This window comes from Pyxicephalus adspersus, chromosome 9 (assembly GCF_032062135.1).
Source record: "Pyxicephalus adspersus chromosome 9, UCB_Pads_2.0, whole genome shotgun sequence".
Taxonomy (NCBI): domain Eukaryota; kingdom Metazoa; phylum Chordata; class Amphibia; order Anura; family Pyxicephalidae; genus Pyxicephalus; species Pyxicephalus adspersus.
Window position 1 is genome coordinate 42257655 of NC_092866.1, and position 63922 is coordinate 42321576.

Below are 63922 nucleotides of genomic sequence, written 5' to 3' on the forward strand. Positions count from 1 at the left end.
TACCCTTTAAGCCTCAAACAATACTAGTGGTATGTAAAAGCCAGATTGCCCTATTAACCTGCTGGCCAGGGGGATCTTTTTATAACTCATGGTATGTCTAAAGATATTGTTTTAGGGGAATGGATAACATTTCTTTTAGGTTTCATATTAGGAAGTTTACATTGGGAACATTTCACTTCACTTTTTATCTTGTTTAAACAATAGTATGTGAAAGTAAATATCTCCGAAATAAGGGACATTTTATTTTCGAATCCGTTGGTAGCAGTTTATTCCCCCTCTAATTCTGCTTGGGATACAACATTGAAATTGGATTGTCTTCATAATGGACACCAATACATATAAGCAGAAATAAATGAGACAGAGATTCTGACAGCTTTGTTTCATGGATTTATCTATACACCCCAGCCATAAAGGTTGACAGTCACTGCTCTTTTATTCTAATATTATAGAAACAATTATAATGCTATATTGATATGCTTAGGAAGTACTGTACTGGAACTCTGTTAAGTGGTGTGCATAGACATCTTTCTGCGTGTATACATCTGGGTATGTCCTAGGTTTGGGCAGCTCGTAAATAATCCTTCCAATTCATATAAAAATATAAAAATATTCTTTACAATCTGTGTCTATACGGATCAAAACAGTCGTGCACTTGCCAGCTTTATGCAATAGGACTTTACCTCGGCAATTCAGAAAATATTTAATAAACCTTAGAATCACTCAATTCTACAGCTCTCAATTTGAAACGGATGGAAAATCTATTCTGTCACATTGTGCCCACACCTCTCCATTACACAGTCAGCCTATTAATATTTCCACTACTGGAAGGTAAGCAAATTAATACAGACACAAAAAGAATATGTTCTCAAATAAAGATAGGAGTACATATTTACCTAATATTTGTACATATATAAACAAGGATTTGCAGCTATATATTTTATGCTAGTGATACTTTGCTTTGTGATAAAGCAAGTCAAGAGTTGACAATGATAAGGCATGCTTTAGGTTCAGAGTATTTCCCACCTAGTAGGTTTAAAAATACTTTATTGGCACTGGATTACTAGATGTTCTGAAGTGTAATATTAAAAAATGATTTGTGAAGTTTAAAGTTCCAAGGTTATATACATGATGTTTAGATGTTTTAGTTTGATTCAATTAGTCAGTATAATTAGTTTTTTTATTAATGTATTGAAATGATGTAGGCATGCCTTCTTTAACACAATATTCTTTTTTCTTCTTAGGCATTCAAACTAATTTTTCTGTAAAAAAAAAACATACTTTAATGCACCATATTATGGCATGCCCAATGCCCAGCAGAGTGACCAATTGAATCCAACCTTGGTAACTAGGAGATACGGGCACTCAATTTTTTTTTTTGATGGGACAAAAGCAAGTACTTTATGTTATTTCTGCTTAATAAAATGACCAGTTTGACCAAAACCTACTGCATGTTTTACTATCTTCTAATAAAAGTCATCTGAGATTAAAATGCATCTCCATTCAAAACTAAAATTGTATATATTGCATTATACCTATCCTTAGATGTGGTGGCTGCATTATCTTTCAATTTTGTGTCAAGTGTTGTTCCTTTATTTGTATGTGATGATTTTTCCATTACACACTTGTTCTGGTCAGCGTTTAGGAAAACAAAGATTTATATTCAGCTTTGGTTGGCAAGGTAAGTAGCATTCGGAAGCCTTATGCCTGCTGCGTTATTTTGCTCACTGGTGGTCTGTTAAGAACATTTATATGTTGTGAGCATTGTCATTGGCTGGTGGTATCAGAGGGGAATTGCACCATGACCACCACCAGCCAATGAAAATACTCACTTCCATTATCATTGACAAACCACTCCTTCGTACTAAATATAAATTGGACAATTGTACTCAACAAATGTTGGATGTTTAATCCAAATTTGAAATTACAATCAGCAACTCAAGCTTACATACTCTTTAAATAATTATCCTGTTGGGGTTCAAGAACACAAAAGTGCTTGGTCCTAAGTGTCTTTTTACTATTTACTTGAGAGTACTAATCCCAACAACTTTATGCTACATTTTGAATACATTTCAGAAGTTCGGACATCAGAAAGAATTGGAGGTGTAATACTATTTCCTTTTAATCTAAGAATGTTTGACAGATTAGTGAAAAGCCAAATTAAAAATCTCCCAATAAGCACCTAGAAAATCAATTAGAGTCACGGAGCCAATGTTTTTTATTTTTATCTTTACACTATGGACTCAATTTAAACAAAACAGACAATCAGATACTCCCGAAAAGCATTCCCTCATAGAAAACTTTAGGTCCATGTGTTTCAATGGTAGTGAATGATTCCCTCCGGGGAATGTTTGAAGGAATAATTCCCTGTCCAATAAGTAGAGTCCTATACATTTTTTGTGCACAATATGTTGGATTGTTGTTAAAGGGACACCTATGGAACTGAATGTATTTACTCTGACACCACTTTAGTCTTTAAGGTGTCAGTTCAGTGGGGAGAAGGTATTTTTATGGTTTTGAGGGCAACTTAGAAAACATGCAAATCATGGTTCTAATCAGAAAAAGTTCTCATCTGTAAACATATTTCTGGTGTAATAGTTAGCTTTCTTGTTGAGTATACAGCGTCAGGTGATCAAGGATGTCCATCAATATTCTGAAGGTTGGCACTCATAAATCGATGGTGTAACATCTGGCTCTTTTTATTTCTTATTGTAAAAATCTATATTTGTCCTACCCTGCTTGTACTGGCCCCAGTCATACAGAGATTAGGTAAGACAGGAACCAGCACGTGCAGAACAGGAGACATGTTGACTATTACAAATAAGATATTACTAGACAACAATTATTATCATATGTTGTCATATTTATTATTAGGAGTTTAAGATATTTATTATTTAATATTAAAATATTAAAAAATGCTGCAAAGTTATGAAGTGCTTACTGCAAAGTGAACCCTGGTCAAGCTCAAACATCACTGCTCAGTCTTGAGTTCAGGAGCATAGGCATAGGCAAAACAGTACCCTAAACTATTATGGGAGAGGAGATCACTGTGCAATGATGAAATGCAGTTTTGTATCAATTATAAATGAAGGGTTAGGCTGGAGGATTCGTACAGTCAACTCTAGGTAATGCCCACACATGATAATGAAACTTGATGAAGAAAAGCAAATAGCTAAAGAGGGAGTGCAGAGACTGCACAGATCAGTGGGAATGGACTTGATGATTCTTGGAGTCTATTAGACAGAAAATTAGGTGGGGAAATAAATACCTTCTGCATATTTTAATGCTGTTTAGTGTTTTGTGAATTAACCTCCCTGGCGGTATGATTATTTTGTATTTTTAAATGTCAGATTGGTACATTTGATATTTAAAAATACTTCTAATTTTAAATTTCCTGTAGATCCCGCCCCCACAATGCCCACATGCGGCCCGCACACACGTTAAATAACCAGCAGACATTTGCATCCCCTAGCCTCGCGTCTACAATGTTCACATGCCGGGATGCAAGGCCAGGTGACGCAGGTGCCGGGCATCGCCAACGGGATGCAGATGCCGGGTCGGCATCAATGGAGGATGCTGCAGGCTCATGAGGACCAGGTAAGCCACCAATTCCACCCCGAGTGTGGCTCGGGGTTACCCCTTTTTGTGAAGAAATTTCAACCAGAGCCACAAATGGGAATAATGCCGGGGGGTTAAAGCTAAGGTCGTTAGAGAAATTAGATCTTTCACTTTCATGGGTGAAGTAGGCTCTGTCTTAGTAACGCTTTAATTTATGCTAGTAACAGAGTTACATAGTTGGTCAGGTTATAATTGTTATTATTATTAAACAGGATTTATATAGCTCCAATATATTACGCAGTGCTGTACATTAAATAGGGGTTTCAAATGACAGACGAATACAGACAGTGACACAGGAGGAGAGGACCCTGCCCCGAAAAGCTTACAATCCAGTAGCAATCAAGTAGGTTGAAAAAAGACTCCATCAAAGAGACCATCATGTTCAACCACTAGATTTAAAAAAGGAATTTATGATGTTCACTTACCAAGCTAAATTAACAACTTGCAACGGATAATTTACTAACTCGTTCACTAAGAACATGGTGAATAATTGCAACGAATACCCAATCACATGCATGAAAAACAATTTTTTCTTGCACCCAATTGGATGATTGAAATCAGCAGAGCTTAATCTCATTCACTAAGCAAAGTTAAATATCTCTTGTAATGAGAAAATTTACTTTGCTGTGAAGAGCCTTAATTCATTTGGTAAATCAACCCCCTGACAGAACCTAAAACCACCCCAGAAACTACCAAAAGGGAAATTACCCTTTATACAGATTTCACAAAAACTGAAAGGCAGGAGCAAAAATCAAATAATAATTAAACCATTTGTACAGTATAAGTTAATACGCTTAAAATACAGAACATGTTACCTAATCTACTAAGCGTTTTTATATTAAAAATTCCAATAACTCCTCAGTATTTCAATTTATAAATCTGAAATAAAAAAGTGTGCGTTATATGTTTGTTTTTAACTTTTAAATAAAAAACAATAATTGCATTATTAGCCTAATACATTTTTGCAGTCTGTTCGCACATGGGTATTGTGTTTTGGCAGCCTATTTAATTTGAATGGACTGCCTAACACACCATAACACACCAAAAAAGAAACCACATATAGCACTTTTAGCAGCACAATACAATGCACTGCAGATTAGTGGCATCACATCACACAAATGGTGGTAACCTGTGCAACATAATAGTCTAAATGGGCCATAAAAGTGTGAATACGAAGTGTGAATATTATTTAACTAGAAATCATTTAAGATATTTATTTTCTATGTATTTTGGATCTAGTTTCTTTGGACTGTAAATTCTCAAGAAGAAATATAAGCATACATACATAGTCAGAGTGTACAGTCCACACCTTGTTCTAGCATCCTCCCTTACACCTGCAAGTAGAGGAGAGACCAGCTACTCCTCCCAGATTACCTGTGTGGAGCAATCTTGGCATTGTTCCAAGATGCCTTAAGAAGTGTATATAAAGATCCCCACAGGACTGTCCAGCTTTGTTCCATACCAACCCTCATCTCTGCTGTCTCAGCTACTCAGAAGATGGGGACCTCCAATAGGGTCCCGCTGTGGATCCTACTAGTCATCTTGGCCCCACTGAATGGTAAGTATTTTCACCCATTTTTCCATGACTTTTCCACTAAGAAGTCCAGTAACAGGACTTCTATTTTATTTAGGTATATTTTATTTTTAATAATGCACACATTTAGAAGAAGGTATTACCATACTACTAAAATAGTGACTTTGGAAAGTAATGCCTGTTATACGTGAATTTTTTTTAAATGATTCTATTTGCAGCAGTTGATCAGTACCTCTAAACTAAAAAAGTATATACAGAATAAAATAATTACTTTTTCAACGCAGTTTGCTATACTTTGCAAAATATTTATTAAGCAATATTTTTACTAGTTTTAGTTTAGTAATGATGAACAATTCAGATGTCAAAAAAATAATAGAATTTTAGTATTTCTTTAATGCATAAGTAACATGAAAATATAAAACTATAATACTAAATTACTAATATAATAATTATAATATATTAGAATACATTTTAATCAAATGCAAACATAGTTTTCTAGAAGAACTTTATGCACAGTTTGGTTATTTTACTGATATCACACTAAATATTCTTTTTACATACAATTTCTTTGTATAATTTGTATTAATAGGGAGTGGATGATATCACCTGGGCATAACTATATCAGGATCAGCATTGTTGTGATAAAAACATAAGTGTTAAAACCTTAAGTTTGCAATTAAGAATGCAATTGTCCTTGTGATTTCCCTGTTAATAAATTAGTGTTAGAGCAGGTTTATTTGTGTAACACAGACAAGTGTGTATAAAGGATTATGTAATTTAGTCGTAGTAATCACTTTAATATTACTACCAAACAACACAGTATGCTACAATTACAGTATGCTATTAAAATATTTCAGTGAATAACTTTTATACTATTTTTAAGTGAACAACTTTTAACAGCCCTTTAAAAGTTTTTTAAAAAATTCACAAATTTGGTGTCCTGACTTGTTTACTTTAAAGTACATGGATGATAGACTTTCCGAAAAAATATACATTCACATACTTTTTTTTCAATAGGTATTTGTCCAGTTACTATTCATGCAGAGATGATGTTGAGCTAAGAGTACACAATATACACACAGCTGAGAACAAATACTTGATGTAATCTTTCACATAATTTTAGTTACGGTGTCTCCCCATCTCTTAGTTACGGTGTCTCCCCATCCTTTCAATTTTTTGGGGGGATTTGGATTTACTCTAATAAAGGGAAGCATTATTTATTAAAATAGATACCCAACAGGCTGTTGCAGAGAATCTGCCAGTAGAGGAGTGTGACATGGTTCTCTTTTAAATTATTATTCCTTTAAATTGTATAATTTTTTTTTGGAAAGGCAGTATATTGGGGTGCCAATACATTTGGCAACCAATTAAAAATTAACGTTTACAGATGTGTCTTGGGTAGAGAGCTGGTTTGGACAAAAAGCAATTTTTCAGATAAAGAGGAAAATGAAGCAAGCTAAGCCATACCTTGGCTACTGGCATCTCTTGGGAACTATTGTGGTGCCATCATGGACCTTTTCCTTCCCATCCCCCTTGGGTTTACTCTTTTCACTTCTGTATTCTTGCAAATGTTAAAGGCTACCAGAGGGATCACACTTCTCGTAATCTCAGGGTTATTTGTATAGACCCATAAAAAATACAAATATCTTAACATGGATGTCCTTAAATATTTGATAAACCACTAGGTTCAATAACTCACCTGCAACTAAAAAAAATTATTATTAAATTTGCTCACTGGAGTATTAAATTTTAAATAGAAACATCTTACATTCTAAAACAAAAAATAGTAACATCATTAGCCCTGATTACATTGGAGGATTGCTAAAGAAATCTTTTTTTGTGTATTGAGATAATATTCTTTTCTAGATCTTTGGATTGAGGTCGTCAAGTGGTCTTTATACCTGTTTTTTTACCTGGAGATATCTGGAGATAGTTATGCTATAGTTTGGTCTCCATTAACAGAAATAGGTTTACCTTTTATTAAGCAGAATAAAAAATTTCTGAGCTGGTTCATATGTGTTAAGAATAACAATCAAAGCTAGAAAAATGTTATTTAGCTATTATGGTTTATGGCTAATATGTAAAGGATGAGCATATAAGATAATGAAGCAGGACATATAAATAAACTCTAGCCCCATAGTATATTAAAAACTCAGGATTTACCATAGACAGAATTTTTAAAGATTAACTAAAGTTTTGTGTAATTCTACAATTCACCCACCCCAGCATTTCCCCAGAGATTTACACTTGCACTTTTATGCATTTGCTAAATCCACGTTGTGTGGTCTACACAGCTGTCACAGCAAACTCTCTTAACTGGTCCTGTGGTTCATGCAAAGGCAATCTAATATGCATCCTAAGAACAGTTAGCTTCCCCAATAAAAAAAATAGGATTTTGGCCTAGAACAACCCTAAAAAATGTTTGATGAGTTTTGCAGTGCCAGTTTAGCATCTACTTATGGATCTTTCAGGTAAGTATGAGACTATGGTGTAATGCTGGGGAAGAGGAGTAATAAAAAGGATACTAGAACATAGATAAGTTTAACACATACAATTGTTGCACAGTCTTTCCTGTCACATCAGTATGTCAACAGTTATATGCGCCTCAAGTATGGCCTAGTACCATGAAGATGAAGTATAATATGAAAATCCAAAATTAGGTCTTATTTTTAAAAAAAACATATTGTTACTTGGCCTAAACAATCATTTGTGTTCTAAAATGTTTTAGATTTTGTTTGAATACTGTTTACTGAATTCTTTGTAATTTCAGTATTTATAGAAGATTTTCTTTTCTTCCTTTTTCTTTTGTTGTAGCTCAAATACAATATGGAGATTATGCCGTAGATGAGACTGAAACAGAGACATATGACTATACTGTTGATGAGACCGTACAACAACAATCACAACAGCAACTAATACAACAGCAACAACAACAACTAATACAACAACAGCAACAACAACAACTAATACAACAACAACAACAGCAACAACAACAAAGCTGTAAGTCCTAAGTGTCTGTAGTAAAAAAAATAGTTTTAGATACACTAGAAGTAGCTCCCACTTTGATTTTCCTATATATACTTCTGAGATGGGAAAATGGTACACACCACAAGCTTATAGTGAATGAAGCATCAATTAACACTTTGCTATTTATCAGTCTTAAGTCCCTGATAATGTCATATGCAATGTTACACTATACAGACATTGTCATTAAGCGACAACAAAGAGAGGGCTGAAAAAATATTTTCATTATTGTTACATATATGACTAGGCGGTAAATAAGCAGTACATATAAAAGAAGTTAGATATTTTTTGAAATATTACATATGACGATGTGCCAAGCAAAGCTGTATCATTTATTACTGTGGATATGTGTTTGCTATGGCTCACTTCTATTCTTGAAAGGTCACTGAAATGTTCCTTTATTGTCTTAAATAGTTACAAAGTAAGTCAGGTTGAAAAAAGACATAAGTCCATCAAGTTTAACCACTAGGGAAATAAACATATGCCAGATATAAAACCATATAAGACATAGTTGGTCCAGAGGAAGGCAAAAAAACCCTGGTACAATTTGCTTCAACAGGGGAAAAAATTGCTTCCTGATTCCATGGGGCAATCGGATGTTCCCTGGATCAACAGTCATTGGTATTTTAATTTTATAGCCTTAATACCCAGTTACATTATGTGCTTCTAGAAAGCATTCAGATTTTCTTACAGCAATTTATAGTAGTTGCTGAAACTACTTCCTGAGGGAGCCTATTCCACATTTTCACAGACCTTACAGTCAACAATCCCTTCCTTATCCGGGGCTTAAACTTCTTTTCCTCCAGACGCAAAGAGTGCCCTTTTGTCCTTTGTGAACCATTTATATATTTATACAGGGTGATCATATCCCCCTAAATGTCTCTTCTCAAGGGAGAATTGATTCAGAATTGATTCAGTTCAGCTAATTCCTCCATTACTTTAATTAGTTTAGTTGCCCTTCTCTGCATATTCCAGGCTAGAACTAGTCTTACTATTTTTCAGTACAACACAACTCACAAAGTTCACTTCACACCATGCAGCCATATACAATACAGGATATCAAACATCATTATATAGCCACAACTCTAAAAAAAAAAGGGTAATGGAAAATTGAAATAGACAGTTGTTCTCTGTTACTATACTATACTATAAATTATTTTTTGTTTTTTTCAGATTCAATCACTGGAGCACCAAGAATATCAGTGATTCAGGTGTCTAATAACCTTCCAGTGAAGGGTAAGTAGAGAAGATTTTACCTGGATTATATATTTATGTAAAGTTTGTGACATAAGTGCTGTAATAAATATGACCTATTTCCTATACATTTTTGCAGCTTTGAATGTGGCACACAACAATAGAGTGTGCAGCACCTGGGGAAACTTCCACTTTAAGAACTTTGATGGGGATATCTTTTACTTCCCGGGTACCTGTAATTACATCTTTGCCTCTCACTGCAAGAGCACCTATGAGGATTTCAACATCCAGTTGCGTCGGACTGTTGTGGACAATGTCCCATCCATTGAGAAAATCAGCATGAAACTTGATGGGCTGATAGTTGAAATAGATCACGAAACAGTTCTAATCAATGGCAACAGGTAAACAACTAAGCACAAAGGATGAACTTTAGCCACAGCAGACCAAGTCAATACTTTTAGGAAAAAACTCTAAGGTCCCAGAGCTATCAGTTTGCACACAGTAAAGTGTTTCTATTAGTAACAGCATTTCAGTAATGGTTGTGGATAAAAAGAATGAATACATAGTTGAGCCTCCTCTATATGAATTTGTATAAATCCTAATAAAAGCTAATAATTCTGAAATAATTATCTGTAAAGTTTTTTTTTTTAAATAAAACCAATGTTTGAGACAGTCTACTATGGAAATGTTGCTAAAAGTCAGAATTTCCCCAAATTTTCCCTGGCTTTGGATAGGAGCATGGATTGTAGCATGGAATTTATTAAAACCTCTTTTAGGTTTTTACTTTGATACACAGTTACATTTCTAATAATTCCTTTCGCTTGCTACCCCACTGAAAATGGTTTCACTAGATGGAAACTGATGATAAATTTGTAACAGAAACACATACAGCAAAAAAACTCCCAGAGGTACTAGCCTTCCTCATCTCTACTAAAATGACTCTGTTGATGTAAGAAAGTGACATTCATTTCCTATCAATAATAGGACCTAAGATAGATCTTTAAGGCCCAGTCTCCCCATCCAAAATCTGAAAAAGTGTATGGTTATATATAGGAGCTTTGGACTTTTTTATGATCAGGCATGCACAAAATATAAACTAACTAGGATTGGACAGAAAGTAACAGTATAGTAACTAATAACTTCTTGATTTTTTTTAGGGTCCAACTTCCCTTTAGTGGTTCTGGAGTTCAAGTAGAGAAACACGGTGTATACCTTACCGTAACCTCTAAACTTGGTCTGGTCTTTATGTGGAATGATGATGACAGCCTTTTGGTAAGCAAGCAGAAAAGGTTGCCCATGTTATGTATTCCTATTGTTTCCATGTTACCTCTAAAATGTTTTTTTTTTCTATAGCTGGAACTAGAATCTAAGTACGCCAACACAACCTGTGGACTGTGTGGAGATTTCAACGGCATCTCTATCCACAATGAGTTTATTTCCAATGGTAATTTTTCTACCGCTTTTTGTAATATAATTATTATAAACAAAGTATACGAACACAAAAATGTACATGAAACAAATCACAATTTCATACTACATCTTGCTATAGGGGAATTACAGATGGTAAGTAAGGGAACTAAAGTTACCTTTTCTCTGAATTAAAGACCTTTAGGAAATGAATGCCTATTATAGAGACTTTCAATAATCACAGGTAGTCCATAGGATACATACAACATAGAAACTGTAGGTTTGTTCGTAAATTGAATTTGTATGTAATTCGGAATAGGTACAACATTTTATTATATAGAATTAGGACAGATGTTTGTCTCAACATATTATTAGGCAGCGTGGTGTCAGTTACTGTATAAAAATCTCACTGTGAGCTAATCACAAACAAGGCAAAAAAAAAAAAATGTATGTAGCCTGGACATTCATTAACTTCTGGTGCAAGCTGTGCTTTGATATGCAAAAAGAAACAACTGCAGAGTTTTTCTTGGTCATTAGTGGGGCCCTCACTTTTTTTGGGATCCCTGTATAAGGTTTCCCTGTGTGCTTGCCACTAATAGCCTTTACTGTTACCATGCCCCTCCTATTTTTCTATGACTACACCCTTGTTAAAGAGTTTCAAGATGTTACAGATCACCCACAATCTCAGCTGTGTTTAGCAAAAGATTTCTTCTGCAAGTCATGCAAACTGCCCCCTCCCCCCATCAAGCCTCCATCCAGCACACAAGCAGGAAATCCCCTGTTCGTATCTAAGAATGGTTCGTATGTCAGATGTCTTTAACTCGGGAACTACCTGCACAATTTCTGCCTCCCTCACTGCTAAACTCCTCTCTGGAAGGTATCAGTCTTGAAGCTTTCACTTTTTCTAAGTGCTAGCCTCCATGTCTTTAGAGAACATGGAAGTAATCAGGAAAAAAATGTGAGAGCTGCCAGGGACCTAGGAGACTAGCACTTTCAGAAGTGTTGGATTGGCAGAACAGGCATGAAAAGTAGGTATTTACATTCTTTGATAGGTATGTCTTCCTAGAAGATCTAGGTGACTGGGTTGCTTTAAACAAAACTATTTCTAACACATTAAATCTAATAATATAATCTTAAAAGCAAAATATCCTATAACTGGAAACTCATGTGTTATTCTGCAGGCATCCAGATGACAGCAGCTCAGTTTGGAAACCTACAGAAGATGGATGGACCCACAGAAATGTGTCATGATGTTGCACCTATTCCTAAGAACAACTGCACCGACTATGTAAGTCATGAATATTGCAGCAATTTTGATGATATTTGTTGACTTATGGTACACAGTTATCCTTATGATCCCACATTTGCTTTTCAGGAGAAGACCTGTGAATCGGCCCTTCTTAGTTCAGCCTTCTCAGGCTGCAATGCTTTGGTGGCTGTAGAACAATATGTTGATGCTTGTGTTCAAGATCTGTGCCGATGTGGGAGCAAAGATGTTGCAATGTGCCTGTGTGATACCTTTGCTGAATATTCCCGGCAGTGTGCCCATGCTGGAGGACACCCAGAAAACTGGAGGACAAAAGATTTATGCCGTATGTTACTCTATTTATCTTTTACCCTTTCAACTAAAAAACATAAAAACAAAAAATAAAAAAACATTAAATCACTGACCAGTGGTGGTAATATATCCTAAATATGTCATTTTAAACAAAGTACATAAGCACTAAATGCATTATTTCCATTAAATTCCTACAGCCAAAGGTTGTCCTTACAATATGGTATACCAGGAATGTGGATCTCCTTGTCCTGATACTTGTACAAACCCAGAGAGGTCAGTTCTTTGTGAGAACCATTGCATGGAAGGCTGCTTCTGTCCTCCAGGTGCGTAATCTATAGTAATTTATTATAATGTAACTTTAAGAGTAAACTATATAATGTAACTATATAATGTAACCTTAAGAGTAAAATAAACCATTGTATACAATCCACTGTAAATACATGTAAGACATATTATTTCCATCTTCCTTACAGGAACTGTATTTGATGATATTAACAATTCTGGCTGTGTTCCTCTTGAAAAATGCTCCTGTACATTCAATAGCAATTCCTATGCTGCTGGAACATCTTATGCAACACCTTGCAGTGCTTGGTGAGTTTTTTTTTTACCATTTATAATGCACAAGTGCTCTTACAGTGAACATGTACCTTGCCCATCCTAAATTTGTTTTTTTGGAGGTTGGTATTACGTTCCTTTCCCTGCACTTCCTCACCAACCACCACCAGTGTATTGTTGGCATCCCAACAAATTACCAGTACTTCCAGGTATAGGGAAATAGGTGATTTTCCCCTTGTCTCCCCACAATTCATCCATTTCTCAGGTCCAAGCGCTGGCATTTTGGGCATGGAGTAGGCAAATTCTAGAAAGATAAAACTTACTTATGGACTGATGGGGATTCTAGAAACATATCAGAAGAGCAGAAAAGGAAATTGAACATTGCCAAATTCCATTTTTTAGTGCACACGAATCCTATCATATCTATGAATAACCCAACAATTTAACCAAATTAACTGCATAAGACTACTTGAACTCCCAAGTCATTTCATGTATAGTAAGGAGACGGAAGAACCTCCAGTACTCCAGTCACTTCAGTACTAATCACACAGTACTCTTCCTCTTGCCTGCATAGGATATTAATAGGCCATATTACTAACTCCATAAAAATATGAATTACCAGCTACTGAACCTTTATCTCTACTTTTAATAAAACTTTGCCTGCCGAAGCCCTCTCACCGACTGGGTGGCGTAAAGAAAAAGTACACAGCGAATCATATTATAAGCCTGGGCTCAGTTTAATAGTAACAACTCCCTACATTCAAACATTGGGTGTTTAAGTGCAAATTCCCCACTTTGATTAATAGATAAGTTATATTGCATAAAGGTTTGTAACATACCACCACCCTGATAAGCTTTGTTCTTAGCTTGACTCTAATCTTTTTAGAATATTGACTTTGGCTTGGAGAGATAAAACTGGTTCTTAGAGATAATCTGCCTTGCTGTGCCTCTCTGTACATTTTGGATTTAGTCCACCTTTAGTGATTAAAAGTGTTACTTAGTAGATGGATTATTGTGTTCTCTGGAAATATGAATTTACTATTTAATTCCCAGGATATATGATAAATTGTACAATATACAAACAACAAACATTTTATGTACACTGAAAGTACTGTAAATACTTTGAACAAAGCAGCTTTTTTTTACTTTTCCAAATTTAAATTGATAAAAATTTATTGCTGGTCAACAAAAGCATTGCTGTTTATCTATGTTTAAAAATGTTTATCATGGAGAGCTACTTATATGTTTATAGATGTTAGTAATTAATATTTTTTTTTGAAAGGAAGGGGTTAAAAGCTTTCCTAAAAAGGACAAAATCCAAGATGCTTTTTATTTATTTACCAGTAGAATATGTTTATATATATATATATATATATATATATATATATATATGTGTGTGTGTGTGTGTGTGTGCTTTATTTGTAATTATTTAGTAATTTGGGAGTTGTACACTATTCCTTTTCTATATATTAGCAAATATTACGGAAGTACCAGAGATTTATTTTGTTGACTACTCTTGACCTTTCTGTTTTACTAGCAGTAATTTACCCACTGCGGGAAGCAAACACTCCTGCATGTAATATTTACTTTAAACATGCTTTTAAAAGGATTTCTCACTTAGGACTCTCACTTAGAGAAAAATGATTTGTTTGCATACAAGTTCGCTGCCAAATACTATTTCAGCTTTTCAAGACTGCACATAATGCTTCTCATTTGCAACATAGAATATTTTACTTTATTGTATTTGTTTATATGCTGTTACATATGATTCTGATAAAATTAAAGGTGTAAAGTATTTTGAATTTGTTGCATTTTTTATTGATTTATTTTTCATTTTTTAGCACATGCTCAGGAGGAAAGTGGTCATGTAACAACCTGCCCTGTCCAGCCAGTTGTTCCATTGAAGGAGGATCCCATATTACTACTTATGATCAAACTCATTATAGCATTCATGGTGACTGCAACTATGTTCTATCCAAGGCACGTCCATATTTTATATATGACATAAATTTGTACACTATAAACAAACACTTACACATTGGTGTATATATAATTATGAACAAAAATATATATATATTATTTTTTAATATTACATAAATTATACATTTTTTTATTTTTACTTATTTTTTTATGTATTTTAGTATGTTTGTATAGCATGTATAGGTCTGTTAAAATATTGCAACTTAAACTCTTTCTATTTATGTAGGCATGCAATGGGGAATCTTTCATTGTATTGGCAGAACTCCGTAAATGTGGTCTGACTGAAAGTGAAACTTGCCTCAAGAGTTCAACTATCATCCTTAATGGAGGAGAAACTGTAAGTGTCCATATTATAAATACATGACAAACATCTCAAATTGTTTTACAAGCAATAAAGTATGCAATTTGAAAAGATGTCTGGGACTAATTATCCTCTAATTATCTAATTATCCTCAGAAAATTATACTCATTTTCAAACTTCTGGTAATCTGAATGTAGTCTATATTATTGCTGAATCATATTGTTTTGTTGCCTTTTTTTAACAGATAATTGTAATCAAGCCATGTGGCAGCGTATTTGTCAACAGCATCTACACTCAACTGCCCGTATCTGCAGGTATAATCCACTGGGGAAATATGCTAATAAGTTATTTTTGGAGCTAGTTAATGTCTAAAGGTTTTGTACAGGAGGTAATGATGACATTTTATTTTGCAGCCAATGTCACCATCTTCAGACCTTCCTCATTCTACATCATTGTTCACACCAATATTGGAGTTCAAATTGTGGCTCAGCTCACTCCATTCATGCAGGTCTATATTGCTCTCAACCCATCTTACAAGAGCCAGACATGCGGTATGTTTGACATTTTTTTTTTATTGTTTTGAAAGCCAGTTTAAGTGCTATTCTTTTTTAACTGGGAAATCATTTTAGGTCTCTGTGGAAACTTTAATGACAAGCAAGCTGATGACTTCCAAACAATCAGTGGTGTAATTGAAGGCACTGCGGCATCCTTTGCCAACACTTGGAAAACCCAGGGAACCTGTTCAAATGTCAAAAATGTTTATGAGGATCCTTGTTCCCTTAGTGTGGAAAATGGTAAGATTTCTTTTCTGAATGGTATTATGAAGAGAGAATTTTTGTTTAATTACGAGGAGGTGCAACTTCTGAGCTTCCTCTAATGAGAGTAAATACAACATTTTTATTTCCTTTCTCTTTAAAAAATACAATTAAATTTCATTACAGCTGATATATTTTCTATGTCATAGAATAGTGACAATGCAAAGTGAATTACTAATTAGTAGAACTTCAGTCATTCTTCTTTTTATTATTTTTTTTTATTTTCTTTTTAATTTCGTCCTACCAAAAAGTTAGGGAAAATGTCCCTAATGTGAACCCTTCTGTATCCTGTCCAAAGTAAAAAAAGAACAATATCAATTAAAACTAGGGAATAACTTCTAATCTAAAAAATGGTATAATCTAGTTTGAAACATTTCTGCTTTTCTACATTACAGAGAAGTATGCTCAACACTGGTGTGGTCTTATTTCTGATCCAACCGGACCATTTGCCTCCTGCCATGCTACTGTTAATCCTGAGGTCTACAAACAAGTAAGCAAAAAGAGAAAACAAATATTAACAATTATTTGCATTTTAAGTATGTATTTTCAATAACAAGTAGTGAATGTATTCCAAAAGTAGGCATATTAGGATTCTGCAAAAAAATTATTTCTCTCCACAAACTAATTGCTGTAGAATGAAATACATTACATTTTTTATCAGAGGTTCCTTAAAATATTTAAATTTCACTGATCAACAGTAATATATGTATGAAATTTGCTAGATATACACTGGCTATACTGTCCATGACTGTAAAAGTGACGGTGTCAAATCCCATCCTATCCACACTCGTTATAAATCCTTGAGGTTCAGGCTGCTCTGAGTATTTCTTAATATTTGGGGAATTGATAATAGCAATTTGACCAAAACTTCTGTGTTTCTTGTCAGAACTGCATGTTTGACACCTGTAACTGTGAGAAAAGTGAGGACTGTATGTGTGCCTCCCTCTCTTCTTACGTCCGGGCTTGTGCTACCAAGGGAATCATACTGACTGGATGGAGAGACAATGTTTGTAGTAAGTGCTTTTTTCATCTTATCTGTTTAAAATTTCCAATTCTACCCAGAAGTTTATGAAAACCATGTAAATTTATTTTTGAATTTGTCCTCATTCCCTTTTGAAGGTTTTTGTGAGTCTTTCTAATACTTGCCCTGTAAAAAATAAATGTAAATCAAAATAATTTTTTTCATGTTAATTTTTTTCTCTATACAGCTAAGTATATGCACAATTGCCCCAAATCATTGAACTACACCTACTCCACCAATACCTGTCAGCCAACTTGCCGTTCCCTTAGTGAACCAGATGTCACCTGCAGTATTGAATTTGTACCTGTTGATGGCTGTACCTGTTCCAAAGGATTTTACATGGATGACAGTGGCAAATGTGTCCCTGCTGCTGCCTGCCCATGTTACTATAAGGGATCCCCTGTGCCTACTGGAGAAGTTGTTCATGACAATGGTGTTATGTGGTAAGTGTCTTTATCTGTGTTTTTTCACCTTTTTAACATGGGGGAAAACTAAAAATATCTTCCAGGTTTTCAGGGCAATCCTTCGATAACTTCTTTATCCACAGCTCGCAGTATATTAGTGTGGTGGTCAAAAAGAAGAATGCCCCCTACTTTGGGTATTTGGAAAAATGTCACCCTTGTGGATAGCCAAAAAGATCATTGGTGTCATTTAAACTGACACAAATTTATCATCTACATCATCTAACCTCTACAACCTCTGGAGGAACCCAAAGTTTCCACAGAAACCTAGTTGAGAAACACCGGTCAATATTGTCTAATTTACGAACTTCAACAATATGAAATATCAGTGAAAAAGATTATCATCACATTTTATTCTTTTTGTTAAGCCTTTCCTTAATTTGCCTTAATTATATGATAATGATCTGTTTTTGCCTTTCTGGTGGATATAGTTTTCAGTCATGTGCATTATCTGTAAACTACATCTACTGGGACATTGACCACTACCACATAATACATGATTCATTTTGCCCTAATATATTGTATTCTTTCTTTTATAGCACTTGTACCCAGGGAAAACTGAGCTGTATTGGAAGTATTGAACCAGGTAATGTTTACTTGCTTACTTGAAATTAAACCTAATTCATAATGGCACCAGACTAACACAACGTGTTCTTTCCCACTTACCTGTAACTTTATTTTAAACCATTTCAGCCCAGGAACTGTAGACAAAGTCTTAATTTCATTTTTTCCCCTGCCAATAACGTGTCCACCGAACTTGGTAACCTTCTCCATCTGTGCTCTGCCATCTGCATCGTTCACTCCTTTACCACAAGTGTCCTATGCTCACCCTTTAATCATGGAATATTATATGACATAGGAGACCTCTTCTCATGACTCCGCTCTACCTATAATAGGTTTGCCAACAATAGGCTGAACATATTTTTACCACTTTTCCTATGCCATGATTCTGTAATACAGTGTACAAATAATAATTTATTTAATAATACATTTTAACATTTATGAAATAGTACTATATCATACTTTTTACATTATCTTTGCAGCCTGCAAATCTCCCATGGTTTACTTTGACTGCAAGAATGCCACAGTTGGTGCCAAAGGTTCAGAGTGCCAGAAGAGCTGTCAGACCTTGGATATGGCTTGTGTAAGTCTTCTAATCCTTGCACAAAAAATATAAAAAGAATTATAAAGAAAAGAATTATTAAAGAAGTAATGACAATTAGAAACCATGAATTTACTGTATCTTACTTTTGATATTGGACATTCATTTTTTATAGTACAGTGCAAAATGCATCTCTGGATGTGTGTGCCCTGCTGGTTTGGTTGCTGATGGAAAAGGAGGTTGTATTAAAGAAGATGACTGCCCATGTATTCACAATGATGCCACATACCAGCCAGGGGAACAAATTAAAATGAAATGCAACACCTGGTATGAAAAATAAATATAGCATACTAAGTAAAATAAATGTATTTATTAACTAGATGAAAAACATCTCTTTTCTATTTCTTTTTTTGCATAGCACTTGTAAGGATAGGATGTGGCAGTGTACCAACAACCCATGCTTGGCTACCTGTGCTGTGTATGGGGATGGACACTACATCACCTTTGATGGCAAACGCTACAGCTTTAGCGGAGATTGTGAATACATACTTGCCCAGGTAAAGTGATCTTTAAAACTTTATTTAAAAAACAAACAAAAAAATATAGTATATACACAAACATACATAAAGAATATTTATAAATAGTAGCAACCATATACATCTAAATACATTTATATTCAGATTTTTAGTATGTTTTTGGTTTGATAGAGTGGTAAAAATTTTGAAGATCTGTCATATTTTCAGTGCCATCTGAACTTTCTGTCTGTTAGAAAAATGTTCTCTTACTTCATATCCTGGTAACAACGATTTCACCATTTCACAAGACCTGTTGCAGATTTTTTATTACCGTTTCTATCAAGCTCATATGGACCCTGCGTAAAATTAAAAACCCAAAAGGGGTTCTAATCAATTCTACTCTACATAAAACAATCTGGGCATATGGTTTATTATTATTAAAGGGATACTTGGATCATAGTTGGACACCTGGCCCATTGGTTACACAGCTTTAACAATTATTCATGCTGATACTTGTATTTTTATTGGTGGTTGCATAACTTCATGTTCACCTATTACATTTTAGGATCATTGTGGTCAGGCCGGAAACGGCAGCACTTTCCGTGTCATCACCGAGAACATCCCATGTGGCACCACTGGAACAACATGCTCTAAGAGTATTAAAGTTTTCATGGGGGTAGGACTTATCATTCTGCATTATTAACTAATCCATGTCTTTGTTACAATTCTGTCTTATTACTGTCTGACATTTTCATTTTTCTATTTACAGAACTACGAACTTGTTCTAACTGAGGAGCACATTGAAGTGGTTGAAAGGGGTATTGGAGGAGTTGTGCCCTATAAAGTCAGGCACATGGGTATCTACCTTGTCATTGAGGCTGACAATGGGCTCATCCTAATGTGGGACAGGAAAACAAGCATATTTATTAAACTCAGCAAAGAGTTTGAGGTAAACTGCTAATTTGTATAGTGATATTATAAACTAATTTGTTGTTTATATTGATAAATTGCATGTTAATAGTAATATTGTCAATCAATATTTAATATTAAAGCTGAACGCTAGGCAAGCAGTTGAGATTTCCAGAGCTCCGCTGCACAGAATGGCCTTTTGTTACAGGAAAGAGCTATTTACGGATCTTATCTCTCCCCTATCTTTTGAGTGGACAGTAAAAGGAGAAGCAGCAGACTGATGAGCTAGTCTCTCTACCACTCTTCTCTTTCATCCTATCACCATAGTTCTTGTTAGCACGTGGGAACTGCAGCATAACCCATTGACATCCTGAATGACTTCTCTCTACCCAAATGTGAACTGCTGTACAAGGCCAGATATCTGTCTCTGTCAAACAAAAGAAATAGTAATTGCATTTAAAGTGAATTTTTTTTTTAAATAAATACAAAAATACAAATAATAAATAATAAATACAAAATAATAAATACAAAACTGAATTAATGTGATTATTTTATTTCTGTCTTAAACTAAACCCTAAATTAATTTTTGTAATCTTTATAATATTCCTTACATTTCCTAAATGTCTAAAAAATAATGAATAATAATGATTGGTTAAAGCTTTTAAAATCCCTTATTTAATTTTATGATAAACTGTCCTAATTATGCTTTTTGTGCTCACAGGGCAAAGTGTGTGGACTGTGCGGTAATTACGATGGAAATGGAAATAATGACTTTACAACAAGAAGTCAGTCTGTGGTCGGAGATGTTGCCGAGTTTGGTAACAGCTGGAAAATCGCTCAGTCGTGTCCAGATGCCAGAGTACCCAAGGATGCCTGCACTGCCAACCCATACCGCAAATCCTGGGCACAGAAACAGTGTAGCATCATCAACAGTGCTGTATTCTCTGCCTGCCATACTCAGGTGTGGATATAAATGAATAACCTTTCTTTTTTACAGATTTCCGCAAAAGTGATAAAATATATATATATAAAAAGTTATCAGGACATAGACAGCTAGACTAAAACAACACAGCTTTTATTTGAGATCAGTTTGAGATGTTTTTGATGTAATACAGAATTTTTAACAGGTACATTGTACCTGCAGATAATCTCCTTACTTGCTACAAACTTTTTGCTATTCTATGTATGGGCAAAGAAAAAGCTCTGATATAAACAAAAAAATACTGTATATAAACAGGTACCTAAAGTTACTTAAGCATTATACTAAAAAGAAATACCTATCCTATTCTTTATTTTGCACAGGTTGATCCATCCAAGTACTATGATGCCTGTGTGTCTGATGCTTGTGCTTGTGACTCTGGTGGGGATTGTGAGTGCTTTTGTACAGCCGTTGCTGCCTATGCTCAGGCCTGTGGAGAAACCGGAAAATGCATTTCCTGGAGAACCCCTAGCATCTGCCGTGAGTATCATATTCTCTTCTATGAGTATAATATATGAGGTCTCCTGTCTGACCATGATACACTTATATGGAGCAAATAATATTTTAGACATTAGTTTGTATTACTCACACCTTGATATACGAATGAAATAAGGCCCTATAAAATAAAGTTTTTCTTTTTTTCCAGCTCTCTTTTGTGACTACTACAACCCTGAGGGAGAGTGTGAGTGGCACTACAAACCCTGTGGGGCTCCTTGCATGAAGACCTGCAGAAACCCCACTGGAAAGTGTCTGCACGAACTTTCAGGCCTGGAAGGTAGGGTTATTTTAAATTATTGTCTTGGTATTACCAGCTTCTTGTATCCTTTGTTATTACACTTGTTTTTTAGGCTTTTATTATGTTAATGTTTGCTTATGTTTATTAAAGTTTTCTAATGCTTGTGATTTTATTAATGGATAGTTTGTATTGAAATATACAATGGTAGAAGTTATAATATACTGAAATATTAAACATCATTTAGCTTTTGTTTACCGTACAGAAGTTTATATGCATAGGTGAATATCCAAAGGCATGGGAGGGTTATTTAAAAATCAGGACTGCTGCATAAAAGATTCAATATCTTATAAAATATTGAACATTTTGAATACTTTATTGTTACACAAAAAATGCATTTATGCATGAACAAGACTGGGGCCTAATTATTCCACATAATGTATAATGGTGCATTTGTTAAATTGTGTTTGTCTATTAGAATAATTTATTTATTTTTTTACTTTTAACAACGATCAGGATGTTATCCTAGCTGTCCAGCTGCTAAACAATTCTTTGATGAAGATGAAATGGAATGTGTAGCTCAGTGTGGTTGCTATGATGATGAAGGAAAGCATTACAAAGTTGGGCAAATTGTACCTTCTAGTGAAAACTGCCAGACATGGTAAGCATTTTATAGGTGCATGCCTAACACACCTATTGTTGTTGTTAAAAGGTGCATAGGGATTTTGCTAAAAAGATTAACTTGTATATACATTATGTGGCCATATATTTGTGGATACCTGACAATCATGCTAATATAAGCATGTGGGTAATCAAATGCCGAAACTTTTGGCATTATTATGGCATCGCTCACAGTCTATACAGATAACATTCCTTTGTTTATCTGGCTGTGATTTCCACACATGGTATGTCAATGGGAATTTGTTCTTATTTGACTAAAAGAGCATTTGTGAGGTCAGATTTTACCATCTACTGTATTAATAACCCCAATACCCATTAAGGCAAAATCTAGAATAAACCAAGTCAACATAAGAAAATATTTCACAACACAGGGGCAGATTACCAAGTATTTTCAACAACTGACATTATAATCCAGATAGCCCTACTGTTTAGCTCAAAGTCTGTGTATATTGGCCCATGACTGTAGAAATAATAAAATCTAAATTTTACTTTTACAGTGCATGCAGTATGTCTGGAGTGGAGTGTAAATACCAGAGAGAAGGTAAATACAATTTTTTAAGGCTCTAATAATGGTAGATGTACTGGGGGGACTCAGGTATTTATATTATATAGTTGTATCAGTTGTTTAATATTATTGATTGGATTAACTTGTATGTATAACCATCCTTTTTTGGATGAAGTTGAGAAGGTAAAAAAAATCTGTGCCAGGTTGTTAATTTTAGGGTGTTAGGATGAGAGTTACAAATAAATGTCAGAATTAGATAACATTTTGAAGATTAGGTTTATACTGCAGTTAAGTGTTAGTGGCCAGATTTGCCACAAGTACAGGTTTGCCCCAAGTACACGGAGAGGTTCCCTGAGCAATGAGCACTTTGTGCATCTCATGTCAGTTTAACTGGGACCAATGATTTTTCTGGGCTATCTGTAATAGTGACATTCCCATTCGCCAGCAATATAAGAGTCAATCTTTCCTTTGACCACCACACTAATGTACTGAGCTGTGGATATAGTATTTATAGAAGGGGTTCCTTGAGGACTTTTAAGTTATTTCAAGGGGTTCCCATGTGTTAATGAACACTGTTTTAATAGTTAGTTGTTAGGGTTTAGGTGAACATTAGGGTTAAGTAGTGAAATCAAGTTATTGTTCAGGGTTAGAGTAGATAAGATTTAAAAAAATAATAATTTTTACTTAGTAAGATATTTATTATTTATGTAACATAAATATAGAGATAAAGAAAATAATAATTACATTCTAATTGTTAAGCTTAGGAAAAAAAACTAAACAATGTCAAATAAAGAAACATGAAAGAACAAATGTCCCAAGCAAAGCTAAAAATGATTAATACTGTAATATTTTTGTTAAGGGTTAGTATTAGGCCACAGATTAGAAGTTGAAAGTAGGGATGAACAAGAATGCCTCTGGCATTCGTGTGAAAATTTCCTCGAACTTCCGATGGGCCCGCGAAATTTCGGCGAACCAATTTCTCGAAACCATCGGAAGACCAAGGAAATCATTACGATCCCACTAGAGGTTACGAGGCACTAGAGGTTAATTAATGCAGTGAATTCTCAGGGCTGCATTCAGTCTTGCAGCCCTGGGAATCCTCCTGTTTGCGATCCCCTCTAGTGCCGGGGATCGCAGTGGATCTGCAGATGAACTCTCAATAGAGTTTCTCCATTGAGATGAACTCTCCATTGAGAGTTCATCTGCAGTTCCACTGCGATCTCCAGGCACTAGAGGGTAATTAACCTCTAGTGCCCCGGGATTGCAGTGGATTCTCAGGGCTGCATTCGTTTATGCATCCCTGGGAATCCTGTGTGCGATCCCCGATACTAGAAGTTAAAAAGGGAAAGTCTCCCCATTCAAAATCTCTAGTGCTCTCTGATTGGCTGAGGAAAGCATTTAGCCTCTAGTCCTGGGGGTTGCACACTGAGCTAATCAATGAATGCAGGCGCGGCTGCATTCATTGATCATCACAGCCCGCAATCTTTTTTTTTTAAATTTGATCTCACAATGCAATTAAAAATGAAGGACTCATTTTTAAACACAGCACTCCACAGCTCACAGCATGCGTGAATGGCCCTTCAGACATTTTCATTTTTTATGCAATGTGTTTAGAAGCAATTGGGTTGATTTTGTAAAGGTGTTTAGGCTGTTTATTTAGCAAAGGAAATGCTCACTTTTTAAGGGATAACTTAAAAAAGCTCAGTAAATGAAATGAAGCTCTGCTGGCTTTAGCCATCCAATAAAATACAAGCAAAATATAATTTTTATTTCCATTTCCTCAGATGTAATTGGGTATTCTGTGCAAAGTGAACTTTCACTGCCTTCACTTACCTAAGTAAATTATCCCATGCAAAGTAAACAGCCTATACTTTAGTAAATTAACCTTAATGTTACCAAAGTATTCTAGGTTGCAGAAAAACTGGTTTTATCTCTGTCCTTAAAATTTTATATTTTACAACTGAACAGCATGCCACTGTGAGTACCAAGGCAAAATGTACCAATACAACGATGTGATTTACAACACTACGGATGGTATTGGAGGCTGCATTACTGCTATCTGCAAAGAAAATGGCACAATACATAGAGATATTTTCCATTGTACTACACCAATAACAACAGCAATTCCATTTACCTTTACTACAACACATCCAACAACTACAGGTATGTTACAATCAGTGGATAATACACATATACTTATTAACTACTGTTATATAAAATGTGAATGTGAACCCCAATATAGGTGTATTCAAAAAATCATGACCAGGGTAGCTTGGACCTTTGCCTATTGTCCCCCACACTAACCACTCTCTCCCCCAACTTACCAGCCCTTACACCCTCAAAAACACACTGACAACTAAATGGACTTAAAATGGCTGGTAAGCTGATGTTTATTTACCACAAATTAAATAAACAATTTAACAATAAATAACAAATAAATATAAACTTTATGCAAATTTACAACTAAGTATAAATTAATATACAGACATTAACACTTTAGTCTAATACAGGGGTGTCCAAATGTTATGCAAAGAGGGCCAGATTTGGTGAGTTGAAAATGCATGGGGACCGACCACTAACTCGGGTTGGTCTAAGCACAGTACATGCCCACCAGGGTGTTGTGAGGTATTTCCTGTGCATGGAGTCCAGTGTCAGTGCGGGCTCCGTGCAGAGCACATTCTTAGAATCATAGTGGGCTTGGTCCCTGTGGGTCCTGAATAGCACACACCCACTATAATGATGTAGGGGATTCCTTGTGATGACAGAGGTTGTGGGCCGGTGGAAATCTGAACACGGGCCGCAATTGGTCCCCGAGCTGGACTTTGGACATGCCTGGTCTAACAAATCTTACAACAAGCTTTAAATCAAGAGGAAGATGCAATAAATCACAGGGCGAAGGATAAATTATTTCATGGCATCTTTTGGCCTGTAATTGTATTTTGTTTTGAATCTTGCAGATTCTCCTGTGTTCAGAGTCTTGAAATTATTCAGTATATTTTTGACAGAGATTCACACAAACATGGCTATAAAAGAAGGAAAAGAAAAAAAAGTTCCTTTTTTTTTTTCTGATAGTGTTAACGTGCAGTTCTTTATGCACATCAAAAGCTATATATTCTACGTGGGGAAATATTTAAAAATAAGCCCTCATTAATCTCTATACATGTAAAAATTATGAGAAAATTTCTTTTCAAAGCTCCCAACCAAAAAACTTAAAATTGTACGGGGGATCAGATCTTAATAGACTGTCAGTCCTCTAAAGTAAAGTGTGATTTAAAGCTGTACTCTAGGATTAACTGGAATACTACCACTGTATTGGGGCCACCTCTGCACTGCAAGGACTGAATGCTACTGTTTGTCAAAGCAGAAATAAACTGACCTTATCCCTACTTTTCTGGCAGCCAGTGCAGGCCTTTCTCTTTCTAATGTGTCCTCACTTACGATGTAGATAAAAGAAATACTAGACCAAGTAAAAATCCATATTTTTTTTTTAATTATTTCTCTTAGATTTAGGTTTACTGAAAACTAATTTTAAAACTCTGATTTATGAAGGAATAAATTACTTCACATTAAATTAAATTAGAAAGCTCTGCAATTGCTTTTTAAGATTATTTACTGTTTGTTAAGAATGTAATTAATGTAATATAAAAGTGCGAACATGTGTCCTCTTCAAAGTCGCAGGTAGGGGGGACACATTGGACCTGTTTTAATAAAGCTCTCCAAGACTGGAGAGGATAGACTATTATGGGTGAACATTTGTAACCCAGCAAACCTGTAAGGAATTTGTTCCATGATTGAAATTCATTCTAGGTTTGATCACTCAGATCCACCCACGACAGGTTTTATCCCTCAGGTCCACCCACGTCTCCTGTCTTTAATATATTAGGCCCATTGTCCAAATGACTCATCATCTCCATCTTCCACCTGCCTGCTTGACCCAATTCCCTCTGATCTACTCCGTGCCCATCCCTCCACCCTTGCTCCCATCCTAAACAAACTATTTAACCTCTATATTTCTACTGGTATATACCCGTCTGCTTTCAAACATGCCATAATTCTCCCTATCCTGAAGAAACCTTTACTGGACCCCTCCCTACCCTCTAACTACCATCCTATCTCCCTCCTCTCATATGTCTCCAAACTTCTTGAACACCTTACTACAAAAGACTCACCTGTTACCTGAGCACCAAATCTCTCCTTGACCCTCCCCAGTCTGGCTTTTGAGCTGCCCATTCCACTGAAACAGCTCTTGTCACTAAAGTGGGCAATAACCTCATCAGAGTTAAGTCTCAAGGCAATGTTTCCCTCGTCCTTCTCCTTGATCTTTCCTCTGCTTTTGATAGTGTTGATCACCCTCTTCTAATACAAATCCTGCTCTCCATTGGTATCTGTGAGACTGCTCTCTCTTGGTTTGCTTCCTATCTTTCTGACCACTCCTTTCAAGTTTATTTTAATGGTAATTCCTCCTCTCCAGCTCTCCTCCCTGTTAGTGTTCCCCAAGGGGCAGTCCTTGGACCAGTTCTATTCTCTTTGTACTCCTCCTCCTCCCGGTAGTCCTATCTCCACCTTTAGCCTACAGTACCATCTGTATGCTGATGACACTCAAGTCTACCTGTCCACCCTTACTTGTCTCCTTCAGTCCTGGATAAGGTCTCATGCTGCCTTTCAACCATCTCATCATGGATATCTGACCGATTTCTGAAACTCAACCTGGTTAAAACAGAACCTTCCCTCAGGCACGTTGTCTTGGCGTCACCTTTGATTCTGCTCTCTCATTTACCTCCCATATTCAGAACATTTCCAGGTCCTGTCACTTTCACCTGTGCAACATCTCCAAAATCCGCCCCACCTGTCCCCAGGGACCACAAAACTTCTTGTACACGCACTTATCATCTCTCGTCTGGACTACTGTAACATCCTCCTCTCTGGTATTCCACGAACTTGTCTCTCTCTTCTACAATCTATTATGACTGCTGCAGCCAGACTCATCCATCCTTCCCACGGCTCCTCTTCTGCTGCATCTCTTTGCAGATCTTTACACCTGGTTCCATTTCACCTTAGAATCAAATTCAGGCTCCTGTGTTTTGCCTTCAAATTCCTCCATAGTTCTTGTCCCACTTACATTTCTGACCTGGTAAAAAAATACTCCCCCTGCCGCTCTCTCCGCTCCTTCAATGATCTACTACTGACTTCCTCACTCATAACCTCATCACACACATAACCTCATCACATCGCACAGCTACAAGACTTTTTAGAGCTGCCCCAACCCTCTGGAATGGTCTTCCTTGTCCTATTCGGCCTGCTCCTCATTTGAAAGAGAACTAAAAGCCCACTTTTTTAAACTTTCCTACCCAGCTTCTTCTGTATTTTGAAACCATCACTGCCACCCACCACAACTCGTATTGTGTGTTAATTCCCCCACCTACTAGATAAGCTTTTCGGGGCAGGGTCCTCTTTTCCTCTGTCACTGTCTGTATGCGTCTGTCATTTGCAACCCCTATTTAATGTACAGCACTGCATAATATGTTGGGGCTATATAAATTCTGTTTATTAATAATAATAGTAATATTAATAATAATAATAATAATAATAATTGTCTGTAAAAGAATAGAAAATGTATAGAAAATATTGTTCAAGACCCTTAACCCTTTATCATGATACTGCAACTATACAATAACAGACCTTCACTATGATAATATATGAGTATAAAACAACAAGTCTTCATTCACACCAGTGTATATTGTTTAAAGCATATGCCATATTCAAGTCAATAGAAAAGCATCAAAGGGCATGTCAACACATGCATCATGACCTGAGTTGATATTCAATAAAAAGTGCATTGCAATGTGCATTTAAAACACTGAAAATGCACATGCATATGTTTTGAACCACAGTGATATGCATTTAGATTTTGATCTTAATTTCACTGGATAACACATCAAAATCATGCGGTGTGAATAAATAAGGTGTGAATTTAGTCTAGAAGGGCAGAGGTTGATGTTGTTTGCCCTGTTTTAGTGTTGGGGGGTCTTCTGAAGTTTTTTCATTGGAAGTCTTTTTTGCTCCTAGTACCTAACATTGACTCTCTGGAAATGCCTGTTACTTGCCTTTTTTTATTCATAGAAACATGTGATAAATATTCTGACATATAAATCACATACATTGGCATGATTTTTAGACCACATAATTCAAATTTCATTATGTTTGTGCTTTAGAAACCAAGATAACTCATACCACCATCTGTGTTAAAGAAGAATGCAAGTGGTCTAAGTGGTTCGACGCCAGCTACCCTGAAGAAGGAATGCAAAATGGTGATTTTGACACATATGAAAATATAAAAGCTAAAGGAAACTCTATCTGTAGTCATCCTCAAGACATTGAATGCAGGGCTGAGAGGTTCCCCAATACTCCACTTTCAGAGCTTGAGCAAAATGTACAATGTAACGTATCATTTGGACTGATATGTTTGAATAAGGAGCAGCTACCACCTATTTGCTACAACTATCAGATCAGAGTAAAATGCTGTAGTTTTGTACAATGTGATCAATCATCAACGCCTATAATATCTACAGAAACTCCTAAAACTGAAACCACCATCTCCCCTACCACACAGACAACAACAACAACACATTCAGCAACAACATTGTCTACAACCCCAATAATCACTGTAACTCCATCCACAACAACAGAGCCAACAACTACTATTGTTAGCACAACAACTTCAGTTGTGTCATCCACAGAAGTCTGTCATCCAAAATGTAAATGGACACCATGGATTGATGTCCACATACCAGGTGTAGGAAAAAATGAAGGGGATTTTGAAACATATGAAAACATCCAAGCAGCAGGACATAAAATTTGTAAAAAACCAGATGACATTCAGTGTAGAGCAGAAAAATACCCAGAAGTACCAATTGGTAGAATTGGGCAAGTTGTTCAATGCAATATTACTCTTGGCCTTGTCTGTAATAATGAAGAGCAAGATGGGGATTTTAAAGTTTGTTTGAATTACCAAATTAAAGTGCTCTGTTGTGATGATTACAGTCACTGTGAACAACAAACAACTCCAGAAACAACCCCAACTCCAGTTTTTGTGACAGAAACTGAAAAAACAACAGTACCCTCAACAACAGAGACAACAACATCTACAACTACAGAAACAACACCTACAACCACAGAAACAACTACAATTCCAGTTATCATTACAACTGAAACAACTACAGTGCCCACAACAACAGAGACGAATCTCCCACTACTACCAAAGTAATTACGACTACTCCAATACCAACAACAACAGAAACTACCCCCACTACTACTGTAACTACAACTACAGAATCAACTACTACTCCAGCACCAACAACAACAGAAACTCCTCCCACTACCACTGTAACTACAACTACTACTCCAGTACCAACAACAACAGAAACTCCTCCCACTACCACTGTAACTACAACTACTACTCCTGTAACAACAACAACAGAAACTACACCCACCACTACTGTAACTACAACTACAGAACCAACTACAACTCTAGTAACCACAACAACAGAAACTACCCCCACTACCACTGTAACTACAACTAGAGAACCAACTACTACTCCAGTACCAACAACAACAGAATCAACAACTACTTTAACCACAACCACAACATCCATTACTTCAATACCAACAACAACTAACTGTCAACCACAATGTAAGTGGACAACATGGATTGATGTTGATTCTCCAAGTTCTGGATTAGATGGAGGAGACAAGGAAACATTTGAAAATATTATTGCCAAAGGCAAAAATATCTGCAAGTATCCACAAAACATTGAATGCAGGGATTGGTCTGTAATAACAAAGATCAAATTGGAAAAGTCAAACAGTGCTACAACTACCAGATAAAGGTTTTGTGTTGTGATGATTATAGTCATTGCAGTACCACCCCTGTGCCAACAACCATACAGTCTACCACGACTAGCATTCCTGCTACTACAAAAATAATTACGACTACACCAATACCAACAACAGAAACCACAACCACTAGCATTGTAACCACAACCACAGAATTTACTACAACCAGTATTCCCACAACTACAGAATCAACTACATCAACAACTCCAAGGACCAGAACAGCCCCAACATCTACAACTCAACGCTGCTTCTGCCGTGTAGATAACAAATTCTACTCACCAGGTAAGCCTTTTTCATATTTTGAACACTTTGAGCAGTAACCCAAGCTTTTTATATTTATAGTTGTTCTTACAAATATGCAGTATTTATTTAGATATAAAGATAAAAAGATATGCTTGCATTAATTCTGCATAGGAGGGTACAAAGTGTTCATATTTAGTAGCATTTTTTAAAAATGTACATCTCAATTTAAAGTTTATAAGGCTACTTTAGTTTTTAAGTGTTTAAGAGTGTCAGTAGTGGTATAGTATAATATGGAAACTTATAGGACTGCAATAGAGTGCCAACCCTTGTTCAATAAAATGAAGGATAAGAAGGAAGAGAGAAAGCAGGGTCTTTTTTGGCACAAAAATAAAGTTATATTGTATTTCCAATAAACAATAACAAATAACGAAAAAACATAACAGTTTCAAAAATTGGTCACAATGTTTTCTGGTGGTATGGCAAGTAATTTACATGATTGGCTAGATCCTTGATGTCTAGAGCCCCCTTGGGCCAAAGTGTGAGTGCTTATACCAGAAAAAAATTTTTTGTTGTAAGTTAAATTTATCACGTTAAAGTGCCTCTTGGGGCCAATTTGATACTGTTTGGACCACAAGAAAACATTGTGACCAATTTCTGAAACTGTTATGTTTTTTCGATTATATTTGTTATTGTTTATTGAAAATACAATATACCTTTATTTGTGTGCTAAAAAAGACCCTGCTTTCTCTCTTCCTTCTTATCCTATTTTAGTTTTCGACAAAGTAAGGAAAAATTCTAAATCTGCCAATTTAGTCATGACTTTCTGTATCTTAGCAGTTATATTTACCTTAATGCCAGTCTCATATCTACAACAGGAAAATTATAAAATTCCCTTTAGGATTGCAGTCATTTGAATAAGTATTCCTATTGGTATAATTCATATTTCTGTTTTAGTAAAAATCAGTGTTTTTATTTTTATTAACAACAGCGGCCACCAAGATTCATAAAAGTGAATCTAAATATTGGGGAAAACAATAAAAATCTGACAGGTGTTCAAACTCTTACCGAGATAATAGTATTTTTATTGTATATGAGAGAACATCACGTTATATATATATATTGGGGTTCCCCTTGCAGGAGAAATCATCTACAACAAGACTGATGAGGCTGGCTGCATTTTCTATGCTATTTGCAATAACTTATGTGAGGCTGACAGATTTACAGGGCCTTGTACCAGCACACACCAAACTACTCCTACAGCAACCACACCAGAAATTACAACTTCACCGACAACCCCTAGGAAGACTACATGTAAAAAAACTACAACTCCTCCTACAACTACAACCACAATTGTCAAAACCACATCAGTAGAAGGCTGTCCGCCAAGAAAGGTAATATAACATTTTTTATTCAACCAGGTATATTTATTTTCCTGATAATGTAACAAAAAAGAACCCTTTAAACATTTATGATTTCTCAGGTAACAAATTACCAAGAAATAAAAGGAGCATTGTGTTCTTATCTGATTACTATACATTTTTTAATTTAAAGTACAATTGTTGCATTGAATTTCTGGTGAGCTTTCCATTTTTATCAAATGGCTGTTGCAGAATCAGCAGGAGTCATGTACCCAATTGCACATTGAAATTACAGGTATGTGTGGTATGGTCTGTGTATGGGCCTGTTACATCCTATCTATATCAGGGTTGTAACTTCCAATACCATACCTGGCAAATTTAATCTGTTGAATATAAATATTTTCCCCGATGATGCAACAGTAATTAAAAAACATTCTCTACAAAATGAGGGTAATTGATGTCTTAGACAGCTGTTCTCTTAATGTTTTCCCTTTTGGATAATTTCACCCATATGTTGCTCATCAGTTGTGAATTTGAATCCACTCCCTTATGTCTTAGTGACAATGGTCACCAAAACAAATAGAAAACTTATTCTCCCAAGCAAAAATGAAAACTTGACATAGTATCCAACTATTCTCTAACACTGTAAAAAAACCTTTTTCATACACTTTTATTCTGTAACAAATAGTTTATTGAAATGAATCATAGACCCTGTGCATTTGTTACATTTTCACATTTCCGTTATTCCTAACATTGATAAAAAGTTCCAGAAAGACACATGCTCATCTAAGATTCTGGTAGTCTGACGCCTGGTTGGTATTGGTATTTCCTTCAGGTGATACACATCCACTCTACTGCTATTGCAGTTGCAATCTCATGTATAAAAGAACATTTATATATAATTATATCAAAATTAGTTATTTAAAGAGTCACTTCCAAAGACCCAACACTCTCATAAGGAGATCAGTTCATATACCTAATCTTCTGTTAAAGTTCAAGGTATTCCCACCAGCTATAGAGATAAAAGGCATTAGAAAGGAGTACAGGCAAGGTGAGCATGTAAGTTTGGTTGATGCCTTTTTGCAGAAACTCAGTCACTTTGCTCTGAATAATCTTTTTAAAATTGAAAATGGTAGTAATTATCTATAGAACATTTTATTTGCCTTTGTTTACATTTGTGATGTAGTATTATCAAAATAATAGTAATAATAATAATACTAATAAAACATTTTCCCGTTCTACAGACCAATGAAACATGGATAAATGACAAATGTGAACAGGTCACATGCATTGGAAACAATGTCACTACCCACAGGCCAGTGACATGCCCAGAAGTGGAACCAATCGCTTGTGCTAACGGCTTCCCACCAGTTCTGAAAAAGAGTGCAGATGGTTGCTGTGACTATTATGAATGCCAGTGTAAGTTTAATAAATGAATAACCATCTTCTCAAGTGTGCATTTAAATATTAATAGTAATTATGGATTTTTTCCTAAATAAATATGAGCATACATTTTATGTATGGAAGGAAAGATTTTCCTTAAATATCGCTACAAAAGAGGCACAATGAGGAGGGAAGGAGGGATAAGGAGAGATCTGTGATTTTTGTCAGATATAAAGTAAGCATGTTTGACTTGACACCCTGTGCTTAGGAATACAGAGCTTGAAAACAGTGTTGTCATCTGAAAGAGGAAGATAGTAACACATTATATTTGTGAAGCATGTTTAAAAGAATAAAACATCAAAAATATGCATGTAATGCAAAGATGTACTAAATTTGCATTTGTTTCTTTGCTTTGATGTAAGCTTTTTTTTCTAATTGGTGTGGATACATACAGTAATAATAATTTAAAAAAAAACTATATGTGCTTTTGCCACATATTTTACATACATTTTACATACACTTTAAAATCCTTATTTTACATTATGCAAGTGGACAATAACAGAGAAACCCTTTGCCTTCTAACAGGTGTCTGCAGTGGATGGGGTGACCCACATTACATAACCTTTGATGGAGTGTACTACACTTTCCTAGACAACTGCACATATGTCCTTGTGCAGCAGATTACTCCCAAGTATGACAATTTCCGCGTCCTTGTTGATAACTATTTCTGTGATGCTTCTGATGGCTTGTCCTGCCCACAGTCTATCTTGATCTACTATAAATCCAATGAGATTGTTTTAACACGTATGCTTTACCAAGGAAGGATGAAAAACCGGGTAAGATATAATCTATTTTTCATACGAGACATTATTTCCATTGCATTGTAGCCCTGTGGGCAATTTTTACTGACTTGGAAGAAGTATGCACAATGAAGTTTCAACATTACTAGCTGTATGCTTGTTTCTGTTTTGTTACTCACTGGATAGGGAGAAAATAAAGTGGAGAGGATTACAAGATGAACAGTGAACTAACCATGACAAGTCCCATATTTTTGTTCTTACAGCTAGGGCCGCCATTAGGAGTGAACAGGGGCCACTTCTGTGCAGGGCCCCAAAAAAATTGATGTTTGCAATGCTGGAAATTTTAGAATAAAAAGGAGGGGATATGAAGTTTTCTAGTATGGGGCCCAGAAATATTTGATAGCAGCCCTGCTCCTATTTAGTGGTGTGTTAAAAAATTGTTATGTACTTATGTAGCAAATGTAGGCTAAGTACAATACCTCTAAAGTTCTTGTAAACCCCAAATTTATTTTAAGAATATTAAGCATCATGTCTTACATTATACCATTTTTTAACCAAATCTTTTTTTTTGTTGAATTTGTTAAAAAGTTTTTTTTTACATGGAGATCTTGCCAGTAATAGTATTTCATTTGGAGAGACATTTTCTCATATTTACTAGCAGCACTTTTAGCTTGCAATATGTGGTCTTCACATTGGCTATAAGGTCAGATACAAGAGACACAGTGAAGACAGAGCCCTGGACTTCAGTTAGTCAAAGGATTTCCTTAAAAATAGGAGGTAGTTTTTTATTAGTGGTCTGGCCACAAAGAGTTTTCATAGATCAAAACTTGTTTTAAGGCAGAGAATGTCATATTTTATCTTTATTTGCCAGTCAAAATGTCACAAAACATCACAGCTAACGCATTTCAGGGGTACCGATACACAACTGTGAATTTAAGGACCAGAGGACCTGTCCAATTGTCTGTATGTAACAGTAAAGATAAACCTAAAAGTTTTCTTGCTAGTTTAACACTTTTTATTTAACACTTAACACACACTTTAACACTTAACACAAAGTATTTAAAATTTCTTTATATTACTCTGGGTTGTGCGACGACCACGTAACGGCCAACTGAAAGAATACTTACAGCAGGCTAAAAACACTGCTGCTAATTTTAAAATAATGGATTAGCAATGACGGCGTGCAACAGTAAGTGTCTTTTTGGAAGGATCTCCAAGCAAACACATCAGATTCATAAGCAAAACTATCAGGCAGGATATCAAACACACTTAAAAAGAGATTATGGGTTTACATCTTAACGTCCTCGACAAATTGTCCTTTACAAATGTGTACAGGTCTGTGGCTCATATTTTGAAGCCAGAAAGTGAAAAAATTGGTTCTGTTTATTGTTTACTTAAACAGTACATGCCATATTATTATTTATTATTTGTACTAGATTTGCACTAGAGGAATTCATTGGTTGCTATCATAAATATTTGGACTGGGATAATGTGGGGGTGACTGTATCCTATTTTTTGCACTACAGATTAGGTTCAACAATGAATGGATCTCTCCTGGCTTCACCAAGGATGGCATTACCATCACCAGTGCTGGCATCAACATGAATGTGGAAATTACTGAAATTGATGCCTTCATCTCATTCAGTGGATTGATCTTTGTAATTAAACTGCCATTTAGTAAATTTGCGTACAACACAGAGGGACAATGCGGTAAGTAAATCTTTTTTTTGTTATTTTGGTGAGTTTTACAGTTTTAAATTTTTTTGCTTAGGTTGAGTGAAATGATTTTGATGCTTTTGTCTATAGGTACCTGCTCTAACAATAGCACTGAAGAATGCCGTATGCCAAACGGCAGGATTGCAAAGGATTGCTCTGCCATGGCACCTCACTGGAGGGTTAATACTACAGCACCTGGCTGTGGTTATCACCCTCTTCCCCCAACACCAACTAACCCAACACCAGCTCCAACACCAACACCCACTTGTGCACCTTCACCTGTTTGTGATATCATCCTAAGCGAGTAAGTAATGGTATACTTATATAATACAAGGATTTTGCATAAATGTTCTTTTTATTTTATAATATAAAAGTATAAAGTAATATAAAGTATTACTATATATATAAAGTATTTTAGGTAAGAAAACAAAATTAGTAAAAACAATACTTAAATACAATCTAGACTTTTCTCTTGTTACATTTTTGTGTTCCACTAGATGACATGACTCCTCTGGGTTTAGTGATATGCAGCATCGTTCAACAGCACTAACATGTCATTATGCAAAACCTTACATTGTTGATATATATGGCACAGCATGCCATTCATAAATAAATAACATATATCAATTTAAGTAATTCACTTTATCTTTACTTCTTTCTTAAGTGTCTTTGCCGAGTGCCACAAGATTATACCACCCAAATCTTACCATGAAGGTTGTGCCTTTGATGCCTGCCGTATTAAAAACGATTCAATGCAGTGTTCCAGTTTGGAGGTCTATGCTGCTTTGTGCAATGACAATGGAGTTTGTGTAGACTGGAGAGGAAAAACTGGAGGCCATTGCCGTAAGTTCTACAACCCAGACTAGTTGAAAATGTCTATCTTCAGTTCATTGCCCCCATAGCAGAAGAATAATGTAATATATTTAGGTTTGGGAATGGGAAATATCATTTTCATTTTTTTTATTTATTCTTATTTTTTGGCTTTTTTTTTACAATATAGCATACAATTGTCCTGTTGGAAAGGTATACAATCCTTGTGGACCAGTGCACGCTCCCACCTGTGAAAACACGTAAGAAATTATGTTATGTCATGGCTTCTACCTCCGAATATAAACATATATCTTCCTGCATTATTTGGTGGACTGGTGCACCCTGTATCAACCCACACTAACCACTAGTATTGCTAAAGCATAGAGGGCCTTAGACAAGGTGCATAATCTTGCCTAGTTGTGGGAACTGCCCTGCCTACATTTTTATGATTACTTTTAAAGATTCTTAGATCCAATATTTAAAAAATCAACAAAAAAGTTGTTAGTAGAAGAGAATTAATAACATATGATCTGATGGTATTGCTACAGAACAGGCCTACAACAATTGATTCCATATTGCGCTCTATGTACAGTTCAAATACCATGACTGCATTCTTTTTTTTACAGAAAAATGGGCAAATCTGGTAAAACTGAAGGCTGCTTTTGCCCAGCAGGGACAACCCTTTTCAATTCCTACTCTGATACCTGTGTTAAGAGTTGTGGTAAGTATGCAAAAAATATCTGATTAGTGAAACCAGTCATCTGCAACTGAAAGAATAAGGAGGACAATAAATATTATTAATAAACTTTATTCTTATGATTCTTGAATTATTAGCTCATTCTTAGGCTTGAGTAATGTAAAAAAATATTTTCTTTTTTCCTTTTTTTGTAGCTTGTGTTGGTCCATATGGAATGCCCAAAGCTGTGAGTTGAAATTAATTGTTTTAATTATGGTACTAGATAAATACTCTACTAAACTGCCTGTAATACAGTTTGAACATGTACAAATTTGGCTTGATTTTTCATGTTGGATACAAGATGGATGAAAGTTTGGGTAAATTAGCTTTCAGTATTTAAACCACACTAGTAGTTCTCAAGGCTGAGCTCCCAAAACTTTGGTGCGCTACCCTAAAGCTTCCCATGCGCTAACCCCAATTTGTACCTCTATACCAACCTTTCCTTTAACTATAACACAAACCATTAATGTAACCCTTCTTGTCAAAGCCACTTTTTAGAGTTGTCACTAACAAGAGAAAAGGGAAAATCCTCCAGTGGGCATGCCCTTCCTCTAGAATGTAAATTGTTTTATTTTTATGTTTTTATTTTTATGCCTCTTTTTAAGTTTCCAATTTCCTATTCTAAAGCTAAAACATAAAATTTTTTGGTTTGCAACTTAACCCTTTATTTGCATTCTCACATTATCAATATTACAAATATTACATATCTGAGCAAGCAAGTTTATGATTCATAAAAATTATGAAAAATTATGAAATATTATTTGAAAGCTGATTTACGCGTTTCATACAATACTTTCTTTGTGTTGTGCTACACAAGTGACACATTAAGAAAAACTTGTGGGACATAATGTTTAATTTATTCCAATACACATTTATGTGTTTTAGGCCCCCTATAATCTTTTGATTTTATGACCCCTGTTGGTAATGCCAGTGAGATATTACTATTACCCAAGTAGAGTTTAAATTTATTTGGACCTTATTAATGTCCCCACATAAGGCTTGTTGACAATAGAAAAATGAGATTTGTTTTTACAGTATGTTCTTTATATGATAAGATATATGCCATTCAATAACATAAAAACATTTAATGACTTTTAAAATATTTATACTTTATATATACATAGCCTGGAGAGACCTGGATCAGCGGCTGCAAGAAATGCGTCTGCGAGCTGAATTCCCTCAGTGTTCAGTGCGAGGATCTGTCTTGTCCTCAATTACCATCTATGACCTGTGAAAAGGATTTAGGCTTCATACTTGTCACTAAGCCAAACCCAGACCAACCATGCTGCATGGAGCATAAATGTGGTAAGTCAACATCCTATATGTATATTCTTTTGGATTGAAATCACTTATTATTTTATCTTATGCTGTATGAATATTGGTATTTGATCTGTCTACCCATAGAATGCAACACCACCTTGTGTCCGAACGAAGTTAAGAAATGTGATCTTGGATTCGAACTTATCAAAGAATTTGCAGAGGGTGGCTGCTGTTTAAAAAGTTTCTGCGGTTAGTATTTAAGAACTTAAGAATTTCTCAATTTAGGTGTCTTACATGCCTGAAAAACAACCTGCAACATCTCAAAACATTGCATTGATTTGTGTGGCTTTTACATACCAGAAGAAAATATATCATGTACTAGGTATCATATACTTTTTCAGCTGCTGTTCTACGTGTTACTCAAATCCTTCCCAAATTCCTAAATGCTGTTCTCTTGTAGAACCTAAAGTTCCATGGTGTCAGTATTAAGACCTGAAGTTATGTATCAAAAGCCAACAATCACATTTACAACCACCCTGGGTATCTGAAGCTAACCTATAGCTGCTAAGTAATAATGGCCATTCTTTAACTTTTTTTTGGATTTATCTAGGTACAATTACTGCCCTTGGTCTGGCCTGTCAATCAACTGAGGTCCTCATGTTGAAATCTTTTCTCCTAGGCTAGTGCATGCATTCTGCATTTAATTTTGTGTAGCGTTCCAAAGTAGGAAGCTGTACTCTTGAACTTTCTATAGTATTGAATGAAGAATTTAACCAATGTTTGGACTGGCAAAAAATGTAAAAATGGCTGAGAAGTGCCAAGGTGGACAGTTTGTTCAGAGATTTAGTTAGTCTGAAAGGAGATAATTACTGCCCTATGTAAAAAAGATTGTGTAAACGGTAAAAAAAATACAAAATAATATAAAGCATAACATAGAAAAAATTATAAAATAAGTAAAATACACAGACTCACAAAACATTCTAAATCCTTTAATTGAGTCATATTATAACTATATTGAGCTGAACTAATTTTTATTCAAGGTTATTTTACCACATAAAAAATGATTAGTATTTTTAAAATTTATTTTTGTAAAAAAAAACAATGAAATGTTTTATCTTAATATCTTCAACTGTTCTTTTTTCAATACAGTTCCAATGGATGTCTGTGTGTTTGACAACAACATTTATCTGGTAAAAAAAAAACTTGTTTTTTTAATTTGTCTACATGTAGTAAAATGCATGGCAAAATGACTTGCAAATACATTAAAGGAAGTTTTTATTTTTTAATTTTGCATGGCTTAATTTTGTTAATACAATCTAAATTAATCTGAACAAATACAGAAAAAGGTTATAATATAGGTATTACAAAATCGCTAAAGAAATAAAGGGAGGAAGGAGTGATTTAGGCTAATCAGTGTTAATTGAGGGTTAAAAAGAGGGTGATTTGAATATATTTGAAACAAAGGTCATTAACTGGATTCTTTAATACATGGTCTTTTTGAATATGTTACAAAAGGTAAATTCTCTAATGTTCCACAATTTCAAAATATTTTATCGAAAATTCTATGAAATTGAATGTAACTCCATCTTTTATTCTGATTCATAGCCTGGAAATACAATCCCCCAAGTCCCAGATGCCTGTCATAATTGCATATGCTCACATGAACGAGATGATCATACCTCACTGTTATCAGTGAACTGCACACCCATTTCTTGCAAGAAGGAATGTGAGAAGGTTAGACTTCATCCTTATCTACAAGTACACGATAATCTTCTCATAGTGTTTCTAACTGTTGTTGATTCTCTGTTTTAGGGTTCCCAGTATGTGGATGTGCCAGGAAAATGCTGTGGTGAATGTAAACAGCATGAATGTATAATGAAGACTAAAAATGATGAAATTATTACTATTCCGGTAAATACGTTTTTGTGGTATTGAAACTTTGTAGGACAATCAAAAATTAAAACTCAACTCCAACTTAAACATATTTTCTAAGTTTAGATGGAATGAGAAAGAGTTTTAATTTTTGTCAAATTTCAAAAGCATTGTTGAGAAGCTTCCTTCCTGTTCTGTTCCTGTGGACAGATTCTGAGGGGTAATTTCTCCAATGGGAGTTTTCTAAATGCCCAAACCTATATGAAAAAATGAGCAGACAAATATCGTCCACTGTTGTTGCCAATTAGGAACACCAGCATTCTGAATTGCTCTGCCTAAGGCTCTGCCATGCCCTCAGAATTAGACATTCCCTCAAACATTCCCGGGTGGGAATCAGTAACTGCCAATGAAACACATGGATCTGTAAGATTTCCACCAGGGAATGTTTGAAGGAAATATCTGATTCCCTATTTTATATATACAGACCATAGTGAAGTCATTAACATTTTTCAGCTTGTGTAGCTAGCTGCAGAGTCAAAAACTCATGAGTTCAATAATTTTTAGCCTGCTATGTTTTGTGTTATCATGTATATCCTGGAAGTGCTGCAATGCCTTATATTGCAAGCCAGGGGAAGGAGGAGGGAGATATAAGCACAAGGTATTCAGTACTTAGTTATATCATTTTAACTAAATAAAAAGCTGTTTTATGAACATTTTAATTTTACTTTTTAGGTGAATGAGACCAAGACTTCCCCTGATGATATTTGTACTTCCCATGAATGTACCCAGACTGGAGACCAACTTGTCATTCACACCACAACCACGGAATGCACTGTGACAAGTGAAAAAGACTGTCCATTAGTAAGCATACCATATCCAAATATCCAAAAAATTAAACATTTTTTATTTAGACTTTGCTGTACAAAACTATACATTAGCCCTTTTTTATTATGCTATGTAATCTGCTGGCCCTGATGAGCACCTAGTAATTTTAGAATGATTTCAGAAGAAAATAAATGCCACTTCTGGGATGGTTCTCACAACCATCAGTCACATTGTAACTTGCAGTGGAAATTTTCACTAAATAATGGTGAAATTATGGTCTTGTTTTTTGTTGAAATTTATGGTTGTTTTTGGATACTATGAAAATAAATGTGAATGCAAAAGAAACTTAAAGCAGCTTAAAACATGTAAGTAGCTGATGGAAGACTTCTTAAGCAATTCAATTTGGGATAAATATTATTCACAAGCACTTTAAAAAACGACTGTATTTGACTTGCTTCTTCATGTTCAATTCAAGCTTAAAAAATCCACTTTCTTACCACCACTCAATGTATTTGGCCCATCAGCATGATGGACCTCTTACTAGCCAATCCATAGGAGTTATTAGGCAGTGGACAAGCTTCTATACTATCAGAAAGTGCCAACAAATTTGGACAAAGCAAAAGCACTAAGGTGCTTTAACTTTTATACATTACAATTTTTGTTTCAGTTTTATAAAATTTGTGATACGATTTTGTTGGCCTGTGACTAAGGAAAAATCATACTGCAGAAACAATGATGCTTTAAATATATTTTTTCTAAACGAAATATCAATTGATTTTCATTTCTCTCAGGGCTTTGTTTATGAGAAGGCTGAAAATGAATGCTGTGGTGAATGTGTACAGACGTCTTGCATATTGAAACTGAAAGACAATACTACACAACTTTTGCAGGTACACTCAATAAACCAATAATTAACTAAAATAACTCAATAAACCAACTGTCTTGTCTTTTAACATTTCTCAGATTATATTGTCACAGCTTCCCCTAACCTCATTAACTATCTACAGATCTAGAAAATCCAAAACTTAAGTTCTAAATGTATACAAATTGTATCTGAGGTTTTTACATTTTTTTTTACAAATATTATATATTTTGTATTTTTTTATTATTAGCCTGATGAAACATGGAAACCAAATGATCAACCATGTGTAACATATGAGTGTCACATTATTGAGGATCAGTTTATCCATACAGAAGTCAGAAGAGCTTGTTCGATTGACAGTCAAAACGACTGTTCAGAGGTAGGTTTATTTAACTGATAAATGTACGATCTAGTCTAAATGATGCATTTCATTAGAGTATTTAAATAAAACACAGCAGCTTTTGACTTTACCTTGATGCCTGAAATTGCTATTAAAAGACTATCTAATAAACTCTTTGTTTTGAGATTTGTAATAATGGGAGAATATTAGGAGCAAAGAGAATCTTGGCATAATTGAAAAACAAAAATATTCCAGTGAGCACTTAAAGTCATTTTTCTGCAAAACTGATGAAAGTAAAACCATTAACATGGGAATGGCATGTTCAGAGAAACAGCTAATCTAGTGTTTTGCACTGCTTTTCATGGAAGTGGATCATTGGCCAGAAAAAAATTATAACTAGCATAATTATATAAAACCTAACAATATATTATACATTGATCAAATGCTGATAAATATTTCTTTTTTAGGGTGTTTTCACTTTATACTGTACATGTTGTTAAATTGGCAAAATGAGGCAATGGTTTATATTATGCTCACATTGGTAAAAAGATGTTGTAGGCTTGTACCTAAAGAAAGACCACACTTTATAAATAAAGGGAGGCCTGGAGCATGCGAGTGAAAGGAGGATAGTGGAAGGCCAGGCATGACAGTGCAGACAGGCAGGGAGACAGCAGAGGGTTAATCATTAGGTAATGGCACGTGCAGAGCGTGGGGACAGGGGGATAGGGGGGGAAGAGGCGCATGGAAGGGATGAAAGGAGGGGTCAATTAGAAATAAAAAGGGTCAGGAATGAGACAATAGAGGCTTTTTACCAGAACAGCAAGAAAGGAAAGTTTTTCCCGCCCTCCCTCCCCAATTTTGTTTTGGTTTTGGCAATTTAAGTGTGGGGCGGTTGAGGTCCTCGAGGAGTGGGTTGTTTTTGGTGATATTTATGTCGGGGGACCCATCTAAAGTATGGAGTCCCCGGTGCGGTAAATTGTTGGTGGGGGGTCTGCACCAGGAGGGGTATGGTGTTCCTGAGCTGGATGTATGGGCGGCGGGAACAATTTCATTGATACGGTACAGAGCCCAAGGTTTTTATAGAAGTGGTGGACCTTCAGAGAACCTGCAACTAAAAAATTGTATTCGGAGTTCTACTGAAAGTATTATTGTGTTATATTGGTTATATTTGGGTATTGTTATTATATTTGTTCAGTTAAAGTAATTTACATTTTGTAATGGTTATATATATATATATTTATATATAGTTCTAGTTAATATTTATAAATCGTTATTATTCGTTAATATGTTATTTGATATGTTATGTTGAAATATTGTTTAATAAAAGGCCTGCGGGCCATTTAAGCAACGTTGGTGTGTTAATGTGTATGGGTGGGGAAGATAAAGTTTGGGAGGGGGAAGGGAAAAGGGGGGTATTTAAAGTTTGAAGGGTTTAGTTTGGGAGCAAGTTGACCGAGCTATGTCTTGCCACAGTCATGATATTTTCAATATGCTTTTACCAAGTTAAATACCAACTGATGTTTTGTTTCTCCCAGGGCTTTGTTTATGAGAGGACTGAAGATGAATGCTGTGGTAAATGTGTACAGAAGTCTTGCATAATGAAACTGAAGGACAATACAACACAGATTTTGCAGGTACAGCCTGAAAAATCAATGCAAATAAATAATGTCAATACGCATTGCATCCCTGATAACACGTCTAGTGCCATATGTCTTTTTTCATTTCTGTAATTTTGTTGTAGAAGCTTCCTTGACCACATATTCTTTGAAGACATGTGGAAACATATGCAAAACATATTTTAAATTATAAGACATGTATAACATAAAGAAGGGGCCAACCTCTATGGAAAAATGAACAGACAAATATTGTCCATTGTTGTGGCCTATTAGGAACACCAGCATTCTGAATTGCTCTGCTTAAGGCTCTGCCATGCCCTCAGAAACCGACATGCCTTCAAACATCCCCTGGTGGGAATCTGGGGATGTTTGAATCATATGGATCTGTAAGATTTCCACCAGGGAATTTTTGATGGAATGTCTGATTCTGTTTTATAAATACATACCATAGTGATTTTATTCCTAGGAAATATGATTTGTAGTTTTCAATTTAAGTTGGTGTTTCAAGCAATTTATAACCTGGTTGCTAAGTCATTATTTTTTTACAGCTTGTGTAGCTTATCCTTATTGTGTTAGCCTGCTATGTTTTGTGTTATCATGTATATCCTGAAAGTGCTGCAAAACCTTATTTTGCCAGCCAGGGGAAGGAGGGGAGAGGTATAAACACAAGGTATTCAGTACTTATTTACATCATTTTATCTAAATATAAAGTTGTTTTATGGTTTTATGAACAACATAATTTTACTTTTTAGGTGAATGAGACCAGGACTTTCCCTGATGACATTTGTACTTCCCATGAATGTACCCAGACTGGAGATCATCTTGTCATTCACACCACAACCACGGCTTGCAATGTGACAAGTGAAAAAGACTGTTCATTAGTAAGCATACCGTATCTCAAAAATTTATATTTTTTATTTAGACTTTGCTGTACAAAACCATACATTAGTCCATGCCATTTCTATTGTCTGTGATATGCTGACTCTGATGAGCACCCAGTGATTTTAGAAGGATTTCAGAGGCAAATAAATGCCACTTCTGGGATGCTTCTCACAGCCATCAGTCACATTGTAACTTGCACTGGAAATTTAGACTAAATGATTACAGGTGAATTAATGGTCCTTTGTTTTTGGATACTATAAAATTTAATGTGAATGCAAAAGAAACCTAAAACATTTTAGTAGCTGATGAAAGATGTCTTAAGCAACCCAAATGCAGAATAAAATTATTCACAAGCACTTAAAAAATGGACTATATTTGACATGCTTCTTTATGTTCAAGTCAGGCTTAAAAAATCCACTTTCTTACTACCATCATCAAAAACATTCCATTGAGCATTTAAGGTCAATTTATGTGCAAAACTGATGAAAGTAAAGCCATGAACATGGGATGGCATGTTCAGAGAAACAGTGGATGCAGCTGTATTGCACTGCTTTTCATGGAAGTGGATCATTGACCAAGAAAAAATTATTCCACATATAACAATGTATTATATGTTGATTAAATGCTGAAAAATATTTTTTTTTTAGGGTGTTTTCACTTTATATTGTATGTTAGGACTTTTTTGTTGTTAAAGTGACAAAATCAGTTTATGCTTTATTTTATACACCCATTGGTAATAAGATTTTGTAGGCTTGCACCGAAGTACAGACCATACAAAAAATATTAATATATGCAATATGCTTATACTAAATGAAATACCAATTGATGTTTCATTTTTTCAGGGCTTTGTTTATGAGAGGACTGAAAATGAATGCTGTGGTACATGTGTACAGAAGTCTTGCATAATGAAACTGAAGGACGATACAACACACATTTTGCAGGTACAGCCTAATAAATTGATGATATGACATGCATAGCAATCTCAAAAGTCCTGAAGAACATGTAGTGGGGAGGTTTGTAGTGAAACTCAAAGTAGGAGAGGACACGTGCATCAATGCCTATTACAATACACGTTTTTACACTAGCATGCATTGCGGTAAACTCTGTGGCCAAAAAACAATTCCTTTACTTTTGGACACCTGTTTATATGTAAAACTGCGTGTTAATGTAATACACCAGGACATAAAGGTTCGAATGGGTCATTTATCCTCAGAAATGAGTAGGACTAATAGTTCTAGAACTACAATTACAATATAAAAGGGGTTCCTATTTGTATTTTCTTTTTCATTTATATATACTATATTTTTATTGATGATAGGTCAATGAAACATGGAGCTCACCTGATCAACCATGTGTCAAACATGAGTGTGAATATTTTGATGGCCATTTCATCATAACAGAAATCCGAAGAACTTGTTCATTTGAAGACTGTCCACTGGTAGGTTTATTTTCCTAATAAATGAGAGTCAGAATTATTCATTACATCTAACTTGTTATAGGGAGCACAGCTATGCAACTTAGAATTTTGTTTTTTCATTGAGCAATCACTATACTATACTATACATTAGTCTATGCCACTTTCTTCTGTCTGTAATCTATGGATTCTGGAGAGCACATGACAGTGATTTTGGAACACTCCATATGTTGACATTTGTTAAATGTTAAAAAAAAACTTTAACAAATTTAGTGCAGATACAAAAGATACTGAAATTGCTTTCCAATATTTATGTAATATAAATACATATATACTCCAATATAAGCTGATTGAAATATAGAATTAGGTAAAAAACAGGAAACTGACACTGACACCAGTAAAAAAGTTGGCCACAAAACGTGGCCCTCACTGCTAACTTTTAAAGCAGTGGTCAACATAAATGCCATGTGAATAAATACATCCATAGTTTGCTATTTTGTAAAACATTTATTTAAAACAGGAAAAAATTAAAATTTCCATCTAATAGCATATGTCATATGTCATCATAATTGTTATAGGACTAATTGGTGGGAAATTAGTAACTAGTAAGTTGTTGGGACATGGGAAGGGACCACAGAAACTAGAGGTAGCCAGCATGGAAAATACATACATGCCCCCTTGTCCATTGCTGTGGAAGACATATCATAATTAGGGGGTGTAAACATGTTTATCAAAAGCACTAACAAAAAAGACTAAATGGACCTATTGCTATTTTTACAGGGCTACAAATATGAGACAACACCAGGAACATGCTGTGGAAATTGTGTGAAGGTTGGATGTGTTATGACATTATCAGACAACTCTACTAAAGTCCTAAAGGTATGTTTTTGCTATTCTTGCTATATGACATGTAAGAAACCATATAAATTGCTATTTTTTTAAAGATCATGCCAAGTATAACTCTTAAAATTTTTTATAAATATATATATATATATATATATATATATATCTGTAAGCTTCAATTATTACTACAATGTGGTTAATTGTTTAGTTTAATTTAGTTTTAGTTAATTTAGTTTATTTACTGGAATTCTCTCTGTGTGTATAGTATGTATATGTGACAGACTAGTTCATAAGTAGACATCTCACTGCCCTTAAAAAACTTGTCCAGATTAGACAACTTTCTGAATGAAAAACTAAACTATGAACATGTATCTGTATTTTTCAGTCTGGAGAAGTGTACGTTTCACCAGAAGACAAATGTGTCTCACACGAATGTACCAGCAGCTATGAACTGAAAGAAGTGATGAGAACATGCCCTGCTTTTAATGCTACAGACTGTTTGGAGGTTTGTAATCTTGTTACAATTGATTATAATATTGTCACTAAAATTATATCCAAAAGTAAAACCAATCTTTTTTAAAGATACTGGAATTAGTATTGGCATAGATTAATGTACCTTGAATTATCAGACATATTACTTGTAGTCTCTGAGATTCTATAATGTATGTATAGTGCACTTTTTAAAACTGATCTATAGCCATTAAATCTGTGTTTATATTATGGATTATCCTTTAAAATGCATGAACTGTCTGTTCATTTTTAAACTGTAGTATTTGAATTTGCTTTGCAAAGCCAATGCAGGGAACATCTTGGATTACTGTGTGCAGAAGGCCTTGTGAGATGGAACAGTGCAGTCACTGGTAGACTCCATCTGTCATTCACAGTCACAATTTATTTACTGGTCGTGTAGAATGTGTTATCAAGTACAAAGTATAGCTAGTGTTCCACCACCATAACATTTCTTGTATTACAATTCTCAGTTCAGCTTGTCTAGACCCATTTTTTTAAAGTAGATACAGGAAATTGTAAAGATTTTACATAAGAAGGATATTTTTGGAGAAACAAGTAACCCAGCTATATTACAAAACATTTTACTAATGGATACAGTTTGGATTAAAACTGTGAGGTGCAGAAGTCCCACTAAAGTAGGTAAAATTAAATTAGTACTCCATAAAAAAAGGAGTTTTTATTAACATTATCTTGTATTTATATAACATCAACATATTACCCAGTGCTTTACAAAGTCCATTGTCATATCACTAGCTGTCCCTCAATGGGGCTCACAATCTAATGTCCCTACCATAGTCATACGACATTAACATAGTCTAAAGCCGCATACACACCTGCAATTATTGTCGTTGGAAAGGATCTTTCACAATCCTTTACAACAACAAAAGACTGCATGATGCATGAACGAGTGTTGTACATATAGCACCGTTCTGCTTCATGCAGAGAGGAGGGGGAGAGCGACGGAGCGGCACCCTGCTGCACGCTCTCCCCCTTCGCTTGCATTACGATCGACGATGGACAACAGGCATGATTCTTGCCCCTGAGACGATTATCGGGCGAGAACCATTGGACGTGTGTATGTAGCTTAAGGTCAATTTGTGGGGAAGCCAATTAACCTAATCTTATCTTAGAGAATATAGTTTTTTTCCAAAGACTACCCCAAAACAAGGGAAAAACAAGTATAATTGTGCATGCCCATGATTGGATAGCTGAAGTCAATAGAGCGTTATCTCATTCACATAAACTTTGTAAATTATTCTTTGCAGAGTCATAATTTACTTTCCTAAGTGAACAGCCTGATTTACTTTAGGAAACCAACCCCAAAGCCTAAAACTGGGCATGTGTTTATAGCACTGTTAGCAGTGCATTAACCAAGGCAGAAAATACATCAGACACCCCGGTCTGCATACAGTTTTTGCCACTTTAAATGCTTATTACATGTACAAAGGTGTGAACAGTAGCCCATGTTCACATGAACTATAGAAAATAATAATTTAAACAATAATTTGTGTTCATGATGATCTGCACATACAATTACTAAACCTAGGATATTTAAACTTGTGTTTTCTAATACATTGTGAATTTGATATCCTGTTTTACTAGTGCAAGAAAAACAACATCTTTGTGAGTGACACAACAGTTAACAATTTTTTTTTTAATGCAGGGTACAATCAGAACCACAGAAGATGGTTGCTGCAAGATTTGTGATAGTAAGTGCCTTTCCTTATGTAAAACTTGTTAGGACAAGAGCGGAAACCCAATTCCTATGTACCCTTGATATGTAGATAAACTGTGAACCAGTGATCAATGCTTACTTTTCCGTATCCATTGGTTATTATCTCACCAATATGTAGAATTACTGTTTTGGTGTCTCAACTTCTGTGATGCTTCATATCCATATACGTTATCATTATCAGACTGTAATTTAAAATCTCTAGCATCAAATTAAGTTATGTAATGTCATAGACCTTAACATTTGGTGAAGCAAAGATTAAGGATGGCAGTTGATTTATTATTAGCCATAAAAGACAACATCCAATCAAAAGATGAGTTTGCTTTTTTTTTTAAATTGACAATCATAATATTTTCATTCTTAGAATTGTTCATTAAAATAGATACTGAATTACACTGCTATATTTTTACTAATAATAACATTATTTGTCATTATGTTTACAGGCGCCATATCAGGATGCCAGGTTCATAAAAAGTCCCGTCAAATCAAGACTGGAGTTTGTGACTCAGATCAAGTTGTTGAGTTCTCATACTGTAGTGGAGGCTGTATGACATCATCCATGTAAGATACTGTTGTTTTAATTCATATTTTAATATTTATATTTCAATAAAATACCATTATTTATTATATACCCTATAGTATTTTAATTATAACCAGTAAAGTATAATATCTGCATGACTATTGATCTAAAACTACCTATTACAAAGATTTACAGTAATAACAATTTATTTGCAAAGCTCAAAGAGGGGTAAAGCAGATTAGCTGTGTGTGCTTTTACTCATTCTTCCATTTCATTTACTCATGCTTCAATTCAAAGCAAAACCCAACATGGATGGGTGTTAAATGAAACATAATGTTTTATGAATGGACCAAATATCACTAGTTGTTAAAATTTATATGAATTGTTGATAACATTGAATATAATACTGCCTTAGGGGATAGGGAAATCATTTTTTCTTCGGTTGGAACATATTTAGTTAAGTTTTTTTTTTTGCTTCCCCTGGGTCAGTTTTGGAATTAGGGTTTTGTATATGCAGGGTTTTTATTTTTATTTCATTTTATATTGGTTGAATTAGAAAGGCTTTGTAACTAGTAAGTAAAGTACCTGTTGTGAAAAAAAAAGAATGGAGGAAAAAAGAAGGTGTTGTGTTTTGTAGTACCTTAGTAATGCGACGGCACTGCACCACCATAGATACAGTACAGTGATTGTGTTTTTATAGGACAGATCAGGAAATGTTGTAAAAGAAGGAAATTCAAGTTAAAATAAACTAATGCAGTAAGAACTAAGTTACAATCCTGGACTGCAAAATATTACATTTTTGTTCATGGATTCAGGAAAGCTATAAATAAATAAATGTAGGTCCTGGGGTGGAGTCAATGCATAGTCTGCTTCCTTTGATTGCATTCATATTTTCATTACAATCATCTTCACTATCATAAATAATCTTTTTAGTGGAACAGATTGGTAAACATTATGGGATGACAGAACTTTCTAAAGCCCTATAGTACACAAGCCTTTTGGATATTTTTGTGCTACTACTGCCAAAAGATTGGAAAAATAATACAAAATGCTCTTTTAAAGTTGATAATATATACCAATTAGCCCTAGCCTTAGGCCAGCAAGTGCTAATTGTGTTACCTGTGATATGAAAGGTTAGTTCATTGTTCTTGCATTTTCACAATTTGATCATTTCAGGTATTCTGCTGACTCTAACAAAATGGAGCACAAGTGCAGCTGTTGTCAAGAAGTAAAAACAAGCAAGAAGGAAGTGAATCTGAAATGTCTGGATGGAACCAGTACCGTCTATACCTATCTCTATGCTGAGGAGTGTGGCTGTAAAACTACAGAATGTGAAAAAGACACCCAGACCTCCATATCACAGGAAGAGCAAGACATCAGTCAGGAACAACAGCAAAAGAAAACCAACTAAACAATGACATCAGTATATATACACATATAACAATGAAATAGAACTTCTATGATATGAACTATAACCAAATATCAACCAACGTCTACATGCTCTGGAGAATAACCTCTACCACTAGGCCCTGCTTTGTTTTCTGACTGCCAACATCTCTTCAATAATGTCTCTGGCTTCCCTTTTATATTATTTAGATTTGCTGGGTTTTTCTTCAAGCAAGCTTTGCTTTTATTTTAATTGAGCTGCTTAACATCACTGCCTATCTTATATAGCTTTGACACAGTATTCTTGCATCTTTGCATGCAGAGTCTGTGCATATTATTATGTTAAAAGTTTTAGCCCATTTTAAAAAGTTGTTGAACAACTCTTCTATATTAAAATTTCATTAGTATTATTTTGGTAACCTAAAACACATTAAATTTAGCCTACAATGCATTTTGTGCGTGATATTTAGTTGTACTTGCTAAAGCCCTAATACATGTTAGGTCAAATAACCTCAGGTCCACTCTTGCATTTCATTAAATGAAGGCAATTATACTGTCGATTTTAGAAAATGTGGTTCTGTGTAAACAGTAAATATATTTACCTAAATCTAGTTAGCAAAACTAGGTTTTATTATTAGGTGAACATGAAGGATTGTAAATTTTGTTTTTGTTTAAATTTTTATGCCTAAATTTTATTTTTTTTGAGGCTGGGAACTCTGCTGTATTTATTTGTTTGGATGGAAAATTGTGATAGCAATTATCTTTCTTGCGGGCCGTTGGATCTAGAGGACAATGTATTTCTCCCTGGAGTAAAGAATTTGATTTTAATAAAACTATCTTTTAAGCATTTTAAAACCTTGTTTGTTTTCTTAACACCCTTCATTCCTACATGAAAACTTATATATAAAAATATATAATATAATATTAATACTACATTACAGGATAGAACGTTTACTAAGAAACCCATTCAAGCAATATTTACATTTACTGCATCATGTATGTAGAACACTGAATTTAGGAAGCATCTGCATAAGTAAAGAAAAATGGAGCCTACTTATCTAATTGTAGATGTACACCATGTACTTTCCTCACCAGTACATTCTATTGTTATTACAATTAGAATTAGAATAGATTTAAATCAATTCTTATGTTTGACTATGAGTAGGTTTTCACCATTTTATTCAAAGATTGAGCAACGAATTGACAAAAAAAAAATCCTTTGGCGCTTGGTTATCAGTTGACTATCTGCCCAAAAATTAGTAGTAAATATGATCAATACTTACTACACTCTTGTCCTAAAAACAATTGCAAGTAAAAAAAGGAGAAAAAATATCTATTACTAAACTTAAATAAACAACCTTTTATAACACATAAAAAGATAAAAAACATATTATAGTATAGTATATTACACATCTAGAACTCTTTTAAATTACACAAATGGATAATAAAGATGATAGATGAAATAAAAATAAATATAAAGACATGATATGATAGGTGGGGAAAATGTCATTTAACAGAGCATACAAATATTTTCCAGAAATCAAATTATTCTGTGTAAAAAATATACAAAAGTCTGTAGTTAATGATGCTTCTAACAAAGTACATATGTTTTTAGGGGAGCACAAATGGTCACTTATCCAGGATCATATCACTTGATCTCGAATAACCCATACTAGTGCTCCACTCTTAATTCCAGATGCGTAGTAACATTCCCCCGGTGGGTTTGCCATTAACAGTTAGGGATCCCAAGGAGTTAGTTGACTAAGCTGTCAGTCAACCCAAATCAGCACTCGCTCATAAACGGAGATTTGGATGGCTTGGAATAGGGTGGATGGTGATTTTGTGATTTGGGATTAGGAAGAGCAAATGGATATAAAGAAATAAAACAAAAAGGGAGTTCTAGTTAAGGGTCAGAGAATTGTATAGATATTAGCATGGAATAATCTTATATTAGTGCCATATCTAAATGTGTAACACCCTAGCAAAGTCTTCTTTTAAAGAAAATAAATTACAGCAAATTTAACATATTACACCAAGCTGTAAATGTGATTATAACTTTTCTCCACATAGAGGCAGCAGTATACATTGTAATTCTTCCTAACGAACAAGCTAATACTCCCAGACAATATAAAAACCATTCATTTTTTCAGTTATATAGTAACTGAACAATATAAATGTGTTTTTGTGTCTGTTCGATCATTCTGTCATATTGGTCAGGTCATCAGTCCCTAGGATTGCTTTTTTATTTACCTTGATAGGTTGCTAAAAAACTTGTTGACCAGTATTCCAATCAAGTAGATACAGTCTCTGATCATCAATTTAGGATAATTATGGTACTTCTATTTTTCACTGTTAGAAACCTAATCAACAGTTATCAAAACCTGTATACATGAGGTTTTGAAAGGTAGAAAACAAAAAAGTGCTCTTCTCTAGGGTCCCCTAGTGCTTCTGTTAATATCCTATTCTAACACAAGGTTATTGATGTCAGTCCAGATTTCTAACACTTCCAAGAACTTGTATGTTGCTACCATGGGTTTAATTAGGGCCTGGATTTTTGGTAAGCCCACCTAGGCCATGACCTAGGCCACCATGGACACTAGAGATGGCATTTATACTATCGCATGAAATCTAAATGGAACCTAGATAGTAACAGTACAGACATTGTCAGTACATACATCAAGAGGTGCTGCTGGGATGTGGTATGTGCAGGGGACAGTGATCAGTTCCAATAATGTGCATAGATCCATCCTTTGTACTACTATACAGCCTTTCTGCCTTCTCCGTCCTCGCTCCTTTTTCTCATCCTTCATCTCTCTCCTTTCTTTCTCTTGACTTTTTCCCATATACATTACTCTCCTCTGTCCCTCTTTAATTCCCCTCTTCCTTCTTTTCTTCCCCTTAAAATAAAGAAAAGTATCTGTGGCTGCAGTTATTTCCTGATTTCTAGAAGTGCCTTATTTAGAATCAATTGCCCAATTGCCCACTTGTAAGTCAGGGGTGCTCATGAAAGAAGGAAGACCCCTGAGAAGACTTCCTGACACCAAGGAAAAGAATATATTAAAAGAACAAAGTGGTTCAATGAACTTCACATCTACTGGTCCTGGACAATCAACATGGTAAGCGTAACTTTACATGGTAATTGGATTCGGGTGTTTGTGCTGTGTAGATATAAATGATGTGGTATTATTTTACACTGGTAGAATTGATGAAGCAACTTGGAAAGCTGTGAAATGTCTTCAACATTACACGATCCAGTACATATGGTAAGTCTGGATAATCAGTCCAAACTTATTCAGTCCCATAAAAGAGTACTAGGTTCTCCTGGTGCTTATAGTGGCAGGAAAAGGTTGACGGGAAGCAGTCTAGCATGCTGATAGGTGCCTGTGGGTCCTCCTTGAGGAAGACTTTTAACGGCAAAACGTATTGGGCTAAAAGACAGAGGAATATACTGTTTGGACTTTTTTAAACAATTATTTGCAATATTCTATTTCTGGTGCATTAGAAGTAATCTGTATAGCGCCAATGTTCGGCCTGAACAAACTGTATATGTTGATTTTGTGATCTTCTATTGGATGACTACTATACTTTGGTTTCAAAGTAAACTATGTATGTTTGCAAAAAAATGATGTTGTAGCTGCCCTCTAGTTTTCAGCCAAACATATTGAAAATCACCAGCAGCCTAGACTAACTGCATAAACAAACACTTCGAAAATATAAAAACATCACCTTTACTTTTACACTGGTATTTCAGAATAACACATGCATTATTATAGAAGACACTATATTGTGCATTGTTTTAGAGGTCCATGCATCAGACACTTGGGTAAGGTTATTTTATAGAAAGTTACTTGAAAAATCCACAATTCTGATGTTTCAGGCATAGTAGAATTACTGTACAGTGTGTGTGTTGTGTGTGTATGTGTGAGGGGGGTGGTGCTCCAAACAATGAATACCCCTCTTAATGCCAGCCAGCCAGCCGAGTGATAGTTTTAATGTCATAAGAAAACACAATTGAGCTGACTCCACTAAAAGTATATGATAGTTGTCTTAAATGTGAAAAAGTTTTAAATGATACTCAAAGGCAGTAAAAAGAAATCTTAGATGTTTCTGAAACCTCAGATGTTTCTCAGATGTTTTTTTGAAAGAGGGCCAGGGATAATAAGTTCTGCCTATGAATTCAGAATAGCAGCCCAGCCTTGTTTTGCAGCACATTGAGCCTGATTTATTTAAGCTCCCCATGGCTGGAGAAGATACACTTTCATAAGTGAACTTGCATGATCCAGCAAACCTGGAATGTATTTGGTCCAGGATTGGACATATTTGTTCCAGCATTGAAGAGCTTTAATAAATCAGGCCCATTGTGTTGATGGATTATTTGTTTGCTAAGTTTGATATGTAAAGAGAGAATATGAATAGGGTTGAATAAGGTTAGCATCCGCAAACAGAAGACTTTCCTAAGCTTACGTGATCTTTGCAAAACCTGCATGATTTATTGATATAAGCAATTGAAAAGGGTGTTAATTTATTTAGGCAGATTGCACAGGGAAATTAATTAGATCAAATCCATTGTTATTTTAATTTCTTCATCTGAAGTGTAAACTAGAGGAGTCCAAGAAAGTCCAAGAAAGATCACTCACTGGTCATGGCAACATACCACCTATCTGACACAAACTATTACCTTGCCTAATTTACACCTTTTGTTTTCTTGGGTTATCATAATTCCCCAGCCTAAAACCTAATAAGATGTCTCCTCAGTTGAATTTGTATGTAAATTGGAACAGCTTCATTACTTTACAAATGCAATTAGGACAGATGTTTGTTTCAAAAAATTACTAGGCAGCGTGGTGTCCATTGCTGTATGAAATATTCACTGTGAGTTAATCACAAACAAAAGCAAAAAAAAGAATAATTTTTGGAGCTTGGACATTTATTACCTTATGGAGCAAGCTGTGTTTTGATCTGCATAAAGAATCAACTCCAGAGTTTGTCTTGGTCATTAAAGAGTTAAAAGAGGTTGCAAATAGCAAAAAGATTTCTTCTACAAGTCATGCGAACGGCCCCCACATCAAGCCCCTGTCCTGCACATGAATGAGCAGGGAAGCCCTGCTATTTAGTCGTCTATTTGTTGTAAATGGCAAACTAAAGAATATATTGCCATTTTTGTCAGTGAAACATCCCCTAATGCCACCCCTCAAAACTTTCTGTGTCCCTGTGGAGTTCTTTTTTGAAAATGTTTTAATGCAACATTAAAGCGGAACGAAATGGGAAAAAAATCCCATTTACTTTTAATTTTTGCAGATCCCTTGATCATGCTGGAGCTTTTCTCAATTGGGTCCCAGGCCATCTAGCAATTCTCCTTCGTCCCAGCATGGAGGAAGCAGTATTTGCTGCCATCTTAAGCCTTCTTCTCACTACATCACCCGAACTCGCACAGCTGAAAAGGGGGAAAATGAATGCCAATCTCACTACGCATGCTTAGATTGGCATCTCTCTGCGTTACCCTTTTTTTAAAGAAATAAAAAATTATTTTACTTTATTTAAGAGGGTTATCCAACCTTGTATGTAAAGTAAAAATTTTAGTTTAGGTCTGCTTAAAAGAACTTTGCAATGAAATCTTTGTATATAAACTAACCATACAACATTATCAATAATAATAACACTTTGTAACACCAAGTCAATTAAACTTGTGGGACCTCCATCTCTACAGGTAAAAAAACATTAGTGATTTTGAATTAATTTCACCTGTTTTAGTGCAAATAAAGGCAACAAACAAGCGGACAGGAGAGGGAACATCAGGCCAACACCCAAAGAGGAAATGGTTTTACCACAGACCATTTCCCTTTCATTATTCATTCTGACAAGTTTTTCATCAGTCATGCATTTTTCCAATATCCTTGTCACTAATGGTACTGTTTAATTGTATACTGCTCACTCAGGTTGCATGGATTTAGAACAGGGGTCAGCAAACTTTTTGGACTACTAGCCCATTTCAGGAGGTCAAGAAGGCACACTAGGCCAGAAGAAACAAGGTGTCCAAGGAAAGTTTTTTTCCAACTGTGACTGCAAGCCAGCAGCCTCAGTCCTCCGCTCATCCGCAATGTAGTCTATGTACGTGTGCATATGAAATGCCCCTTCAGATTTGGCTGCTTGAAAATGCTGTTGGTGTTGTTGCACACTAAATACAGGGCTTTGTTGCCGCATTGGACGAAGAATAATTCCATCTAACTCCAAGTGCGTTTTTATGAGAATGAAAATGTATTAAAAGAAAGATGGACAGACAACTGTTGATGTAGACGGGTAGAAATCTGATCTCCATAGCACGTAAAAAGCAATATACTAGTCAGATGTTTTAATACAGGATTACCCAGGACACAAAGTCTAAGTGATTCCTCGTCATAGCACCACAAAAAGGATGATGGGCCAGTAACCCTAGAGGTCATTGGGTTACACTGCTGTAGGGATATCACCAGATCATGGCCCCTAGGCTGTCCATGCAAAGGAAAAAAATATGGTTTTGTCACACCTCACTCACTTAGATATGTGAGTTGGACATGTAGAAGAAGTAGAATATCGGTTAAAGGAACCACAGATGAAGTGTTTTTTTGGTAGAATATTTTTTATGAACAATAATATATACAAATTATTTTGGAACATTTATCAATATTGTGGTATATACAAAAATAAGAATAATAATATACCCCTGATCGCTGTGTGCAGGAGGGAGGCTTGATGGGGGAGGGAGGTCGGATTGCATGACATGCAGAAGAAATCTGAGGTTTTGGGTGAACACAGCTGAGGTTTTGGGTGATCTTACGGGGTGAGCACTTTCTGCAGCCTCTTGTAACTCTCTAATGACCTAAACAAACTCTGCAGTTATTTCTTTTTGCATATCAAAGCACAGCTTGCGCCAGGAATTAATGAATGTCTAGGCTTCATAAAAGTTTTTTTTTTTTTTTTTTGCTTTGTTTGTGATTAACTCAGTGAGGATTTTATACAGTACTGACACCACACTGTCTAATAATTTGTTGAGACAAACATCCTAACGTCCTAATTGCATTTATTAAAAAGTAACCCAGGGACTACCTGTAGAAGGTAACACATTAATGATCCAGCATTCTACACCTAGGACTCAGGAGGCATAACTAGGACCAGCAGCCAATAGTAGGACAGGCTCATGACCAGGAACTAATCTATTCATTGGCTGCATACTCATACTCTTTAATTCCTTCTAATTGAGCACAGTGTGCAGGAGTATGCAGAAAAGGACAGAGTGCAGCAAGCTAAAGAAAACATAAAAATGCAGTCTTGATTTCTATTTGTGCACTGTTATATGTGCAAAGATTATGAAAAAAATGTAATTAAAGTGACTTTTTCGTGAGTAAAAGTGAGTGAAAAGAATAGCCTGCCGAAGAAAGTGGTTTGTACCCTCCGGTCCAGCCTGTTGTTTCTTTGATCTTAGCCCTGCTGACCAACAGAGTAATCTTTACACTTAACAATTCCAGAAGTACCAGAAGCAGACCCCCCCTTAAACACATGCACACTGCAGACTGTCGTTGGTAACACTGAACATTACTGAGTTGTCCTGTAGTAACATAAAGGCCAGTGGAATGATGTGACAGCTCTAGAACTTTCAAATATGAAGATTTGTTAGGAAATAGTTTACCTCCAGGGCTGCCATCAAAAGTTTTATGTAAATTTTCTGACCCCCCCCCCCCCCCCCCACCCACACATATTCAAATGATCTAGCTAATAGTTGTTGGATATGTCTGATTGGAGTTGATATGACTCAGATCTGTGCTATTCTGATTTTGGATTGGAACTTAGAATATATATATTCCAAATTTCGATCTGACATTACAATAGTAATACTGATAGGTACAGTAGGGCTCAGCCAATCAAGCTGCCAGCCATTGACAAGTTTAAAAGGAGTTGTATATCTGTATTTAAAAGGTAAAGTATGGGTCATTTAAAAATGCAAATTCTGGATCCAGCCAGATTTCTTGACCACTTCAACCAGATTTGATGCAACTCAGAATTTTTGGAATCAGAGGACCACTACTTCCATCACTGCAAAAGTGAAGGGGCTTGAACTAACTTGGAAAGGAGCGAGGTGTAATTTTTGGGATAGGCATCAAGGAAACCAGGTGCAAGTTCAGGTTCTGTTTTAGCCAGAAAGGGGGATGGATGCTAATGGAGCATCAGGCTCTGCTTGCAGATTACTCTCTTTATGGTTAGACCATAGACAGTGACCCATTGAGGTGACACATTCAACCAGTCAAAATTCACCTGGAGTCAGTCAGCCATAAACAGAGGTCAGGCATTTGTTGTAATTGGTTCCAACATTTAGGCATAAACCTTTGTATTGCACAGGGCCGCATATAGAGGCCGTGGTCTATCACATTATGCCCATGTTTTGTATAGTGTAACTAATGTGATGTATTAATTCAGGTTCAGTTGACAGTAGTGATGACACAAACGCTGGCGTTTATAGCTTCCGAGCGCTAACTGACATCCTCTAGGCACCCGGGAATGATCACAGGCATTAACTGCTTGGCTTTTCCAGGTATTTGTAAGTGGCTGCAAAGACCTAACAAAGTGTTGTGTTTTTTTCACTTTTGTTTTTAAATGAAATTGGTTGAAAAAAATGTAAATGCTTGAAAAAACAGAAAAAAACTGCAATTTTAACCAGTTTTTGCACAAAATTAAGCAGTAAAACTGCTCAAAAATGCTAATGTGAACTAAACCTCAGAGTATGCTTAGACTGCTGGTGAGGTTGCGGTGTGTTGGGGCTTCCTCACACCAGTGACCCCCTATCTTGGAGGATATGCTACAAGTAGCATCTTCTTGCAGCAGCCCAATAAAGATGGGGGTGGCTGTGAGGGGCCACCTGTGTTAACAAACTTGCAAACGCTGGTTCTTTAGGAATCAGGACTGCAGTGAAAGTGCTGCGAGGCTGACAGGATGCTATTTGCTAGGTGGCACGGTGGATTGCTTGTTCCCTCCACAGGTCAGAATCTGCCCTTGTACAGCAAACCTACACCCTGGTACACCAGGACTCTGCTGTGGGCAACAACGAGTTAACTACCTGAACTTTAACGAACTTTCAGTGACCCTGTAACCTGTCATATTTGCTCATAGGTTCTGAAGGAGAAAGATACAATGTTAGGAAGAGATGCAAATGTATATATCTCAATCTCAGCATGGACAGAACTAGCACCCTGGCAAGATTTTTTTTCCGCAAAGTCTCTGATGAGCTGCAATGTAAAGACAGCCAGCTCCGCAGGAAGGAAGATCAATGCACAGAATTTGTGGGGTAGCTGCCAGGCCCCTGTTTTGGCAGGGCCCTGTATATCAGTCCCCCCAGATGGTGACACTGCTAACATAATCTTCAGTGCCTGCAAGCCCCCTCACTAATGTCCACAGTTTTTCTAAGCTTCTTCCAGTTTTGGAACCATCTCGATTGGCTAAACCTGAATGGCATAACTCCGACTCATACACACAGACGTTTATTCATCCTGGCAGATGTGCAGTTTAGTGTTTATTCTGAGGCCTTTTGCAAATAATTATTAATAATTATTGAAATGAGGCTCAATTCACAAAGCTTATATATATCAGGATAAGTATATGTTTTTTTTTAAATTAAATTTCCAAAATGAAATTGCAAAAATTTGAGAAATTAGCTAAAATGAACAATCTTATCCTTATACTAAAATATTGTAAAACTTACGTTTGGTTTGCAGAATTATGTTTAAAAGATAAAGTTCACTTTTAAAATAGTGCCCTGTATGAGAGACTGTATTATCAATGACAGCTAATGAATAAACACAGGCTGTTCAATGTTTGAATGGCAGTGATAGATTGTCCACCGGAGAGTGTTTTGGTGAGTGTCAGATTCACTGTTTTACAAACAGAACCCATATGTAACTCTTTACTTTGCTACGTAAATGTTATGATTATTTATTATGATTCTTAGATACCTAATCATGTTGCAAATAATTGGGTATTTAATTGAAATCCAGGTAAACTTTAATTAGTATTCCTCTATGTAATAATTCCTGTAAAGGAAACAACGCATATGTGTTTCGTTAAAGGAAATCTGTTTAAAATGAAATACAGAAATGCCAATGCTGACTTACTGAAAATGCTAATTGTTTGGCTGTGTTTTACTTTAATACCTAGGGATCTATTTTTAAAGTAGCAAATCTGACATTCACTGACACAAGTACTGCCATTGAAACACATGGACCTTGAAGATTCTCCACCAGAGAATGTTTAAGTGAATGTCATATTCACTGCTTTATAAATAGACCCCATATTATGAATCCAGAACAAGCTGCACCAGGTTAAACCAGACCTACTGATATGCATACTTGTCTTTAACCAGTGACTACAGAAGGAGAGGTCAAAAATACCATCCAAAATGTTCTCAATAATACGGTTATCAGTTTCATATATAATATAAAACTGTAATACATACTTTACATGATAACAAGTACCAATGTCATTGTTATAGCAATTAACAAAGAATAAAACAAGGAAATATATATTTTTAATTGTATATCCAACCCAGCTGTACACACTGGAGTAATGCTTGAGTTCCCTAAGGCGTGTCCGTGCAAATATGCAAAGAAGATCAAGTAATACATTCTAAAATAAATTGTGGTTAACCAAACTAAACATAGCCTGCAAATACTGTAAACATGTTAGCATTGCAATGATAGGCTGCCAAGTCTACAACAGTACTGAATATTATCTAACAACAAAAATGTACTATGCTTCATAAATAGGTATTGTTTATTGTCTATAGAAAAATATTATCAATTCAAATGCAATTAGGCTTTGATATTTATGCTTGAATTTGTGGAATTATGGCGGCCCTATAAGCTTTTACTTACCTATGTGCAAACATGTATATTGATGCATTAGTGCCAAACCCAAAGGGCAGTTGCCTCTACCCAGGTCAAAGGTTTGCATCCAGACTCACTGCATGATAATGCTGGGTTTTGTACAACACACTACTTCTCCTGACATTTATGAATCCATTGATGGTCTTTCATAAAGCTTATGCCCAACAACATGTTAGCAGGCCACATCCCCAAGACATTATATACAACTAAAAGCTTTTAACATGGGATTTCACAGGATTATTTTTCTCACATTTTTGTTACAGTCTCAAAATAGACCTACATTTTTTTACTACTATCACAGGAAACAATTTATGTTTACCTTGCTCCTTAATCTCACAAACCACATTCCTCAGATGGTTCCCCGACCACTTTATTAAATTACCAACACACTGCCCTCAGGGTTTTCAAAGAAACTGCCATCCCAGGGCATTTTGACTTCTCCCTGAACCCTTCATAAAGAGAGGGTTCCTTTTACCCAAACCTCTAAAACCTTGGAAACCCCACCCTTCTTTGCCACTTCAACCAATCCTAACCCTAACCACTCCACCCCACTAACAGGGGTTCTGTAAAGATTGCCCCACAAAGCCGCACAATACTTGCATTCAAAAAATATGCAACACAATGGGCTGTATTTATACATTATTCCCTTGTCAGTTCACTCTAAACACTTTGACAATTGGCCACTAGGATTGGTTGGATTGGTCATTGGTTTAATAAGCACTGAATGAAGAAATGTAAAGGAATTGGAACACCTGTCAATGAATTTAAGATGAATTGACAATTTATAAATATACCTCGCCACAGGAGGGCACACGCAGCCTATTCCTTCTGGCGGCTGCGCTCTTGCTAGCACTGGGGTTGCAGGATCAGTACCCTGTAGGTTGCAGCATCCATGTGGCGGAGGTCAGCATCCTCTGCACTAAGGCTGCACAGCTGAAGTGAAGTTCTGGGGAACACTGCCAGTTTTTGAATTTCACGCAGTCCCGCAAACTTTATTTCCAGCTTCGACCAATCTAGTCAGGAACGGAGAGACAGATGGTCGGCCTGGTCATATACCCTCTCCAGGGAGATTCCCAGACTTGGGCCTTTATTTGCCACAAAGGGGTCCTGCCCTCTCCTCTGTGG

General features: G+C 35.5%; 1 protein-coding gene across 1 annotated transcript; it reads left to right on the forward strand.

Annotated features, from left to right (window-relative positions):
* The first annotated feature begins 5080 nt into the window (after positions 1–5080).
* On the forward strand, positions 5081–52745 carry LOC140337716 (mucin-5B-like). The gene is made up of 59 exons (XM_072421517.1): positions 5081–5173; positions 7964–8149; positions 9347–9409; positions 9507–9768; positions 10525–10639; positions 10721–10811; positions 11956–12062; positions 12150–12366; positions 12530–12655; positions 12806–12923; positions 14729–14867; positions 15094–15204; positions 15413–15482; positions 15582–15719; positions 15798–15962; positions 16379–16473; positions 16870–16996; positions 17192–17447; positions 18005–18051; positions 18509–18609; positions 18743–18894; positions 18986–19124; positions 19648–19758; positions 19852–20031; positions 20713–20952; positions 21294–21450; positions 21617–21745; positions 22220–22364; positions 22882–22925; positions 24858–25052; positions 29102–30149; positions 30470–30602; positions 30710–31064; positions 32163–32416; positions 33628–33802; positions 34352–34602; positions 36093–36276; positions 36373–36586; positions 36947–37125; positions 37283–37352; positions 37719–37813; positions 37984–38015; positions 38953–39133; positions 39233–39337; positions 40238–40278; positions 40694–40822; positions 40901–40999; positions 41693–41821; positions 42577–42675; positions 42898–43026; positions 44523–44621; positions 45356–45484; positions 46328–46426; positions 46804–46923; positions 47680–47778; positions 48128–48247; positions 49916–49961; positions 50428–50545; positions 51681–52745. The coding sequence occupies exons 1-59, from the start codon at positions 5113–5115 to the stop codon at positions 51913–51915; spliced, it is 9054 nt and encodes a 3017-aa protein (XP_072277618.1). The 5' UTR covers positions 5081–5112; the 3' UTR covers positions 51916–52745.
* The last annotated feature ends 11177 nt before the right edge of the window (positions 52746–63922 follow it).

Excerpts from the sequence above, each read along its gene's own strand:
- LOC140337716 (XM_072421517.1), top strand. The coding sequence starts at position 5,113 with ATGGGGACCTCCAATAGGGTCCCGCTGTGGATCCTACTAGTCATCTTG. Across the intron at positions 46,427-46,803 it reads ATACAACACACATTTTGCAG|GTCAATGAAACATGGAGCTC; the intron begins GTACAGCCTAAT and ends TATTGATGATAG. Across the intron at positions 50,546-51,680 it reads GGCTGTATGACATCATCCAT|GTATTCTGCTGACTCTAACA; the intron begins GTAAGATACTGT and ends TGATCATTTCAG.